This window comes from Lactuca virosa, chromosome 8, assembly GCF_052849685.1.
Source record: "Lactuca virosa cultivar CGN04683 chromosome 8, Lactuca_virosa_CGN04683_v6, whole genome shotgun sequence".
NCBI lineage: Eukaryota > Viridiplantae > Streptophyta > Magnoliopsida > Asterales > Asteraceae > Lactuca > Lactuca virosa.
Window position 1 is genome coordinate 373,817,222 of NC_136433.1, and position 65,969 is coordinate 373,883,190.

The 65,969-nt window shown below is 38.0% G+C and overlaps 1 protein-coding gene and 1 pseudogene across 1 annotated transcript; both read left to right on the top strand.

The window, feature by feature from the left end:
• Window positions 1-51,644: 51,644 nt before the first annotated feature.
• Window positions 51,645-53,173, top strand: LOC145134305 (coniferyl alcohol acyltransferase-like). Its single transcript, XM_079069169.1, has 2 exons — window positions 51,645-52,052; window positions 52,235-53,173. The coding sequence occupies exons 1-2, from the start codon at window positions 51,645-51,647 to the stop codon at window positions 53,171-53,173; spliced, it is 1,347 nt and encodes a 448-aa protein (XP_078925295.1).
• An 11,139-nt stretch (window positions 53,174-64,312) lies between these two features.
• Window positions 64,313-65,969, top strand: part of LOC145131937 (coniferyl alcohol acyltransferase pseudogene) — a 2,684-nt pseudogene continuing 1,027 nt past the window's right edge.

Sequence of the window (65,969 nt, forward strand, 5' to 3'; positions counted from 1 at the left end):
AATACCGGAGTAGGATTCTGGACAATCGTTCCGGAATAATCAATTTTTTTTGTTTTGTTTTTGTTTTTGTATAATATGTGTTTGGTGTTATTTTTTTGTGTTTTTTTATAATAAATTTTTTTACAAAATCTATATTGCAAAAGTAACATTGCATGAAATTTTAAAATCTACAAAATAGTAATAAATACATAAACTTAAATTTATTTTAAATAATAGTACAATGTTCAAATGGACTTTATCCTCGTACCCCCAAAAAATTCGTCAATCGTTTACGATATGATATGAACCATATATCTCTTTCACCCTCTATTAAATACGATTTCCCCGCGATCAACATCTCTAGGAACAAACACAAAAACACCCCACAATCCCCTCTACTATCAACTGTTGGGGTACGTCTGAGACCTTTCAAGGGTCAGTTTCAAAACTCGCAAAGGGGATTGCATCAGTTGGTTTGGTACCCCAGGAATTAATACCCACTAACAGTTTGGAATTAATTAATCATCCAATAACATTATATTATAAATTACTATTACTTAGGTAGTGTAATCGAAACATACCTATACCGTATCACACTCATACCAAGCTGGGTAAATAGACCCGTCAGCCATGTCACTCCAGTCAAATGCATCAGTGTTTAAAGTTGACGGCCCAACCATCCACCGAGCATCATCCCGTCTACACTCTATCAATAATGACATCTACATCATGATGTGCTGCCAACAAAAAATTTAACAGTAAAGTAAGTACTGTTATTAGAAGCATAGTATGTAATGATCACATAATTATATAACTTACATCACATTCCATCCAGCCCACGTAAGTAGCGGCATATAAGTGAATCCAAAACTCAATCGTTAGTATACTATTGATAAAAAGGTGAGCAAACAACAGTACAACATCCCATTCTAACCAGCCCGTATATGTTCTGAAATATTTTCCAACGTTGCTAGACATTGGCATGCTACACCTTTTCTCTTCACCTGTATCCATGGGGACTTATCCCATATAAACAAAACTTTTTGACGAAGAGAACTCCTAAGAGGTGTTGCAGGCATTTTGTATAGTTCCCGGGGAATCTCTTTAAAATCTGACGATTGAATATATGGAGACGGCTGCTCAAGGGAGTCATTCGGCGGCTATCCCGGTGTATGTAACCCATAATCATGGTCTGATAAGTCATCGTAGTCTGTGGTGCCAACATCAAATGTGACATCCCCAATTTCACGTCCAGAAAAGACCGATCTGTTTATGCTTATTTAAAAATCAGACTATCCTTTTTGAAGAATAATATTGCGCAATTTGTTCCCAAAAAACATGATAATGATATTATCAAAGCATTTCCGAAGAAATGTATTTCATTTATATTAGAACATTGGGATGTCATCTTCAATATATAAACATAAGCATAACGAAATATTACAAGTCTTACAGTAATTAAACTAATGGCTTTATACTACTTGGATCTCTCGGCATGATGAATCTTTAATATCGCAACCTGTGATACAATAAACTGAGTGGGTTAAGTTGGGAAAATTGGTGAGTACATAGGGTTTTCAACCCACAATAATATATTTATTATGTTTAATTTTCAAACAATTAACCCAATTTCTCATCCCCATTATCTTCTTTATTCTTAAGGATCTACCCTAAGAATCATCTATTCCTCAATATTTATTCTTAAGAATTACCCTAAGGAATAGGCATGAAGTCCATCGCTGCCAGGGTTTATCTAACAGGTACTAAGTCCATAGCTGCCAATGTTCATCTATAAGGCACTAAGTCTATAGCTTCCAGGGTTTTTAGAGTACATCTGGTGAGCACGTCGTTCACAACACCTGCAGGTTGCGAGCCTGCTAGCGTTCCACTTGACTGTCTAGAATAGTGTGTGGTCGTCATCTATATTGTGCTAGATGATTGGATCAGCTTTAAAGTCAAGGCTTTTCATCATCTTTCACCTCTTGTCATCTATATCATCTTTCATCTCTCATATTTCATCTACCCATCTTTATCTAATATATTTATAGGTATAAAAATACATATACAGTTTAAATCACGTAAAACATGTATAAATGGTTCATCTAGCATAGATATCAAGAACACAGATAATAAGCACATATAGCATGTATTAATATTAAATACTTCATATCTATGTGTAATATAAAGTAACTATGCACTCACTTGTCAAAGTGTGTTGGATTAGGTGTCTAAGCCCATAATTATAATTGGTATGTACTTGACCCGCGAGTAGCATGGTCCATTTTGGGTTGCCTTCACCGAAGCAATTTGATAGGATGGATATTTGAGAAAGAGGTTATTTGTGATTTATTAATATATTATGAGTATAATATATTAATTGAGAAATCATATTATTTAATTAGTATTGATCAAGAATTAATTTGGAATTAATTTTGTGATCAAAAGATATTGATTAAATTAACGGGGACTGATTATGTAAATCAGTGATACATATGATTTGGGTTAATGATCCATGATTGATTTGTGATGGACTAAGCTTATGAGATAGTCCATGAAGTGTTAGTCCAAATAAATTGTTCGATCATAAGCCTAAGTGTAAGAATTAGGGTTTACAAGTGACTCTTGGAATTCTACACTATATATGTAACCCCTTCAACCCTAAAATCGGCACTTGTTGTTCCATAAGGAAACCCTAGCCGATTTTGGTGGTTCCTAGCCTCTCTCTCATTATCCTCCATTTGATTATGGTGTTTGTGAACCATTTGAGGCATCACACTTGACGTTCTATGCTCTTGAAACGCCAAGTTCTATAAGCTACAACAAAGAGGTAATCATCTAACTAGGTTTTATGTTTCAAATATCAATGTTGTATGCTAGTTAGGCTTGATGCTTTGGAAATTGAATATTGCATGTATAACTAGAGAAAACTTAGATCCAAATCATTAGGGTTGTATGTGCACCATAGGGATGTTATAGTACATAAAACCAATCAGTGGTATCAAAGTCAAGGGTGTTTTCTGTTATATTGATGCATTGGTTAATTGTTCAAAGCAAAAAAAAATCGTTTTTTTTTTTTGGAATCTGCCTGGTGACCACGACGTGGTCATAGTTACCACGACGTGGTGACTGTTCAGTGGGCAGATTTTCAGTTTTTTGGCCAAGTTTTGGATTAGGATTATTACTACAAACTGTTTTTGACTGATAAAAATCGTTTTTTATGATAAGGTAATGATTATCTTCATCCAAATTGAAGAATAATTGTCAAATTTTATGATAATTTTATTATATGATAAGTTGATTATTTGTATTATTTGATTTGAATTGTCTTGCTATATGAATTAAAATAGGTAAAATTAGTAAGAGATAAAATTATATGATTATTTGATTAGTTTAATAATTTGATCTAAAAGAACTTGAAAAGTCTCATTTATGAAGAGTTACAAAACTTGTCATCAAGTTTTGGAATTCAAAAGGTCTTGAAGAGTTACAAAACTTGCCATCAAGTTTTGGAATCCAAAAGGTTTTGAAGAGTTTCAAAATTTGCCCTCAAGTTTTGGAATTTAAAATTTAATTAGAAGCTTTAATTTTGAAATATTAAATTCTGAAACTCTAGTAATTTGAAAAGGTTCAAAAAGAATGCACCTCTTGGTTTTGTAACTTAAAATTTAGTCAAGTGGCCCTAATTGTAAAATTTTATATTTAGAACCTTGATGTTTTGAATAGTTCAAATTACACCTTTTCGGATTTTATTAAATCAATAATCATATAGTTTAAATTTAATTAAATTAAAAGTCTAATTTATTAATAGATTAAACCACTAAGTATTTTAAATGTGTAAAATACACCCTAATACTATATAAAATTAAAAGTATAATATATTATATATGTATAAGTTAAAATTCAGTCTTACCGTTAGTAGTCCTCATTCACGAAGCTGGTCTATAAGGGGTCTTTAAGGAAACGGCCTGTAAAATGACCGCCATTGGGTATCCACTCTTACCCACCGCACCCTTGACTAGTGAAGGGTCGTTAGCCGAACGGGTAGGATAGGACACTAAGCTCTCATTAAAAGTATAATGAAAATACACAGTAACTAAACCTTTTATAAATTCCCAATCTTAGTTACTATAGGAAAATGTGAATTTGATGCTAACCCATGAAATTGCACATTGCACCTTATTAGTCAGTTACTGGAGCGTGTGTGGTTAACTGTGACATCCCCATTTTCACGGCCAGAAAAGACCGATTTTGTTTATGCTTGTTTGAAAATCAGAGTAACATTTTAAATAAAAGTGTTGCGGAATTTGTCCCAAAACAAAATACGATAAAGATTTATCAAAAGCATTTCCAAAGAAATGTATTTCATTAAAAGACTCGGGATGTCATGTTCGATACAGATCAAAAGCATAAACAGTACAACATAAGCCTTACTACATTATTTCGTATTTACAGGCCTATAATCCCTTATCTCTCATCCAAACATCTATGCTCATGCGCCACTACCTGTAATACAAGAAACTGAGTGGGTCAGGCTTGCGAGCCTGGTGAGCACATAGGGTTTTCAACCCACAATAAATAAGTTTATTAACTTTATCAAACCAAACAAACCCGATTACCCGTTCCCGTTATCCTCACTTTATGTCTCTAAAACATCTAACTCAAGGGACCTAGTGTAAGGACTTTCATCGGGGTGACAACACATGCTTCAGGGATTCCTCAGCAACTCATGTCAAATAAGGCAACCATGTGAGGGATAGAGTACTGCTGGTAAACACACAGTTCAAATAAACACCTGCAGGTTGCGAGCCTGCTAGCGTTCCACTGGACTGTCTAGAATAGTCCGTGGTCGTCATCTATACTCCGCTAGATGACTGGATCATCAATAACATCTATAATGAGGCCTCTCATTATTTTATTTGTCACACAGCAACTATTACATCTACCCATGTTTTACCCAACACATTTTGTAGATATAAAATACATATACATTTTAAATCATTTAAAACATGTGTAAAATCGTTCATCCAGCATAGATAGCAAGTATACAGATAATATGCACACGTAGCACGTAATTTATATAAAATACTTCATATCTATGTGTAAGATGAAAGTAACTATGCACTCACTTGATTAGGTGGTGACTCGGTACTCGAACAAAACTTCGTTATATCAAAACAATTTTTCCTTGACCAAAACCTAGTATTAATACCACTAGAGTTTAGTTTTAACGTTAACCGCGACTAATTAATAGTCTAGCTATTATTACTATTATATAAGCGTTAAATAACACTCAATATAACTCATAATAATAGCCCAAATAATTATTTTAAGGACCTAATAACATTACTATAATTATTTAAAAGCTTTACTAAAAATTGCGTAGGCGTAGCTCACTTACAGCGGATTTTAAAGAAAATCGGGCTTCGCTTGGAGCAGCATTTCCGAACCGAAAGACCCTTTTTCTCGGGACTCCAGGAGCCTCGGGGTTTCCTTTGGGTGCTAGGGGTTTTTCCTAGGGTTTAGGGGTGGTTTGGGATCTTAGAGAGAGAAAGAAATTAGAGAGAGAATGAGAATTGGTGTAATTTCCTCGACAGCCCTCGCAGGGTATTTATAGCCGTTAGCCTCGGACATATGCTGGGCGTAGTCCTTGGCTACGCGGGGCGCAGTCTTCGGATAAGGCCCCCAGCTTGGATCCAGCTGTCTCGCACGTGGCTCGGAAGGGATAAGGACCGAAGGTACGCTCGGCGTACCAACCTTAGACGCGGGGCGTAGGGTGAAGCGAGGCGACGTGGCGTTCATCGGATGCGAGACCGTGGGGAGCAAGGGAAGGCTGGGATTGTGCCACGTCATCGCGTCTTGAATCAGATTTCGCAAATTGCACTCTCGACTTTAAAAATTCGTAACTTTCACATACGAGCTCTGTTTTCGACGTTCTTTATATCCACGCGTAGGCGGGAACATACTCTACAAGTTTCGTTTAGATTCCGTCGGCTAATTTTGAGTTTATTTTAAATTTATATTTTTAACAGGCCGAGACAGGATTGGTCCGTTAAAAATTCATAACTTCTTCATCCGACTTCCGTTTTCGTCTGTCTTTTTATCGTTACGCTACTATTAACGAGATATTCGATTCTCGTTTAGGTTGTGTCGGCTAAAAACCGCTCGATCTACTATTCGAACTTCGGGCTGTACACTGCTAAGCCAAAACTTCGAAAAATCATAACTTCCTCATACGAAGTCAGATTTGGGCATTCTTTTAATGGACGCTCTCGGTTTAACATATTCTATGACTTTCGTTTAGATCGCTAAGGCTAAAACTTGATCTATCGTAAATTCACTATTTACGCTTCCCGGTATCGTGCCGGTTCCGTCGCGAAACTTCGATGGGTCAGAACTTCTTCGTTATAACTCGGATTTCGGCGTTCTTTATATCCCCGGAATCCTTGTTTCGACCACTACAACTTTATGTAAAGATATCGGGCTTATCTCATACTTTAATTTTGACGCTTATTTTTATTCTTTATTAATTATTCATTTTATAAATAAGTAATAAGCACACAAATACATATAATTCACATAATACTCAAATATTTCATCTTTATTACTTCAAAAAGAGTTACAATGGTTGACCTAGACTATAACATTGTCTAAAAATGCTTAGCCCCGAAACCCGGGCGTTACAATTCTCTCCCCCTTAGGATGATTCCGTCCCGGAATCATGCGTCAGCAAAAAGATTCGGATAGCGACTCATCATGTCATCCTCTGTTTCCCAAGTGAGATTCGGCCCATTCGAATGTTTCCATTGGACTAGCACTAAGTCGACCATCTTGCGTCGTAACTTCTTAGTCTTACGGTCAACAATTGCCTCGGGCTCTTCAATCAGCCTCTTGTTCTCATCCATTCTTAATTTTGAGATTGGAATTATGTCGGGAACTTCTCCCGTGAATTTCCTCAGATAACACACATGGAAGGTGTTATGAATAACATCGAGTTCTTCGGTCAATTCCAGCTTGTAAGCTTGGTTCCCAATCTTCTGAAGAACTTTGAACGGTCCAATAAACCTTGGACTCAACTTTCCTCGTTTCCCAAATCTTATAAGTCCCTTCCACGGTGAGACTTTAAGCAAAACCGAATCCCCAACTTCGAAGGTCATCGGTCGTCTTTTCTTGTCAGCATAGCTCTTCTGACGATCCTGAGCTGCTAACATCCTTTCCCTGATCACCTTCAGCTTCTGAGCAGTCTCATGGACTATCTCGGGGCCCATATACTGCTTTTCTCCGGCCTCAAGCCAACAAGATGGCGTACGACACTTCTGTCCGTACAAAGCTTGATAAGGTGCAATCTTGATGCTCGAGTGGAAACTGTTGTTGTAGGAAAATTCTACTAGAGGTAAGTGCTCGTCCCAGTTCCCTTGGAACTCGAGGGTACATGCCCTCAGCATATCTTCCAGTGTCTGAATTGTTCTTTCGCTCTGACCATCAGTCTGCAGATGGTAAGATGTACTCAGACACAACTTCGTACCCAGTTCCTCTTGTAGACTCCTCCAAAACCTCGACGTGAAACGACTATCACGATCGGATACAATCGTTAGAGGAACACCGTGAAGTCTTACTATCTCCTTCACGTAAGCATTTGCGAGCTTATCGACAGACCACCTCTCATTAGCTGCTATGAAGTGTGCACTCTTAGTGAAACGATCCACGACCACCCAAATCATGTCGTGATCGTTCTTCGTCCTGGGCAGTTTAGTCACAAAATCCATGGTGATGTCTTCCCATTTACCCATGGGTACAGGTAAAGGTTATAAACTCCCGTATGGTTTCTGATGTTGTGCCTTAACTCTCGCACATGTTACACACTCGGCCACATACTTTGCAACATCGAGCTTCATCGTCGGCCACCAGTAGTAGGGTTTTAGGTCCCTATACATTTTAGTGCTACCGGGATGAATCGATTACATGGTCTTGTGAGCTTCTTCCATCAGAAGATCTCTTATTCCTCCCGTCTTAGGTACCCAAATCCGATCTTGGAATACCTTCAGTCCTTCACGGTTTGTACCTTTTACCAATGTCTTTCCCAAACGTTCTTCCTTTCGGTCATTCTTTTCTGAAGCTTCTTCTTGAGCTTTCTTGATACTTTCCACAATTATCGAGACAACTTCAATTCTCAATGCTCTTGGCTTTTTCCTTTCAAGATTGACTTTCCGACTGAGGGCATCAGCAACAACATTTGCTTTACCGGGGTGGTAAAATATCTCACAGTCGTAGTCCTTGAGTAATTCTAGCCAGCATCGTTGTCTCTTGTTCAATTCTTTCTGATTAAAGAGATACTGGAGACTCTTATGATCAGTGAAAAGTTTGCACTTCGTGCCATAGAGGTAATGCCTCCATATCTTCAAGGCAAATACTACCGCTGCCAACTCCAAATCATGAGTGGGGTAGTTCTTTTCGTGCTCTTTCAATTTTCGAGAGGCATATGCTATCACTTTTTCTCTTTGGGTTAGAACACAACCCATCCCGACCCCCGACGCATCGCTATACACTGCGAAATCTTCAGCTCCATCGGGTAGAGAAAGAATCGGTGCTTCACATAACTTCTTCTTTAGCTTCTCGAATGCCTCTTCGTGTTTCTCATTCCACGTATATGTAGCTCCTTTGTGGGTCAACGTTGTCAATGGAGCAGCTATCGAAGAAAAGCCTTGGATAAATCGTCGGTAATATCCGGCTAATCCTAGAAAGTTTCGAATCTCTGTAGGACTCTTTGGACGTTCCCACTTCATTACAGCTTCGATTTTTGCTGGGTCAACCATTATTCCCTCCTGGTTAACCACATGACCCAAGAATTGGACTTCTGGGATCCAAAATCACATTTGGAGAACTTTGCATACAACTTCTCCTTCTTCAATACCTCCAACACCTCTCGTAGATGCTTTCCATGCTCCTCCTGAATTTTCGAGTAGATCAGAATGTCGTCGATCAACACTATCACGGATTCATCGAGGAATGGTTTACAAACCCTGTTCATCAAATCCATGAATGCAGCTGGAGCATTGGTTAGTCCAAATAACATAACCAAGAACTCATAGTGTCCATATCTCGTTCTGAATGCAGTCTTCTTAATATCTTGATCTCTCACTTTCAGCTAATGATACCCTGACCTAAGAACGATCTTTGAGAAGTAGCTCGAACCTTGTAGATGATCGAATAGGTCATCAATCCTTGGCAAAGGTGTTGGATTAATGTCTAAGTCCATAACTATATTTGGTATGTACTTGACCCGACCCGGCATGGTCCATTTGGGTTGCACTTCACCGGCACAATTTATATGGATAGTCTTTTGAGAATAGTATATTTATGATTTATATTAATATATTATAAATTCTAATATATTAATATGGAATCATATTATTTAATTAGTATTGATCAAGAATTAATTTAGAATTAATTAAGTGATCAAAAAGAACTAATTAAATATGGACTCTTATATATATGGAATGGGCCAAGTTCATTTAGGTTGGGCTAAGCTTTCATGGATGGTCCATCGAGCTTTTAACCCATGGATCCTATGTAAATGAAAGGTCATGGGTATTAGGGTTTACATGGATGTAACCCTAATCCTCCATAATATATATAAAGGGGTCCTTGGCTCACAAAATTGGCACAAGTGTGTGAAAATAAGAGTGGGCCGATTTTAGTGTGCATACATATTCTCTCAAGTTCTTCCAAGGTGTTTTGGTGATTTGTGATTCCATTTGAGGCTTCCACACTATTGGGGCTAAGCTCTTAAAGCTTGAAGACATCAAGCTACATCAAAGGTATGTCATCTAACTAGAACTTTGTAGTATAGGTGCTTCATAATATGCTAGTTAGGATGAAACCTTGGAATAGTTAATATTTGCATGTATAATAGAGAAAACATAGATCCAAGGTTTATAGGGTTGCATGTACACCATAGGAGTGTTAGAATGCTCAAAACCCAACAGTGGTATCAGAGCCATGGGTTGTTTTCTGTTATATTGATGCAAATGTTTTATTTTTGAAAGTTGGAAAAAAAAGAAAAAAAGACATGACGTTTGTCAAATTTTAAGATAATTACTTGTTTTTGTGAAAAACTAATTATTTGTAAAATTTGAATCATTTGCTGTATGAATTGAATTAGGTCAAATTTAGTAAAAGATAAAATGATATGATTATTTTATTAGTTTTAAAAGTTTGATCTAAAGAGTTTTTTGAAACCTCCATAAGTTATGGATATGAAAAGGTTTTTAAAAAAAATTGATTCAAAGTTTTTTATGGAGTTACAAAACTTGGTCTTAATGTTTTAAAGAATTCCATAACTTGTTCTTAAGTTATGGAACATGAAAAGTTTCATCATAAAACAAGTATTTAACTCCATAAGTTATGGAATCCAAAAGTTTTCAAGAGTTACAAAACTTGCCCTCAAGTTTTAGAATTTGGAAAAAGTTTTTTTATGATAAAAAAAAGAATTGAATTCTAAAACTCTTGGGTTCATAACTTAAACAATTAATTAAATGGTTTTAATTTTGAATTTAATAATTGGAATTATGATGTTTTATTGAATAATTCAATTAACTCTTATGAACTTTATTAATAGATAATTAAAGTGTTTAATTAAAAGAGAATTAATAATTCCATAATGACATGGTTTAAATTTAATTAAATTAAGAGTATAGTTTAATTAATAGATTAAACCACCAAGTATTTTAAATGTCTAAAATACACCCTTATACTATTATAATATTAAAAATTTAATATATTATATGTATAAGAGCAAGTCGTCTTACCATTAGTAGGCCTCATTCACGAAGCCGGTCTATAAGGGGGGGTATAAGGTTACTGCCTATAAAATGGCAGTTTAATGGGTGTCCACTCTCACCCATCGCTTCCTTGACTGGTGGAGGGTCGTTAGCCGAACAGGTAGAACAAGGACTATAATTCTCCCTTCATTAAAAGTATTAATGATAAATACTAAGTAACTAAACTTTTTATAAATTCCCAATCTTAGTTACTTAGGAAAATGTGAATAAGGTGCTAATCCATGAAATTACACTTTGCACTTTGTTTAAGCTGTTAGTGGAGCGTGTGTGGTTAACCGGCACACTAACCTGGACTTAACAAGGTAGGCAAAGGGTAACTTAATGTTTATCATAGTATCGTTGGAGCGTGTGTGGTTAACCGGCACATCGATTGAGGGGTAAATATTAAGGGTACCAAGTATATTTGCATGGTTACTTCACACCTTGTTTTGTGATCCTCGGCATCCCAGTCACAAAACCTGAAGGGCACACTCGAGATTGAAACATGTCATTAAAAAGTTCAATGAATCTCAAAAGAATCTAGGAGTTTCAAAACCAATTAAAACCTAATAATACATTTCGTTTATCTTTGTGGAAATTGGTGAATCGTCATTCACCTACCTTCAAATATTTTATAGCTTGGATTACGGCATCCCTCTTCCAAGTTATAAAACAGTTTGTTGGGTCCTAGCCTTAATATATCATATTGGGTGTTATATTAAGGACTTAAATCAACTTTACGTGAATTTCTCCCATTGTTGATGTCTGGTTTAGACAACAATGATCTTCCCAAACCAAGCTTTCCTAATGAATATGACTTCCCGAGTTTGGCTCATGGAAGTCATACTTCTCTTCCTCCACCTCCTCCAATTATTCTCCCTAACCCACAAGTTCAAGGTCACTCAAGCCCTAATGGCAAGCAAGGTCTATGTGTGATCACATCTCAGAGATGAAGTCACATATTGACAAGTCGGGAGAGTTGGGTGTCAAAGTCTTAAGAAAGTTGGATGTTCAATCACTTTCTAAGTCACATAGTGAGTTCCTTTGGGACTACTATGAAACAGACTATGACATGAACCTTAATGATCATATCTATTTGCTTGGTGCTGCTGAATCAGCAATGATTTGGAACGATAGTAAAGCAAATTTGATTAAAAGATCAACTTCCCAAAAACTTTATGGACAGTGACAATGGTGACACTGGAAATCCAGAAAAAGCATTCTCTTCCCAAGGGAAAGGGATTGGCCATAGTCAACCCGGTTGACCAAATGGTAAAGAGAAAGTCTAAGTCTGAGATAGTCCCATTACCAAAGGGTCCATATGTTTATTTTGCCAAAGGAAGGGACGTTGATTGCAAAGCTGCCAAATTTACCTAAGGATGTTAAAGTCAATAAGTTTGACTCTACATCAGGTAGAGCTCATTATCTAACTCTGTTAAGTTCTATTCTGAGATCCTCATTACATGATGTGACTGGGTCACATGTTGATGTTTTAAGAATCAAAGAATAGAGAGAAATCTTAAAGGAAGTATATGCTGATTCTGATCGCGAAGGTGGATTTCGATCGCATCAGAATTTTGAGCAGTTGCTTAAGAAGTTATGATATATTGCTAAGGAATAAATAACAACAATTTTCCATGTGGATTGTAAGGATAAGTTTTTCCGCAAAGTTTTAAAATAAAAGAAAATTGTTTAATTTTATTTATTTGAAGTATCCTTACAATGGCATTTGTGGAAAATTGTTGCTTATATGATTCCACTAACAGCAATATTGGAAAATGGATTTGATTCTTTCATTTGTGGTAGTGTCTAAATTTACCAAATCAGGAAAGTTCTTCATCGCCCAAGTTTCAATTGGACCGAAACTTGGAATCATGCAATTTGAATAGTATGATGAATGAGAACTTTCAAGCATTGGAAAATCAAGACTAATTAATTGTTCACATGGATGTGTGAGTCAAGTGAAGGACTAAAGGGATCGAGTACACATTCTTGTGCACTGGTCATGTCCACCACAAAGCTCGTTAAGACTGTTTGATTTACTAAAGTTTAGTAAATATGGTTATACTTACAAGTTTAAGTATAATTCTGAAACATTGGAAAAGTCTGAATGTATGGCAGAACGAATGGGAAGAATCAAATTAGGCAGAAAGATAAAAGTTTCTCAAATCTGAAAAGATGGGAGAGTACTTTAGTATCATGTTTGTGATCATCTTAATGATTTAGAAATCATATCACAATTAGTCCTCTAAAGGTCATCTTAGTGCATTCTTATGACTAAGAAGAGGAGTCATGAATTGTTGAAATGGTTAGATCAGGAAGATGAGTCATACTTCGTTCCAAAACAATTCTTAGAGTCATACTCCAAGATTGTAACTTGAGTGACATATCTTAAAGAAAGGTTTAAAACACTTGTCAAATGTAAGAGTAAAAGTGTCCTACTCTTGTACATTTGAAATTGGTAAGTTGTGATGTTTTGGATAAAACAAAGACCAACTAAGGCCAATTGTGTGAAGTGTTTGTCTTGATAAAGAATCCGCACTATCTCTTGAATATTTGGCAAGATAGTCTTATATGTCAAGAGGATAGTGGGAGTCTTAAAGATCCTAAAAAGAATTTCAAGAACTAATCAAGAATAAAACATGAGGTTCTTCACTAGCACACGACTTGAGGTTTATAATCTATCGTGTTGACATATTATGTGCCCATTCCAGTTAAAGTTGGCTTTGCATAGGAGTTCTGAAAGTTCTCAATTGGTTGCATAACAACTTGGAAGCAATGGCAGGCCTTGTACTGCCAGGTGGCAAGAAGTTAAGATTGCATAAGTTCAGTCCATATGAGTTTGGATTTGTCATTATCCTTGTCTTGTGACTATGGTTTTGACGATTCACATGGATAAGAACACATACACCATAAAATCTAAGGGTCATAAGGTTTCTCTTCGATTCATGAAAATGATGGTGAGGAAACACTTCCACCAAGTAGATTTGAAGCAGATGGCAAAAGGTCTAAACAATTGAGACTATGATTACGACATCCCTTTTCATGGTTCTGAAATTGTTTAGACACACATGCATGCGAAGGTGTATGATTTTGATAAAGTTTTATCAAAGCATCTCGTATCAGAAATCTGAACTTTGGTAAGAAAGTCAATAAAGTATTGATTTGTAGAAGTCCAGCTGATTTCTGAGTACATGTCAAAGCTAGTGGGAGCATAAGTGTTATACTAATAATCATCATGTTAGTGGGAGCATGATAATTATTGTTAGTGTTGAAAGTTAGCAATGTTAATTATAGAAAACAAAAGTCTCAATTCGTGAGGCTGCAGGGATTGAAAAAGTTGTTTTGCTATAATTAAGGGAGAGGATATACTTCATTTCAGTTCTAAAGGCTTAGATTGAGACCTTAATCATCTTTAGTCAAGAATATATATATATATATATATATATATATATATATATATATATATATATATATATATATATATATATATATATATATATATATGAATTTCATGTTCGATTGGTTCAACTTAAGGAAATTCTATATATTGCGTTCTCAAAATTCGATTATGATTACGGCATCCCTCTTCATAGTCAAATTTTGAAAACATGGCAAATAAAAATATTGTAGCAAAAGACTGGTCTAGAATCATGTCTTTATGTGAGACATCATGAATCGTGTACCATTTGCTTTGGGTACAGGATCGATTGCATGTGCTATAATATTAGTCATTTCTAAATTTTTCCAAATGCCCAGAGGCATTAAGAAGGGAAAAGGTCTAGAATTGGATATGACTAAAATGATTAAGCAATTGTTGAGGACAATCTGAGGTTTACCAAAGATTGGTTGCTCAGGGACAGTTGGAAGTATAGTGCTAATTTTGGAAGGACCATATTGACATATTCTGAAAGGAGGCATCTCTTATTCAGAAATGATATTCAAAATGAGAATATGCAGTTGTCTCCATAGGTGGAAGTTATCTCTGTAAGATTAGAAAACTTAATGCAAGAAGCATGTCCAAAGCAATGTACTTTGAATATGAGACTTAGTTTCCATGGAGTTGATCTCCATTGGAATACCTTATAATGACTGTTGACAAGTCTTTGTGACTTTGTACATATTCATTACAGGAGGGTCAGTGCATATAAGTTTAAAATCTAAACAGATTTCGATAAATGATAGGAATTTGAAATTCTCACATTTTTCGATAAGGATTTGGGAGTGTGAAATTAGAATCATTGAAAATATGTTCAATTGGTTTATTTAACAAAGTAAGGATCATAGACAAACATAGAATGCATACTTGGTGTATGGCAAAGCTATTGTTTAAGAAAAACATAGTGTACATGCTTGGAGCATTGGACAACTAGTGTTTTTAATTCAAGTATAAAGTTGATAAAACCGAAACAATGAATAATGAGTAATCAGTATGGTGATAAATAAAAGTGTTTATTTATATTCATAGGGTTTGATACCATATTTGATTCATTTATTCTTGTGTTTCACTTTGCATGTTTTGACTTCCAGAATAACTAAGTCGCTCTTCCTGAATGATTAAGTTATTCAAACCATCCACAGTCGGTCATATGTTGGAAGTAGATATGAATCAAGACTTTCATGGGTTGGTTTGTAGAGGTCCAAGTTGGTGGACAAAGTGGTGCTACAACACTCATGAGTGCTCATAAGTTCTGAGTATTGGATTCAACCCGCGCTCATTTGAATCACTTCATGGATTTTATCACGAGTGATCATGAGACGATAATATCTTATATTCTTAAAACCTAGAGATATGAGTTGTTACTATGAGTTGGTTATACATTGATTGCACGAAAACGCATTGGTAACTCGATGTTATAAAACGTGACTTTGTGTATGATTCAACAAGTAGTAGAACAAGCCATATGAGTCGAAGTTTATCCATTCCTTTTACCTTCGGGATAAAAGCGATATCTGTGGGCCCCTCGATGATTTAGCGATGACACATGTGAGTGCTCGGCGAAGCCAGGACTGATTTAATTTGTTCAATCAGTCAGTCATCATAAATCGAAAATCGGGAAACAACAAATGGACAGAGAGAATGATTATAATCCATGTCTCAGTCCATATGATATCTAGAATGGAGGAATATATGATCCCTTATCTAATGGACAAGTCATTGACAAGGTCAGAGTTCGACAGCGGCTTTAAGAGCTACGATTGCCAGTTAGGTTTTGAAGTCATACTCAATAATAGTTTTAGACTTATCCAAGTGGGAGACTGTTGGATTAATGTCTAATTCCATAACTATATTTGGTATGTACTTGACCCGACCCGGCATGGTCCATTTGGGTTGCACTTCACCGGCACAATTTATATGGATAGTCTTTTGAGAATAGTATATTTATGATTTATATTAATATATTATAAGTTCTAATAATATTAATATGGAATCATATTATTTAATTAGTATTGATCAAGAATTAATTTAGAATTAATTAAGTGATCAAAAAGAACTAATTAAATATGGACTCTTATATATATGGAATGGGCCAAGTTCATTTAGGTTGGGCTAAGCTTTCATGGATTGTCCATGGAGCTTTTAACCGATGGATCCTATGTAAATGAAAGGTCATGGGTATTAGGGTTTACATGGATGTAACCCTAATCCTCCATAATATATAAAGGGGTCCTTGGCTCACAAAATTGGCACAAGTGTGTGAAAATAAGAGTGGGCCGATTTTAGTGTGCATACATATTCTCTCAAGTTCTTCCAAGGTGTTTTGGTGATTTGTGATTCCATTTGAGGCTTCCACACTATTGGGGCCAAGTTCTTAAAGCTTGAAGACATCAAGCTACATCAAAAGGTATGTCATCTAACTAGAACTTTGTAGTATAGGTGCTTCATAATATGCTAGTTAGGATGAAACCTTGGAATAGTTAATATTTGCATGTATAATAGAGAAAACATAGATCCAAGGTTTATAGGGTTGCATGTACACCATAGGAGTGTTAGAATGCTCAAAACCCAACAAAAGGGTACTTATTCTTTACCGTTGCCTTGTTCAGCTCTCTGTAGTCTATGCATATTCTCATGATCCCGTCTTTCTTCTTCACGAATAGCACCGGAGCTCCCCAGGGTGATGAACTAGGTTGAATGAAACCGTTGTCCAACAACTCCTGAAGTTGTGTCATGAGCTCCTTCATCTCCGTCGGTGCCAATCAGTAAGGTGCCTTTGCTATCGGTGTTGTACCTGGTAACAAGTCTATCCGAAGCTCCACTTGTCTATCAGGTGGTAATCCGGGAAGATCTTCGGGAAAGACTTTCGGATAATTACACACGACCGGTATATTCTGCACCTCTTTCTTTTCCTTCTTAGCATCGATTACGAATGCCAAGTATGATGCACATCCATTGGACAAACATTTTCTGGCTTTCATCAAGGAGATGATTCCAGAATTTACTCGGCGTTTGTCCCCGTACACCATAAATGACTCTTTTCCGGGTGGGTTTACCCTTACTATCTTCTTTCGGCATTGAATCTCAGCTTCGTTGGAGCTAAGCCAATCCATACCCAAAACAATATCGAAATCGTTCAACTCTATGGGTAATAGCTCTTCGTGGAATTCGTTTCCGTGTAGGTCTATGACGATGTTCCTAATACGGTTACTAACAGGTACGAACTTGCCACTGGCAACTTCCACAATTAGGGTATTATCAAGTTTTTCTACAGGCAATGCTAATTTCCCACCAAATTTATGCGACACAAAGGAGTAGTTGGCTCCGGAATCAAATAGTATATTGGCAGGCAATCCATTTACAAGAAAGGTACCTGAAGCGATGTCTGCTGCCTCCTTTGCAGCCTCGAGCGTCATTTGGAAGGCTCTCGCCTTCGGCTTTGGTGGAATGTTGGGCCTTGCCGCGTCTTTCTTCTTCGGGCAATCCTTAGCAATATGCCCTTCTTCACGGCACTCGTAGCACACCCTCTTGTTGATGGTGCACTCATTGGCATAGTGCCCCGTTTTCCCACACTTGTAGCAGGTCACTTCCTCGCTGCATTTTCCCAAGTGCTTCTTCTTGCACTTCTCACACCATTTTGATTCATTTCCTCCCCCGAACTTCTTTGAACCGAACTTGCTCTTCTTATTGTTGGGTTTAGAAGACCCCTCGAACTTCCTTTTCTCGCCAACCTCAACCTTGTTGACAGTTCTTCCCGTAATCATATCCTCCACAGACTTGGCAGCCCAGATAGCTGCCTCCAGAGTATGTGCCTGATGCACTGGCACCGCATACTCCCATGGGAGTCCCTTAGCGTACTTGTCGATCTTTGTCAGCTCATCCGGAACAAGACGCAAGGCAAACTCCATTTTCTCCGTGAAGTTGTTAGTGTACTCATCAATGGACATGCTTCCTTTCTTCAGGGTTAGGAACTGGTTCTCTAGCTCGAGAAGGTTTTGGGCTGAGCAGTACTTACGTTTGAACTGCACCAAAAACTCGGCCCATGTCAGTTGCAGGGGCTCATTGGGGCTCAGAGTCTTTCCCAGGGTATTCCACCAACGCACAGCGCCTCCTCGGAACTGACGCACTGAAAACGTGATCTGTAGTTTGCCTCTGCAACCACACGTCATAAAAGCTAACTCCATTTCTGAGATCCAATCCATGACTTCGATCGGATCTTCCTTTCCAGTGAAAGTCGATGGCTTGCAAGTCAGAAAATCTTTGTACTTGCATCCGTTTCTCTCGACTCCATCGTCTTGGCCGTTTTGTCGAACTATCGGTGGGTTGGCTTGACCAACGGTCCCAATGTAGTTCCCCTCCTCAGTCTGCCCTTCGTTCAACTCGGGTTGTTCGATCTGTATGGTAGCTTCCTCTCAATTCTGTTGGAGCAAACGTCTGGTTTCCTCCATTTGACGATCTAACATCGCCTGGATCATTGCTTGCACTCCGGCTATCGTTATCGGCTCAGCAGCGGCTACCACAACCGGTATTTGCTCAATCACTGGGGGTTGGTTTCTGTTCCCATTTGCATTCCCGGCTCCACTGCCGGTTCTCGCGATTTTTATCTATACACCGAATAAGGTGAATTTAGATCTTTATTTAGGATAGTCGTTTAAACCGTCCTTATCACTCCGAAACGTTTACATGCTAGTTCTAATATCGTAGTCGTACGTTTAGAATCCTAAACACATAAGGTTTCCAGATCCGGTCGGCAACAGACCATAGATCCGAACAATTAACAGCATATCAGGCACAAAGCATTTAGCACATAAAAGCATTTTAGGCATAATTCCTAAAATAAACTAGTGCTCACACCTCACAATCATCGCTTAGCATTCTAAGTTTAAGTCTAGAAATCCTACAAATTCCTAGTTCGCATAAACTAATGCTCTGATACCAACTGTGACATCCCCATTTTCACGGCTAGAAAAGACCGATTTTGTTTATGCTTGTTTGAAAATCAGAGTAACAGTTTAAATAAAAGTGTTGCGGAATTAGTCCCAAAACAAAATACGATAAAGATTTATCAAAAGCATTTCCAAAGAAATGTATTTCATTAAAAGACTCGGGATGTCATGTTCGATACAGATCAAAAGCATAAACAGTACAACATAAGCCGTACTACATTATTTCGTATTTACAGGCCTATAATCCCTTATCTCTCATCCAAACATCTATGCTCATGCGCCACTACCTGTAATACAAGAAACTGAGTGGGTCAACTGGATCGCCCCGGCGGGGTTGCTCTGACTCAGACGGCCCTGAGAAGCGCAGCACTCCGGTAACGCATGGGAATCTGCCGAACAGTTCGGGCCAAATACAGGCTTGGGAGCCTGGTGAGCACATAGGGTTTTCAACCCACAATAAATAAGTTTATTAACTTTATCAACCCAAACAAACCCGATTACCCGTTCCCGTTATCCTTACTTTACGTCCCTAAAACATCTAACTCAAGGGACCTAGTCTAAGGACTTTCATCGGGGTGACAACAGATGCTTCAGCGATTCCTCAGCAATTCATGTCAAATAAGGCAACCATGTGGGGGATGGAGTACTGCTGGTAAACACACAGTTCAAATAAACACCTACAGGTTGCGAGCCTGCTAGCGTTCCACTGGACTGTCTAGAATACTCCGTGGTCGTCATCTATACTCCGCTAGATGACTGGATCATCAATAACATCTATAACGAGGCCTCTCATTATTTTATTTGTCACACAACAACTATTACATCTAACCATGTTTTACCCAACACATTTTGTAGATATAAAATACATATACAGTTTAAATCATTTAAAACATGTATAAAATCGTTCATCCAGCATAGATAGCAAGTATACAGATAATATGCACACGTAGCACATAATTTATATAAAATACTTCATATCTATGTGTAAGATGAAAGTAACTATGCACTCACTTGATTAGGTGGTGAATCGGTACTCGAACAAAACTTCGTTATATCAAAACAATTTTTCCTTGACCAAAACCTAGTATCAATACCACTAGAGTTTAGTTTTAACGTTAACCGCGACTAATTAATAGTCTACCTATTATTACTATTATATAAGCGTTAAATAACACTCAATATAACTCATAATACTAGCCCAAATAATTATTTTAAGGACCTAATAACATTACTATAATTATTTAAAAGCTATATTAAAAATTGCGTAGGCGTAGCTCACTTACAGCGGATTTTAAAGAAAACTACGCTTCGCTTGGAGCAGCGTTTCCGAACCGAAAGACCCTTTTTCTCGGGACTCCGGGAGCCTCGGGGCTTCCTTTGGGTGCTAGGGGTTTTTCCAAGGGTTTAGGGGTGGTTTGGGATCTTAGAGAGAGAAACAAATTAGAGAGAGAATGAGAATTGGTGTGATTTCCTCAACAGCCCTCGCAGGGTATTTATAGCCGCGAGCCTCGGACGTACGCTGGGCGTAGTCCTTGGCTACGCGTGGCGTAGTCTTCGGATAAGGCCCCCAGCTCGGATCCAGCTGTCTCGTACGTGGCTCGGAAGGGATAAGGACCGAAGGTACGCTGGGCGTACCAACCTTAGACGCAGGGCGTAGGGTGAAGCGAGGCGACGTGGCGTTCATCGGATGTGAGACCGTGGGGAGCAAGGGAAGGCTGAGATTGTGCCACGTCATCGCGTCTTGAATCAGATTTCGCAAATTGCACTCTCGACTTTAAAAATTCGTAACCTTCACATACGAGCTCTGTTTTCGACGTTCTTTATATCCACGGGTAGGCGGGAAGATACTCTACAACTTTCGTTTAGACTCCGTCGGCTAATTTTGAGTTTATTTTAAATTTATATTTTTAACAGGCCGGGACAGGATTGGTTCGTTAAAAATTCATAACTTCTTCATCCGACGTCCGTTTTCGTCTGTCTTTTTATCGTTACACTACTATTAACGAGATCTTCGATTCTCGTTTAGGTTGTGTCGGCTAAAAACCGCTCGATCTACTATTCAAACTTCGGGCTGTACACTACTAAGCCGAAACTTCGAAAAATCATAACTTCCTCATACGAAGTCAGATTTGGGCATTCTTTTTATGGACGCTCTCGGTTTAACATATTCTAAGGCTTTCGTTTAGATCGCTAAGGCTAAATCTCGCTCTATCCTAAATTCGCTATTTACGCTTCCCGGTATCGTGTCGGTTGCGTCGCGAAACTTCGACGGGTCATAACTTCTTCGTTATAACTCGGATTTCGGCGTTCTTTATATCCCCGTAATCCTTCTTTCGACCACTAAAGCTTTATGTAAAGATATCTGGCTTATCTCATACTTTAATTTTGACGCTTATTTTTATTCTTTATTAATTATTCATTTTATAAATAAGTAATAAGCACACAAATACACATAATTCACATAATACTCAAATATTTCATCTTTATTACTTCAAAAAGAGTTACAATGGTTGACCTAGACTATTACATATTCTAAAAATGCTTAGCCCCGAAACCCGGGCGTTACATTAACCGACACACTAATGTGGACTAATGAAGGATGGCAAAGGGTTTCTCGTAAATTATCGTTGATCAATGGAGCGTGTGTGGTTAACCGGCATATTGATTAGATGATTAATGACATCGAGAGTACCAAGCTAATTTGCATGGTTATTCACACCTTGTTTGTGATCCTCGGTATCCCAGTCACAAACTTGAAGGGCATAATCGAGATTAAACATGCCATTGAAAGGTTTAATGAATCTGAAAATATGTAGGAGTTTCATTTAAAACCTAATTCGTTTAACAAATTTCGTTTTCGTGGTGGAATTGGTAAATCGTCATTTACCTACCGAAAATTAGTTTGCAATTGGATTACGGCATCCCTCTTCCAAATTGTAAATTATTGTGTCGGGTCCTACCCTTGATATTTAATATGGGTGTTATATTACGGACTGAATCAACTAACTTGAATTTCTCCCTTTGTATATGTCTAGTTCTGACAACTATGGTCTACTTTATCCTTTTGGATAAAGCTTTACTCATAAAGATGATGTTCCACGTTTCGATTGAGGAACTAGAAATCATTCTTCACTTCCTCCACCTCCTCAAATAATTCTCCCTGACCCACATGTTCGTCGACTTGACAAGTTCAATGTCACTCAAGCCCTATTGGCCAGTAAACATGAAGATGGAAAGTTTGTATGTGCTCACGTCTTGGAGATGAAGTTGCATATTGACAGGCTAGGAATGTTGGGTGTTGCTTTCCCGAGGAAGTTGGCTGTTGACTTGGTTCTTCAATCACTTCCCGATTCGTATGGTCAGTTTGTTAAAGACTGTTATATGACAGATCACGACGTGACCCTTATTGATCTTACATATTTGCTAATTGCTACTGAATCAACAATGATTTGCCGCACTGGTCAAGCGAATTTGATTGGAAGATCTACATCCCAAATTGCCATGGACATAGGCAATGACATAGACATCACATAAATGATTCTTCTCCTAAAGGAAAGGAATTGGCCATGGTCAAAAGATTTGACAATAAGAGAAAAGACAGTTCTGAGATAGTTTCATGTGTGAATGCCAAAGAGTCCACTTGTTTTTACTATCATTTAAAGGGACATTGGAAGCGAAGCTGCCCTGACTACCTGAGAGATCTAAGAGAGGGTAAAATCAAATTGTATGGTTCTACTTCAGGTAAGTCCACTATCTAACTCTATTAAGTTCCTATTTACAGATTCTTCATGCATGATGTGATAAGATTGCATTTTGATGTTTTGTAGGATCGAAGAAAAGAAAGGAAGCTTAAAAGGAAGAGTGAGCTGAGTCTGGTCGCGAAGAGATGGATTTCGGCCACATGGTTCGATGATCAGATTTTTGAGCTGCTGTTTAGGAGTTATGATAGATTGCTTAAGAATATTTAGAAACATAGTTTTCATTTGTATTTGCATTGTAAGGACAAGTTTTCCGCATTTTATAAATAAATAAAAATTCTGATTTTATATTATTTATGTTTCCTTGCAATGACGTTTGTGAAAATTGTTGTTTGTATGTTTCTATTAATAGCAATGATGAAAATGGTTTGATTCTTAGTCATATCGATTGTGGTAGTCTCATAATTTTCTAAGTAAGGAATGATTCTCATCGCCCAAGTTTCAATTGGACAGAAACTTGGAATCATGTTATTTAAATTATATGATGTATGAAAATCTTGGTACTTGAGAAAATTGGGACTAATTCCTTATTCACATATATATGTGAGTCGAGTGAAGGAATAAAGGATCTAGTACACATTGATATGCACTAGTCAGATCCACCAAAAATGACGATAAAGTCTATTCGTCATGATTTACTGAAATTTCAGTAAATATGGTTATGCTTACAAGGTTAAGTATGATTCTCATACCTTGAAAAGTTTCAAAGTATAGCAGAACGAACAAAAAGAATCAATTAGGCAGAAAGATAAAAGTTTCTCCAATCTGAAAGGAAAGGAGAGTACTTGAATATCGTGTTTTATGATCATCCTTATGATTAGAGGAATTGAGTAAGGAAATATGAAGAATTCATCCTCTATTTATAGGGGTTTGATCATAGAGTATGCCCTAAGTTTCATCTGTAACTTCCACGTAGGAGCTCTATTTTCTATGTTCTTTATATCCACGCGTAGGTAGTTACGAGTACTACAACTTTCATTTAGACCCCGTCGGCCAATTCTCATTCTATCTCAGATTTACATATATGTATCGAATTCATCGCGCACGAAGTGTTAGGACTAAGTTTTGTCCATATCTTTAACATATGAGCTCTATTCTCGACGTTATTTATTTCCATGTGTTGGTATTTACGAGTGCTACAAATTTCATTTAGACTCCATCGGCTAATTCTCATTCTATCTCAGGTTTACAAATATGTATCGAATTTGTCGCGCTCGAAGGGTAGGGACCAAGTTTCGTCCATATCTTTAACAAACGAGCTCTATTCTCGACGTTCTTTATATCTATGTCTTGGTATTTACGAGTGCTATAAATTTCATTTAGACTCCATCGACTAATTCTCATTATATGTCGGATTTACAAATCTATATCGAATTCGCCGCGCTCGAAGGGTAGGGACCAAGTTTCATCCATATCTTTCGCATATATGCACGCTCTCTGTTTAACGACTACTACGACTTTTGTTTAGATTACTAAGGCCGAAAATAAATTTATCAAAAATTTACCTTTTACGATACGTAGAGCTGTGCCGATTTATTCGAGAAACTTCAACAGGTCATAACTTCTTCGTTACAATTCGGATTTCAGTGTTCTTTATATGTATGAAATCCTTTGACATATACTATAACCTTTGTTATGATTATTTATCCTAAATAATCTTCTATCAAAAGGTCATTTTTTACGCTTAATTACTCTGAATTGACTAGCCCGAATATGCGGGTGTTACATCATCCAATGTATGTGCATGTACGGTTCAATAGTATTTAATTATAAGCAATGAATAAACAGGTATACCATAAAGTTAAACAGTATACGGGAGTGAAATATTGAACCAGAGTACATCAACTCCCTTTACGGTACCAACATCATCCTCAACAACATTATTATTAAGCTTTAGAAGCATGGCTACTGTAGCTTCACGTTCTACAAAATGCATCTCATGTTCCCCTAACTTCTCGTGAAATTCAAGGACCTCGTTTTTCAACTCAACAATAATTTTGTCCTTATTAGTTGATGGTACACTGGGTGGCGATGGTGGTGGTGGTGGGTCAGATGTATTTGAGTCTATTGCAACATCTATTCGTGCCTTTTTTTCGTCGAGGCTCATGGGTAAGCGAGTGTTGGGGTGATGGTGTTACGAAGGTGCCCTGTGAACATCTTTAGTAGGTAAATTCAGGGCCATCAATCTAGTCGAGTTAACTGTCCCCAAAATACCATATACCATACATACATTTTCCATGGGCTACTGTCACACCCCAAAACCGGAACGGCGGAAACGTTCTGGGGCGGAGGACGTCATGTATAGTATCATAACAATGCATAATAGTAAACAAGCAACAACATCCATTGCATTAATAGAATAATTTTAATACAAGCGTGTTCTGTAATTTATAAGACACCAAAAATGAATAATCAAAATAAAAGATGAGTCTTGTATGTGCTCCATCTTCTCAAAAGCTTCATCGGTACCTGTCTACTGATGACCTGAGAATACAAGTTATTTTGAAAGAGTTTATCAGCATTAACGCTGGTGAGTTCATAAGTATTTAGTGTCATTGCTTGTATGAAAATGTTTGTAACAACGTAGTGTAAATGTTCGTAGTTGTTTGTAACTGTTTGTAAATATTTGCAAATGGTTGAGCACCCTAGAAAATCCTATATTTTCTACTGAAATGTAGTCTTCTACCAAGACCCGACTATTTGTATGTTTATTCTTTTGTAATGTAAGAGTTTTCTCCAGTGAAACTATCATTATAAGAATATAGTTTATGTCATCGTTTATGTGAGATGATTACAAAATAATGTAATAGGGGAAAATAATGTTTTACCTCAGCAGTGACACTGCTGGCTATAAAGTGATAAAATACAGAGTCCAGGTAGTATTAAATGCACAATACACCTCGGGGAGTCTTTTTGCCTTTAACCCTTAGTCGATTAATTAAAGGTTTAAATGTGAACTCGTATGTAACCATGCTGATCGACGAATGAATAAACGATGACCCTCCGGTGTCATATGTAGTGAGGTAACATTCTGTCACCCCTTGGCCTTATCGGCTGGGACTGTAGCTAGCATTCGGGGTGTGGGAGTGTCTGTCCCGTATAGATCTATACACACAATGCCCGCTCTCCTTCCAGGAGACTCTGGTTACAAAGTGATACAACAACGTAGTGTTGTATCGAGAAGTAGTATGTCACATTCTAGTTATCGTATCCAAATGTTTGTATAGTAAGTCATAGTGTAGTAATGTTTTCTCTGTACTAGTGTATAGTATATCCTCTTGCCTAGTGTATAGTATGTTCTCTTGTATAGTGTATAGTAGGTATTGTTTCTCATTATAGTATGCTTGAAATGACTCATAAATGTACTGACTCTTGTATGTATCGTTGTAATAGTAATAGTGAGTAGTAATCTCTTAACTATACCTATTATAGTTAATTAGTAATGTTGTTTGCATGCCTTTGCCACTCGAAGGTACTGAAGTGAAGTGAAAGCTTTTATATCCAAACACATATATACGATATATAACTAAGGTTTCAACGACATTCGGACAAATAATAGGATACCCTAAGTCCACAACCAAACAAGGAACAGGAAGTAAGGTGAGCTATCAGTCCTAAGTCCTTCAAACCTTACTTATATAAATATATATGTATAGATATGAGTTTGACAATAATGTAAGTTTAAAAGAGTTTAATTAAATGTTCTGATGCATTTGAAATCCATAAGTTTGATAACAATTTGAAAGTAATAGAAAATCTTTCTGTTTGTTCTAGTTATTAATCACATGTGATTAATATAATAACTAGAAAGTTTCAACTTGTATTCCCCCCATAAAAGCATTTAAAATCATTTCAAAGGTTGATTAAGGGGTATGAACTCACCTGTAGTGAGTAGTTTGGATGGAAGTGCCGGATAGGATGCTAAGTGTCAAGTGAGGACTTGAGCACACACGGATCCTATTTAACATATAATGTCACACATATGTATCTAATGAGTGTTTAAACAACTAATTAAGCAAGTAAGGACACCTTAGGACATGGAAAATACTTTGATTCAAGTGCTAGAAGTACAAAGGGTTGCACCTAAGGGTTGTAGGGCCTCACATTGGAGTTTACGGCCCAAGAGTAAACCCCCCATGAGTTTACGGCCCATGGGTTTACGGCCCAATGGGTTTACTGCCCATGGGTTTACGGCCCAATGGGTTTACGGCCGTAAACTCATGGTATCATGTTCCATTTTGTGTGTTTTAAGGTCCTATACTCATCTTGGAGGTGTTCTAGACTTAGTTTCAAGGCTTAGGAAGGTGTTGTGGCAACTTTGCACCACCTAAATAGAGTTTACGGCCAAGGGAGATTGCCTTGGCCGTAAACACCCTTCTGGTCACGATTTCTTGATGTTTAACAAGTGTTTCAAGTATACAACATGTTAGGGATAGTGTACTTACGTAGTAGAAGCTTGAAAGGGAGGTTAGAGTCCAAAAACACTAGTGTGTGTTCTTGGTGTTCTTGGTGAAATGAAGAACACTTAAAGATCTACCCAAAAGAAGAGATTTCATGGATGAAATCAAGAGTGAATCAAGGAGAAGAGATGTATTAACTCAAATACGGAAGGATTTACTTACATTTTTGAATATTAGAAGCAAAAGTCTCAAGATCCTTGGGAGAGAATTGGAGTTCTAGGCTTGGAAAAGTGAAAAGTGGCTGAAAAATGACTAAGGGCCATATATATACCATGGAGTTTACGGCCACCATGTGTTTACGGCCGTAAACCCATGACCCTTGGCCGTAAACTCCTCTTTTGAGGGTTTATGGCATGTTTGATGGGTTACAACTTCAATTGGCACTTCCATTCACTTATTCCTTGGATATACTAGGCTCGGAATGCTCAAATAGACTCAAAATAGTGCTAGAAGTTAGTAGGAACAAGTCTAACTTTGATTGGATTGAATGGTTTGTACAAGATTGAAATTTCGGGTTGTTACTGCTACCCCCATGGTCTTTACCTGAAATACCATCGGCTACCTCCATGGTCTTACATCCAAGTGTCATGGGCTACCCCTATGGTCTTTCCTTGAAATGCTCTGGGCTACCCACATGGTCTTACATCCAAGTGTTATGGGCTACCCCCATGGTCTTTCATGCAAATATCACAAAGATAACTAGCATCCTACATATTATAGGGAGAAGACTCACCTCACACTTGCAGTCAAATAACCACAGATCGAAAGTCTAGAAATCGGTGCTACAACCCACCTATTGAAAAACCCAAGGGTAAACCTCAGCCCACACTCTAAGACTAGTAATCTGACCAAAAGTCAACCATGAAAGTAGTCAGCAGAAATTGATCTCTATGTCGTGGCCAACCCATGGTCATGTCGTGGCAACGTCCTGCTAAACCAGTCACGATTTCTTCTTTCCTCAGGTCGTGACAGCCAACCTGTCACATCATGAGTTCTATGCGTGGACAAGTTAATGGGTTTAGTCCTTAATCTATTATGCCCTTAACTCATATTCTCCAGAAGGCTTCTAGGTGCACTAATGGTCCATAAAAATCCAATCTTTATAGACATGCATGTCTCATACATGTCCTCCCTCCCCTTTTCTAGGTCAAAAGGCAAGAATATGACCAAGAAATCATGAAGGGCTCTTAATTTGCATACAACTTTCTAGATCAAGAAGATATATGGCTCAAAGGACATTCATAAGCCATAAACTTGCAAACTTTTGCTCATTCCACCAAACCAAACTTGAGAAAGGGACCAAAACATACACTAAACCTAGATCTATAGCTAAAGAACCAAAAAGATCAAGTCTTGATGACTTACAAAAGTCTAGGAGGAGATCAAATGAAATCTCTAAGCCTGCCAAGATGTTCTCTACACCACAAGAACCTTCTTCTTCCTTCTAGAATAACCAAGAACACCAGAACGAGCTCAAAAATGGAGGAAATGGGATTAGGGTTTATTTCCAAGTGTTAGGAGGTGATGGAGGCTGAGGATTTGGGAAAAGCCTATCCATCACTACCTTTAAATGGGACGAAGCCCGAAAATTTAGTGTTTGACCATGCCCAGATCCCACGTCATGACCAATATATTGTCATGTCGTGAAATCTAAATGAGATATGCGTCTCATGCGGTTCAGGCCACATCGTGGTGATACCTCCACCATGTTGTGGCTATCCAAAAATTCATAAATTACTTTAAAGTACATGCATCAAAGATCTGGATGTTATAATACATATAGAAGAAAATTATAAAATATATTAGTAATCATATGTCGTTGATGATTATAAACTAGTTGCACGCAACCGCATGTAAAGGCCTCAGTTTCAACAATGCTACATCCCGATGGATCACATTCGGTTGTCGGGTGCCTAAGAAACTGCTCACAGAAAAACTCTTAAGAATCCATATCTGAAAGAACCGTGTATTAGAATACTATCAAGCAAAAAAAATGTTAAATTGTTAATCATGTATTTTACCTTAAAAGCGTATACAAATCCGTTTAGTGTCTATGTCATTTTTTGAGGTTGTTTATCTTTTTGTTCGACTGGATGTATAAGGTTATCAACATTATTGAATACAAAAAAATATTTGTGAGTGCAATTGTGATGGGTGTTAGGCATAACAAAACAAACTTAAAACTCTTAAGTGTGCAAGCAACCTAAAACAAGATCTATGTTTTCACTATTGAACTTATAACTATGAACATCAAAATAAGAACCCTAGAAACCCTAGGTAATTTTGAAAATAACAAGAAAGGGTTTGGTATTACATACGTTATTGTTATTATAGAAAATAACAATTCTCCTTTAGTTGTAGAAGCTTTGGAAGCAAGCACCATAAATGTCGTGCCTCTAATGGTTCACACCCAAGCTACAAGAAGGAGATTATGGAGAGAGGAGATGGGAGATGGGAGAGGAAAATTTCGGCCAACCCTTTAGAAAGAATTGATGGCTGCAAATCAAATGCCTAGGGGCCTTTATATAGTGCAGCAAGGAAGTCCTCGATAACCTTAATATGAGTATAATAATAATATTTCAAATTGGTAATTATCCAACTCCATATTTCTCCACATGAGATATTCTAGAAAACCTAGAATATCCCCTAGAAACCGTCCACCCTCTTGGTGGAAGGTTCTGGAGCGTTTTGTTTAACTATTGAACAATTGCCCTTTAGACCCTGCACTGTTAATTAATTCCAATTAATTTTTAATTAATTATTAGTTAAATATTACTATTTCTAATTAATATATTATTCTCATAATACATTAATAAATTATTTATTTCAATCTATTAATCAAATAATAAATCAACCTCTCTCTCCAAAAATGATCTTGTCCAATTGCTAGGTTTAAGGGCAATCCAAAAGGATTGTGCTACTATCAATTCAAGTTTATAATAATTATAGTATGGGCTTAGACACTTAATTCAACAGTCTCCCACTTGGATAAATTTTTAACTATAACTGCCAATAGTACTTCCGAACCGATCAACAAATTGTAGCTTCCAAAAGTCGTTGTCGAACTCTGACCCAGTCAGTTACTTGTCCTAAGATAAGTGATCATATAATTCTCCGTTCTGCAAGATATCATTCGGACATTAGACATGGAACATAATCAATCTCATTGTCCACTACTTTGTTTCCAGATTTATGATTTGTAATGACATAGAACTTCTAATCGAACACATCAATTTAGTCATGGCTGGGCCGGACACTATAAGTCAACACCAAATCACTGAGGGGCCCAAAGATATCGCTTTTCTTGTTAAGGAAAAAGGAACGAATAAACATTGACTTATATGCTTGCACCATTTACTCATCAAATCATGCACAACAATACATTTTATAACATCAAGTTACTGATGCGTTTTCGCATTATCAATGCACAACTGACTTGTAAACCACAACTCATATATATCCGTTTCAAGACTATAAGATATTATCGTCTCATAATTACTCGTGATAAATTCCATGAAGTAATTCTCTGAGCGTGGGTTAATCCAATACTTAAATCTCCATTTCAAAGTACTCATGAACATTGTAGCAATATTATTGCTATGTCTAATACTCTTTAGACAATCTACAATTCAACTCATGACAGTCTTAATTCACTACTTACTTCCAAAAGTATGAACAACAGTGGAGTTTGAATAATCGAATTATTCAGGAAGTAAAACATGCAAAATGAAACACAAGAATAAACAATTGACAAAAGGTACTAAGCAAACTAATAAATAATTCTCTATTATTTAATCACCAAAAGTCAATTACATTTACTTTGTTACAAGTTTCAAAATAACTATCTAACTACGAAAACTAATATCATCTCTCAGACCAATGCTCCTGGCATGTTGAATGTGTTTAGCCCTACTCAAACCCTTTGTGAATGGATCTGCATGATTCTCTTCAGATGATACCCTCTTCACTACGAGATGACCTTCTTCTACTCTATGTCTGATGAAATGGTATTTTTGGTCGATATGTCTTGATCTGCCATGATCTCTTGGTTCCTTTGTCAAGGTAACCGCTCCTTCATTATCACAGAAAATTTACATTGGCTTCTTAATGGTTGGCACAACTCCAAGATCTGCGATGAATTTCTTCAACCAAATTGCCTCCTTTGATGCTTCGCTTGCCGCTATGTACTCTGATTCACAGGTAGAATCAACCACTGTCTCTTTCTTGGAACTTTTCCATGTAACTTCTCCTCCATTTAAGGTAAACACCCAGCCAGATTGAGAACGAAAGTTGTATCTGTCTGTTTGAAAAATGGCATCACTATACCCAGTTACTCTCAATGTGTCACTGCCACCAAGTACTAGGACACCCAAAAGCACAACTTCCCCATCGATTAGATACTGCCAATATTACTGGTATTACTGATGTATAATGAGTTCGGGAAAGAAAATGACCTAGCAGGAGGTCTTACATCAAACCATCAAGGAAAAAAAAATGTTGGCAGTTTAGTAGTCTGGCTAGAGTACTTCCAAAGTTAGGAATGTTTATAGGCATGTACTCTGTCGATTATAGAAAAGAAGGCTATTCCTTAATCAAAAGGGAAGGATGAGTTGGCATCTTTTACTGGCGACGGGGATCCTTTGGGGCAAACCCTAAGATCAGCCAGTTGGCGCACAACTCCCTGAAGTTGTCGCTCGTGCGTCCTCTGACGTGCTCGGAGTTCCACGGCTTCCGCTCGGGATGCGGTGATGCCATTTACGCGAGAATGGGGAAAGAAATTGATAGGCGCGCTAATCTAGATTACTTATAAGATGATCGTTATTAGTCGACCCAATACTTGCATAGTTCATACCAATTACATGTAATCGAAGCAGAATAGACCTTCGAATAAGTGACCCTAACTCCAAGCCCACAATCAAACAAGAACAGGAAATGAAGCAAAGGTCACAGATTCTAAGTCTATAACGCCTTAGTCACATGTAACCGTGGTGTATCCACTTAGCAACTATTGCCCTACTAGTAACGACCCTTTTAGTTCTCACATATGTTGTAACTAGAATGTAGAATACTCCTATAGTATTCTTGTTCTGATGTTCTTGTAGCAGTATTGGTAAGTTTTAGACTTGTTGCAACACCACAACCATTCTTAGGCACATGCTAGCCACTCCTAGGAAAATGTAGTTGATCAGGCTACATCCGCCTAGTTTTGGCCATATGTCTCTAAGCCTAACTATGATGTTAACCAATCTTAATACTTTTGTTCTGTTCTAGTATGATACTGACCCTTTGTATGAATGAATTTATATATATACTTAGTTAAATATTTTATTATTTAAAAGTATATATTCTTGTTCAGAGTGTTTTAGTCCCGATGTGTTTATAGTTTGTATATCTTTTATGGGTTGATATACTTGATTCACTATAAACAGTGCTCTGATACCAATCTGTCACACCCTAAAACCGAGAACGGCGGAATACGTTCTGGGGTGGAGGACGTCATGTACAGTATCATAACAAAGCATAATAGTAAAGACAAGCAACAACATCCATTGCATTAAGATAATAATTGTAATACAAACGTGTTCAGTACAAATGTTAGACACCAAAAATACAATCAAAATAAAGTGGAGTCTTATGTGTGCTCCGTCTTCTCAAAAGCTGCATCCGTACCTGTCTACTGATGACCTGAGAATACAAGTTATTTTGAAAACGTTTATCAGCATAAAGCTGGTGAGTTCATAAGTATTTAGTGTCATTTCATGTATAAAATATTCACAATTATACATTGTAAAAGAAAGTTTCGGTGTTCGAAAATAGTATGAGCCCTAGAAAACCCTATGTTTTCCAGAAAAAGTAGTCTTCACCAAGACCCGATGGTTTGTCTGTTCCTTTGATAATGTACAAGTTTTCTCAGTAGTTATTAGTTTGAAAATATAGTTTTAGACTTTATTCATGTATAGTAATGAGAAAAATGTTTTACCCCAACAGTATCACTGTCGGCCATATGAAATGAAATGCAGGCTCCAGGTAGTATCAAATGTACAATACTCCTCAGGGAGTCTGTTGCCTTTAATTCTTAAAGTATTAATTAAAGGTTTGAATGTGAACTCGTACGTAACCATGCTGATTGACGATCGAATCCCTTTGACCCTCCGAGTCATATGTAGTGATGTGACATTTTGTCACCCCTGGGCCTAGACGGCTCGGACTGTAGCTAGCAGTCGGGATGTGGGAGTGTCTGTCCCGTATAGATCTATACACATAATGCCCGCTCTCCCTCCAGGAGACTCTGGTTACGCGGTGATAGCACAAAGATGTGTCGTATCGAGAAATAGTATGTCACATTCTATTTTAGTAAGTTCTCTTGTATAGTATGTAGTGTTCTCTTTGTATAGTACATAATGTTCTCCTCGTATAGTATATAGTGTTCTCTTGTATAGTATATAGTGTTCTCTTGTATAGTACATAGCATATATTGACTCACAACTGAACTGACTCTAGTAGTTGTCATGGCTATAGTAGTAGTGAGTAGTATCCCTTAACTATACCTATTATAGTTAAATAGTATTGTTGGTTGCATGTCTTTGATATCCAAATGCATTGAACTGATATGAAAACTTTTATATCTGACACAAATATATGAGATATATAACTAAGAATTCAACGAGAGTCGGACTAATAACAAAATACCCTAAGCCCACAATCAAACAAGAACAGGAAATAAGGTGAGTTATTAGTCCTAAGTCCTTCAAGTCTTACTTATATAAATATATTGGTGTAGATATGGTTTGGGAATAAAAATAGTTTAAACGAATTTTGGAAAATAGTTTTATAGTGATTTACACGAAAATGAATTTGGTAAGCATTTGAAAACAGTTTAATTGGCAATATAGTTGAAAGTATAGAAAATCCCTTTTTGGTGGTAAAAACAGTTAATAGTGTAGAAAATCCTTTTGGTTGCAAGTTATAATTCACATGCGATTGTTACTATAACTTCTTTGGTTCAACTTGTATTCCCCCCCCATAAAACAGTTAAAAACATTTAAAAAGGTTCATTTAGGGGTATGAACTCACCTGTAGTGAGTGAAGTGGATGGAAACGCCGGGTAGGATGCTAGGTGTCAAGTGAGGACTTGAACACACACACGGATCCTATGTAACATGTAGTGATGTATAAAGTATCTAATTAGTTGTGTAATCATTAGTTAAGTGAGTAAAGGCACTTTAATGTATGAAAACACTTTGTTTCAAGTGTTAGGAGTGCTAAAGGTTGCGTCTAAGGAGTGTATGGCCTCACTATGCAGTTTACACTTCACTTTGCCACACTTAAGTGTGTTTACGGTTGGGAGACCATTTTCCCCCATGAGTTTACGGCCGTAAACTCATGGAAATGGTGATTTTGTGTGTCTAAAGGTCTCATGCATCACAAGGAAGGCTCCTAGGATCAATTCGAGGGCTTGGGAAGTGATTAGGGTTCAATTGGGTACTCCCTTGGAGTTTACGGTCCTTGGACCACTCCTTGGGAGTTTACGGTCGTAAACTCTAGGGTTTACGGTTGTAAACCCTTGACCACTTCAACCATTTCATGTTTTGGGGTCCTAAGCTCATCTACACTAGCTTCATGTTCATCAAACAAGCTAAGGAAGGGTTTAGGGGCATCAAAACACCATTTGAGGTGTTTATGGTTTTGGGTTTACGGTTCTTGAATGTTCAAGAACCGTAAACTCAAGTTAATGGCCAAAAGTCACGATTTTGGGTTCCTTAGTTCATGCATGCAAGTATCTAAGCTATATCTAAGCATTAGAGAAGGTTTGGAAGTGTTTTGGGGCTTCAAAACCCGCATATAGGAGTTCACGGTTTTGGGAGGCTCCCCAAACCGTAAACACATGCATGTTGAGGCATTTGGATGATCCAACTCGAAATAGCATGAATACTAAGCTAGAAAATTCAGTTAGGAAGATTACCTTTGATTTTTGAGGCTTGAAAGTGGTGTTCTTGAGCCAAACCCGATTTTAGAGAGAGAAAGTAGAGAGAGAAAGCTCCAAGGTGGGAAAAGGCTCTAAAGGTGGACACTCTTCCTTTATATATGGCTGCCTAGTGGGGACCCACCATACACTGTCGTTTAAACGGAGCTAAATGTTTTTACCCGGTAAACTAACCGTAACCCGACTTAGTTGTTTTTATTCCGTCATTAAATATATATTATTTTAATAACTCACAATGAATTATTTTAATAAATAAAAGTTAACGGAAAATTTTAATAGGACTAACTTTTATTAACGGAAATGGGTTACAGTGACGGAGTAAATTTCGGGTTGTCACATCATCCCCCCGTTAGAGGGAATTTCGTCCCGAAATTCAGAATTCAAGTAGTTACGTTATTACAACACAACTAAGCAAAGAGATGAGGATAGTTAAGTTTCATTTGATCCTCGCGCTCCCAAGTGAACTCTGGTCCTCGTTTGGCGTTCCAACGAACCTTCACAATCGGGATGCGGCTTTGCTTTGTTTGTTTGACCTCTCGGTCCATCATCTCCACAGGTTCTTCCACGAAGTTGAGGCTCTCATTGATCTCGATTTCATCGAGTGGAATTATGAGAGTCTCTTCAGGTAGGCACTTTTTCAAGTTCGAGACGTGGAAGGTAGGATGCACATTACTAAGTTCGCGGGGTAGATTGAGTTTGTAAGCTACGGGGCCGATTCTAGCGAGAATCTCAAAAGGACCTATGTATCTTGGATTCAGCTTTCCGCGCTTTCCGAAGCGTATCAAGCCTTTCCAGGGTGAGACTTTCAAAAGGACTCGGTCTCCCACCTGGAATTCCAAGGGTTTCCTCCGTTTGTCTGCGTAGCTTTTCTGTCGGTCTCTTGAGGCTTTAAGTCGTGCTCGGATTTGTACGATCTTTTCGGTGGTTTCGCGGATGATTTCTGGACCGGTGAGAGAGCTATCAGGAACTCGTCCCTTAGCTAATTGAGTGTCGCCTACCTCGGCCTAGCACAGAGGGGATCTGCACTTCCGGCCGTATAGGGCTTCGAATGGGGCAGCTTTGATGCTTGTGTGATAATTGTTGTTGTAGGAAAACTCGACTAGGGGTAAGTGGGTATCCCACGCCTTACCAAAGTCGATTACACAGGCTCGCAGCATATCCTCCAAGGTTTGAATAGTTCTCTCACTTTGTCCATCGGTTTGAGGATGGTATGCTGTGCTCATATCCAGCTTAGTTCCAAGAGCCTTATGTAGTGACTGCCAGAACCTCGAGGTGAACCTGCTATCCCGATCGGAAATAATGGACACAGGTACACCGTGCAGTCGGACTACCTCTTGGATGTAAATTCGCGTAAGTCTCTCCATTTTGAAATTTTCCTTGATAGGAAGGAAGTGGGCGGATTTGGTTAGCCGGTCGACAATTACCCAAATGGTGTCGTACCCACTCGGAGATTTGGGCAATTTGGTAATGAAATCCATAGTAATTCTCTCCCACTTCCATTCAGGTATCTCTGGCTGTTGGAGAAGACCTGAGGGTTTCTGGTATTCGACCTTGACCTTAGCGCAAGTAAGGCACTTATTCACGAAGGTAGCGATTTCTGCTTTCATGTTAGGCCACCAGTACGATTTCTTGAGATCCAGGTACATCTTATCTAATCCTGGGTGAATGGAATATCGAGTGTTGTGCGCTTCTTTCATGACCAAGTCTCTGAAGCCACCGTGTCGCGGTATCCAGATCCGGTCCATGAGGTAGTAAACTCCGTCATCCTTGACTACCAGATTCTTATCCATTCCTCGCAGGGACTCTCCCGCCACATTTTCCGGTTTCAAAGCTTCAAGCTGTGCTCCCTTAATTTGTGCGGGTAGATGCGAATGGATAGTCATGGTTAGGGACTTGACTCTTCGCCCAGAATAATCCTTCCGACTTAGGGCGTCTGCTACTACATTGGCTCTACCCGGGTGGTAACGAATTTCACATTCGTAGTCATTGAGTAGCTCGACCCACCGTCGTTGTCTCATGTTGAGCTCCTTCTGGTTGAAGATGTGTTGGAGGCTTTTGTGGTCGGTATAGATGGTGCTCTTTGTACCATACAGATAATGTCTCCATATCTTTAGGGCGAACACGACCGCTCCTAGCTCGAGGTCGTGCGTGGTGTAGTTGACTTCGTGTGTCTTCAGCTGTCTTGAGGCGTAGGCGATGACCTTACCTCGTTGCATCAGAACACAGCCGAGCTCCTGATTGGATGCATCACAATATACTACGAAGTCTTCTGTCCCTTCGGGGAGGGACAGTATCGGTGCGGTGCACAAGGCTCACTTTAGGGTTCGGAATGCCTTCTCTTGTTTTTCTTCCCAGTCAAAGGCCACACCTTTCTAGGTCAATGCCGTAAGAGGCTTCGCAATCCGAGAGAAATTCTGAATGAATCTTCGGTAGTAGCCAGCGAGGCCTAGAAATTGGCGAATTTCTGTAGGCGTCTTCGGTGCTGACCAGTTCTCAATAGCTTTAATCTTGGATGGGTCCATGTGGATTCCTTCTTTGCTAACCACGTGTCCTAAGAATTCGACTCTTCGGATCCAAAATTCGCACTTTGAGAACTTTGCGTAAAGCTTCTCCGATCGTAGAGTTTCCAGGACCTGTCGCAGATGATCGCTATGCTCTTCCTCACTTCTAGAGTAGATAAGTATATCATCAATGAAGACGATGACGAACTGATCCAAGTAAGGACGGCATACTCTATTCATCAAGTCCATGAAGACTGCGGGCGCATTGGTCAGTCCGAACGGCATCACTACAAACTCGTAGTGCCCGTAACGAGTCCGGAAGGCTGTCTTCGGAACATCCTCCTCGAGCACTCGCAACTGGTGATACCCGGACCTCAGATCAATTTTGGAAAAGTAACTCGCCCCTTGCAGTTGATCAAATAAATCGTCTATACGAGGAAGGGGATAACGGTTCTTGATTGTCAGCTTGTTGAGTTCTCTGTAGTCGATGCACATGCGGAACGATCCGTCTTTCTTCTTTACGAACAAGACTGGTGCTCCCCAGGGTGAGAAGCTTGGTCTTATAAAGCCCTTGTTGAGTAGTTCGTTAAGTTGACCGGATAGTTCTTGCATCTCAGCAGGCGCTAGACGATAGGGCGATTTAGCTACGAGGGTAGCTCCTGGAATTAAATCGATTCGGAACTCGACTTGTCGTTTAGGAGGTAAACCTGGGAGTTCCTCTGGAAAGATGTCAGGGAAGTTGCACACGACGGGGAAATCTTTGATTTCTTTCGTTTTCCGGCTCGTGTCGACAACGTGTGCAAGGAATGCGCGATATTCCTTGCGCAAGTATTTCTGAGCTTGAATGCTCGAGATGATGCGAAGGCTCGTACTGGGTTTGTCTCCGTAGATCATCATTGTTTCATTGTTGGGCAAGTTCAGACGGATGGCTTTGTCGAAACACAGGATGTCGGTATGATGGAGACTCAACCAGTCCATGCCTATGATGACATCAAAGCTCTTGATCGCTACTGGTATGAGATCGATAGGAAACGAATGATTATCTAGCGTGAGGGTACAACCTATGTAGATTTCGTTAGAACTTTCCGTCTTGCCGTTAGCCATTTCTACGACGAAGGTTTCTTTCAGTGATTGCGGTGATTGTTTGAGTAAGTGTTTAAAGTTTTGATTTACGAAACTTCTTTCTGCCCCACTATCGAATAGAATACAAGCATAATAGTTATCGAGAAGGAACGTACCCGTGACTACGGTGGGGTCTGCTACAGCCTCATTATGGCCAATAGCAAGTAGTCTACCTGCTCCTCCCGCGTTGCCAGCCTTTGGATAATTTCTTTTGAAATGTCCGACTTCGCCACAGCCATAGCAGGCATGGCTCGCTCCCGAACTGGGAATTTGGGAAATAGGTTTGGGAGGTGCTCTGCAGAACCGGATGGTGTGGCCCTTCCGGTCGCAATTGGTGCAGTGCATTTCACGGCATGGGCCGTTATGATGGAAGGCGCACTTATCGCACTTGGGTAGATTCCCCGCATATGTTTTGGCGGGCACAGGGGCAGTAGGAGTAGTGGCAACATGGACAGCCACCATTTGCTGGATACTGGAAGAGGATTTGACTGATTTACCCTTCTTTCGATCTCCCCGTTTTCTCTTGTTGTCGGAGGCGTGGGTTGGAGCAGTAGTGATGGTTGTAGTTATTGATGGAGCACGGGGAACTTCATGATCGATAAGCATTTGGGCCAACTCCTTGGCACTTTCAAATGTCGTTGGTCTTGATGATAGAACGTTCCCACGATACGGAGGCACTAGGCCCCCGACGTATCGCTCAATCTTCTTAGCTTCCGAGGGAATCATGTTAGGGCATAGGGCTACCAGCTCGCAGTACCGGGTGGTGTAAGCTACTATATCGGAACCCTGCATTTTGAGATTCCAGAGTTCCTCCTCCAATTTCTGAATTTCTCCCTTTGGGCAGTACTCTGTCATCATTAGGTCTTTCAGTGTATCCCAACCCGTGGCGTTAGCTGCTACCAGGGAGAGTGCTTTGACATGGCCATTCCACCATGTTAGGGCCCTTTGGGTAAGGGTACAAGTAGCAAACTTTATCTTGCTCCCTTCGGGGCAGGAGCACATTTCGAATACTGCTTCGGTTCTTTCGAACCATTGGGTTAGGGCGAGGATTCCCCCGGTCCCGTTGAAGTAGGTAGGCTTGCAACTGATGAAATCTTTGTAGGTGTATTCCCAAGCACGGGGGTGGGTTTCACCCTGGCTAGAGTTAGTTCCCAGTCCATCTCCACTGGCACCACCAGAATTGACTTGCGCCAGAGCGGCGGTCACAGCTGCAGTCACGGCTGTTTGGAACAACACCGGGTCGAACTGCGGAGGAACCGGCGGTGTAGGTGGTGGGGGTGGAGCTCGAGTTGCGGGAGTTCTCCTGGTTGGACGCTTGCGAGGCGGCATCCTGTACTGAAAGATTACGAAAATGATGACAATAGTAAGAATTGGTTTGTAAACAGGATAAGAGTGTTTCTTGGACTAAATCTCTATAGTCCGAAAAACAAAAGGGGAATGTACTACTAGGTTAGGGACACCCAAAAGCACAACTTCCCCATCGATTAGATACTGCCAATATTACTGGTATTACTGATGTATAATGAGTTCGGGAAAGAAAATGACCTAGTAGGAGGTCTTACATCAAACCATCAAGGAAAAAAAATGTTGGCAGTTTAGTAGTCTGGCTAGAGTACTTCCAAAGTTAGGAATGTTTACAGGCATGTACTCTGTCGATTATAGAAAAGAAGGCTATTCCTTAATCAAAAGGGAAGGATGAGTTGGCATCTTTTACTGGCGACGGGGATCCTTTGGGGCAAACCCTAAGATCAGCCAGTTGGCGCACAACTCCCTGAAGTTGTCGCTCGTGCGTCCTCTGACGTGCTCGGAGTTCCACGGCTTCCGCTCGGGATGCGGTGATGCCATTTACGCGAGAATGGGGAAAGAAATTGATAGGCGCGCTAATCTAGATTACTTATAAGATGATCGTTATTAGTCGACCCAATACTTGCATAGTTCATACCAATTACATGTAATCGAAGCAGAATAGACCTTCGAATAAGTGACCCTAACTCCAAGCCCACAATCAAACAAGAACAGGAAATGAAGCAAAGGTCACAGATTCTAAGTCTATAACGCCTTAGTCACATGTAACCGTGGTGTATCCACTTAGCAACTATTGCCCTACTAGTAACGACCCTTTTAGTTCTCACATATGTTGTAACTAGAATGTAGAATACTCCTATAGTATTCTTGTTCTGATGTTCTTGTAGCAGTATTGGTAAGTTTTAGACTTGTTGCAACACCACAACCATTCTTAGGCACATGCTAGCCACTCCTAGGAAAATGTAGTTGATCAGGCTACATCCGCCTAGTTTTGGCCATATGTCTTTAAGCCTAACTGTGATGTTCAACAATCTTAATACTTTTGTTCTGTTCTAGTATGATACTGACCCTTTGTATGAATGAATGTATATATATACTTAGTTAAATATTTTATTATTTAAAAGTATATATTCTTGTTCAGAGTGTTTTAGTCCCGATGTGTTTATAGTTTGTATATCTTTTATGGGTTGATATACTTGATTCACTATAAACAGTGCTCTGATACCAATCTGTCACACCCCAAAACCGAGAACGGCGGAATACGTTCTGGGGTGGAGGACGTCATGTACAGTATCATAACAAAGCATAATAGTAAAGACAAGCAACAACATCCATTGCATTAAGATAATAATTGTAATACAAACGTGTTCAGTACAAATGTTAGACACCAAAAATACAATCAAAATAAAGTGGAGTCTTATGTGTGCTCCGTCTTCTCAAAAGCTGCATCCGTACCTGTCTACTGATGACCTGAGAATACAAGTTATTTTGAAAACGTTTATCAGCATAAAGCTGGTGAGTTCATAAGTATTTAGTGTCATTTCATGTATAAAATATTCACAATTATACATTGTAAAAGAAAGTTTCGGTGTTCGAAAATAGTATGAGCCCTAGAAAACCCTATGTTTTCCAGAAAAAGTAGTCTTCACCAAGACCCGATGGTTTGTCTGTTCCTTTGATAATGTACAAGTTTTCTCAGTAGTTATTAGTTTGAAAATATAGTTTTAGACTTTATTCATGTATAGTAATGAGAAAAATGTTTTACCCCAACAGTATCACTGTCGGCCATATGAAATGAAATGCAGGCTCCAGGTAGTATCAAATGTACAATACTCCTCAGGGAGTCTGTTGCCTTTAATTCTTAAAGTATTAATTAAAGGTTTGAATGTGAACTCGTACGTAACCATGCTGATTGACGATCGAATCCCTTTGACCCTCCGAGTCATATGTAGTGATGTGACATTTTGTCACCCCTGGGCCTAGACGGCTCGGACTGTAGCTAGCAGTCGGGATGTGGGAGTGTCTGTCCCGTATAGATCTATACACATAATGCCCGCTCTCCCTCCAGGAGACTCTGGTTACGCGGTGATAGCACAAAGATGTGTCGTATCGAGAAATAGTATGTCACATTCTATTTTAGTAAGTTCTCTTGTATAGTATGTAGTGTTCTCTTTGTATAGTACATAATGTTCTCCTCGTATAGTATATAGTGTTCTCTTGTATAGTATATAGTGTTCTCTTGTATAGTACATAGCATATATTGACTCACAACTGAACTGACTCTAGTAGTTGTCATGGCTATAGTAGTAGTGAGTAGTATCCCTTAACTATACCTATTATAGTTAAATAGTATTGTTGGTTGCATGTCTTTGATATCCAAATGCATTGAACTGATATGAAAACTTTTATATCTGACACAAATATATGAGATATATAACTAAGAATTCAACGAGAGTCGGACTAATAACAAAATACCCTAAGCCCACAATCAAACAAGAACAGGAAATAAGGTGAGTTATTAGTCCTAAGTCCTTCAAGTCTTACTTATATAAATATATTGGTGTAGATATGGTTTGGGAATAAAAATAGTTTAAACGAATTTTGGAAAATAGTTTTATAGTGATTTACACGAAAATGAATTTGGTAAGCATTTGAAAACAGTTTAATTGGCAATATAGTTGAAAGTATAGAAAATCCCTTTTTGGTGGTAAAAACAGTTAATAGTGTAGAAAATCCTTTTGGTTGCAAGTTATAATTCACATGCGATTGTTACTATAACTTGTTTGGTTCAACTTGTATTCCCCCCCCCCCATAAAACAGTTAAAAACATTTAAAAAGGTTCATTTAGGGGTATGAACTCACCTGTAGTGAGTGAAGTGGATGGAAACGCCGGGTAGGATGCTAGGTGTCAAGTGAGGACTTGAACACACACACGGATCCTATGTAACATGTAGTGATGTATAAAGTATCTAATTAGTTGTGTAATCATTAGTTAAGTGAGTAAAGGCACTTTAATGTATGAAAACACTTTGTTTCAAGTGTTAGGAGTGCTAAAGGTTGCGTCTAAGGAGTGTATCGCCTCACTATGGAGTTTACACTTCACTTTGCCACACTTAAGTGTGTTTACGGTTGGGAGACCATTTTCCCCCATGAGTTTACGGCCGTAAACTCATGGAAATGGTGAGTTTGTGTGTCTAAAGGTCTCATGCATCACAAGGAAGGCTCCTAGGATCAATTCGAGGGCTTGGGAAGTGATTAGGGTTCAATTGGGTACTCCCTTGGAGTTTACGGTCCTTGGACCACTCCTTGGGAGTTTACGGTCGTAAACTCTAGGGTTTACGGTCGTAAACCCTTGACCACTTCAACCATTTCATGTTTTGGGGTCCTAAGCTCATCTACACTAGCTTCATGTTCATCAAACAAGCTAAGGAAGGGTTTAGGGGCATCAAAACACCATTTGAGGTGTTTACGGTTTTGGGTTTACGGTTCTTGAATGTTCAAGAACCGTAAACTCAAGTTAATGGCCAAAAGTCATGATTTTGGGTTCCTTAGTTCATGCATGCAAGTATCTAAGCTATATCTAAGCATTAGAGAAGGTTTGGAAGTGTTTTGGGGCTTCAAAACCCGCATATAGGAGTTCACGGTTTTGGGAGGCTCCCCAAACCGTAAACACATGCATGTTGAGGCATTTGGATGATCCAACTCGAAATAGCATGAATACTAAGCTAGAAAATTCAGTTAGGAAGATTACCTTTGATTTTTGAGGCTTGAAAGTGGTGTTCTTGAGCCAAACCCGATTTTAGAGAGAGAAAGTAGAGAGAGAAAGCTCCAAGGTGGGAAAAGGCTCTAAAGGTGGACACTCCTCCTTTATATATGGCTGCCTAGTGGGGACCCACCATACACTGTCGTTTAAACGGAGCTAAATGTTTTTACCCGGTAAACTAACCGTAACCCGACTTAGTTGTTTTTATTTCGTCATTAAATATATATTATTTTAATAACTCACAATGAATTATTTTAATAAATAAAAGTTAACGGAAAATTTTAATAGGACTAACTTTTATTAACGGAAACGGGTTACAGTGACGGAGTAAATTTCGGGTTGTCACATGCATGATTATGTAGATGTAACCATATCTGTTATAATCATCAGTGAAAGTCACATAGAATCGATTAGCATCCCTTGTGGATGATCTGAAGGGCCCACATACATTTTTATGTATGAGATCCAATACACCTTCACCTCTTTCATAAGATCCAGTGAAAGGTGATTTTGTCATCTTACCCAAAATACAAGATTCGCATGCATCATCCGACCTTAGGTCAAATGATTCCAACACTCCAACCTTTTGGAGTTGGGCGATGCACTTCTTGTTAATGTGTCCAAGACGACAATGCCACAAGCATGCTTTGTCTATATCATTAGACGAATCAATTTGAAATACACTATTTCCTAAATTGTCTACACACGTCACAGTTTCATACAGACCATCACCAGGTAAAGCTTCAAAATAAAAAAACACCATTCTTATAAGCAGAAACTGAACCATTCAAATCAAAAAAAGAGTATTTGAAACATTTTTCTGAACAATGCATGAAAAGAAATAATGTTTCATGTGATTTCTGACGAGTAGCAACAATTTACAAATCTAAACTAACACCATCACTAAGCACTAGACTATAAACTCCAATCTTGGTAACAAGTGAAGATCGCCTATTCCCTAGATCGACTTCATTCTATCGTGCTCCACCTGTTCACTTCTTTTTAGCCCTAGCAAATCAGAAAAAATGTGAAATCCACGTCCTGTATCAAGGACCCAAGAACGAGAAGATGATGAGTTATTAGATAAAATAGTGTATATACCTGTAGAAGTTGGCTTCACCTTTCCATCTTTGATATCTTGCAGATATTTCGGTCAACTTCCTTTCCAATGTGTAACGCCTGTTTCGAGTATTGGTTGGAAATTTGCCAATTGGGGAGGTTATATGCAAGGACTCGGCGAGTTGGGAGTCCAACTCGTCGAGTAGGGTCGTGTATCAAGGACGAGGGTCGGAAGAGACTCGGCGAGTCGGAAGGCCGACTTGGCGAGTCAAGGATATTTAAGGAAAACCCCAAGTTTAGGGTTTGCCCCCCTATATAAATATCATTAACAGCCTCCATAGCCTCCCATTTGCACCCTAGAAGTTGTTCACGGCCGCAAACCCTCTTGTGAGAAAAGTGAGAGCTTTAGTGAGATAAATTGGTGAATCTCTGGAAGGATTTCAAGTTGAAGGAAGAAGGAGCAAGGGAGAAACATCAGATCCAGCATCTACCTCGTTTTGGGAACTTTGTTGAGGTATTAATTCGTCATCTTAAGCCTTGAAGTCTTAGATATCCATTTGGATGATTATGGTCACTATTGGGGGGAAATAGAACCAAGTTTGGATCTGGACCTATCACAAGGATATGGTTATAGATCTGGACCTTCTTAGGTCCCAAATATCATAAAGTTGCACCTTTTATTAAGCTCATTCCCTCTCCATGCATGAAAACCTTGTTGAGGGTTAGTTTTGGTGTTATGGCCATGTGAGGCCTTGCATGCACGTAAAGTTTGCAACTTTACGTGTTATCCAAACTAGTAGAGTATAGATCTGAAGTTTTGGACCTTGAGTCCCACTGGAAGAGGTCGTAAACATAATGTACTAATAGGGACTCGGCGAGTCGTGCAAGAGACTCGGCGAGTCGAGAAGGTTTCCTCGTTCACGGCCAAGGGTTCATGGTCAAGAGTGTACGGTTAGGAGTTTATGGCCATAAACATCAAGGAACTCGACGAGTCTCTCGGGTGACTCGGCGATTTGATGAGTTAAGCAAGGAACCTGACGAGTGGCTAATTGTACTCGACGATTCAAGGTCAATATGGATTGTTGACCTTGACTACAGACATAGACTTTGACCAGGGTTAACGTGAGGGTAATTGTGGGATTGTGTTAAGCTAATCACCTGATGATTATGGGCAGCTGAGAAGGAGTAGCGTGTGGGATATGTCTGATTTCAGCTTATCAGTTCAGCAGTCGAGAGGTGAGTTTTCTCACTATACCAATGGGTCTAAGGCACCAAGGCCGGCCCATTTTATGATAGTTGGTATATTTGCTATGTAAATGTGTGTGCTATGTATGTATGCGTGATATGCGGTAGAGATAGCCTTTGTGGCTAATGGTAGAGACAGCCTTTATGGTTGATGGTAGAGATAGCCTTGTGGCTAATGGTAGAGACGTCCTTTGTGGCTGATGGTAGAGATAGCCTTTTGGCTAATGGTAGAGATAGTCTTTATGGCTAACGGTAGAGATAGCTTGTATAGCTAGTCGATATGTGATAACGGTACAGATAGATTTTACAGCTAATACGATATGTGTTATGTGGACTGTGTGTGGGGTATGCTCTGGGGGACTCATTAAGCTTTGTGCTTACGGTTTACAGTTTTGGTTTCAGGTATCAACGTTATGAAAAAAGAAGAGCTCGGATTGATCGCAATGCACACTACTATGATTTCCGCAATGATTGATTTTGGGATAAACTTTGATAAATGATTTACTTAACGATGATTTGGAATGTTTGAAATAAATGGTATCAATGTTTTAGATATATTAAAAACGAAATTTTTACCCTTGATTTTTGGGTCGTTACACAATGCCCCCTTGTCGTTGCAGTAAAAGCAAGTGGCCTCTTTGGGATCAGAGACAGGAGGAGCATCAAAACTTGATTTACCTTTGGGTCCACTGCTTGAAGACCCAACATGAGACTTTCCCTTCTAGTTTTGATTTGGAGGACCTTTCATCTTCTTCTCCTTCCCTTGACCAATGGCCAGAACAGGAGCACTAGCAGGAGTGGAGGCAATACTTTTTCCCTTCATACCTGCTACAACTGTCTGCAGGAGGTTGTGCAATTGAGCCAAGGTGGCCTCACTATTGTTAAAATGATGAACTCATCATAACAACTTGGTAAGGAGTTCAAGACTATGTCAATAGCCATATCCTCATCAAAATGCACATTAAACCTAACAAGGCGCTCCATGTAACGTTACATTCTCTGTACGTGGCCACAGACAAATTCTCCCTCTTTCATTTTGCACGCCATGAGGGACTTTACCACCTCGTATTTTTCTTGATGGGCTCGCTTGTGGTATTTCTCCACAAGATCCTTGTTCATCTCATACGGCCAGTAAACCTCATAGAATCTATGCAACTCAGGGGTCATCGTGGCGACCATGATGCAAGCAAATTTTGTTGCATCATTGTAGTGCCTCTTGTAGGCGGCTAGTCCTTCAGGAGTGGCCTTATCTTCGTCAATCTCAGTTAGTTCTTTCTCAAGGACATACTCCTTGTCCTCGAAACGAAGGATCATTTTGATGTTGCGCATCTGGTTGTTGTAATTGGTGCCATCCAATGTCACCTTTAAGTAGATGTTCAACAACAATAAGTTTTGATTGGAGGAGGAGGAACCAGAAGCATCATTTAGAGTAGACATCTGTAAAAGGAAGGTAGTTTAGTTAGATAAGAATAATCCTTAATATAGCAACCCAAAAATGAAATATTAAGTCCAGGATCCAACTATAAAATTCATAACTTAGAAAAGGGAAGCCATAATCTTATTGTAAATTTTATAAAGGTAGGTAAATGACGATTTACCAATTCCACCAACAGAAAACGAAATTTTAAAATGAAATTATGTTTTAATGAAATTCCTAGATCTTTTGAGATTCATTGAAACTATTTAATGGCATATTTAATCTCAGATTATGCTCTTCTATTTGTGTTTGGGATATCGAGGATCACAAACAAGATCTGAATAACCATGCAAATGTTCTTGGTAACCTCAATGCCGTTTATTATCTCAATTGATGTGCTGGTAAACCACACACGCTCCATCAACAATGATAATTTATGAGATACCCATTACAACTCTTTATTTGTCTCTATTAGTGTGTCGGTTAACCACACACGCTTCACTAACGACTTATAAAGTATAATGTGCAATTTAATGGGTTAGAATACAAATTCATATTTTCCTAAAGTAACTAAGATTGGGATTCTTATAAAAGGGATTAGTTACTTTTTAATATCATTATACTTTTAATGAGAATTGATTGTCCTATCAAACCCGTTCGACTAACGATCCTCCAGTAATCAAGGAAATGGTGGGTGAGAGTGGACACTCATTCAAATACCATTTTATAGGAAGTTTCCTTATACCCCCTTATAGACTAGCTTTGTGAATGAGTCGTATTAACGGTTCGACTGACTTATTCTTATACGTATAGTAATTATTAAACTTCTAATTTTACATATAGTATAAGGTGTATTTTAAAACTTTTTAAAATACTAGGTTTATAATTAAATTTCAAAAATTAATAAATAACATAAATTAAAGAAAACAAAATGATTTAATATTTATCTATTAATTAACATTTAAATTAATCAAATAATTTAATCCTAATCCTTACCCTTTAAATTTTCGAAAATATAAGGTATAGGATTTATCCAATTTTAATTAGCTATTTTTAGGCAAGTAAAATGATAATTACCAAAATTTGAAAAACCCTAATACCTATTAATTTTTGAAATTTGCTTGGGGAGGAACGTTAGGGTTTCAAAAACCCTAACCCTAATTTCAAAACTTAGGACGCAAGGTTAGGGTTTCAAAAACGCTAACCCTAATTTCGAAATTTAAGCCTTTTAGGGTTTACTTTCCATAAACCCTAATTTCATCAAATTGAACAATTATAGCTAATTCAATTGAAAAACAAATCAAATGCTCTGATACCACATATGGGTTTTAGGCATACCAAAACAAACTTGCAACTCTTAAGTGTGCATGCAACCTAAAACAATATCTACGTTTTCATTATTGAACCTACATGAACATCAAAATAAGAACCCTAGAAACCCTAGGTAATTTCGAAAATAACAAGAAATGGTTTAGGATTACATACCTTATTATTATTATAGAAAATAACAATTATCCTTTAGTTGTAGAAGCTTTGGAAGCAAGCACCACAAATGTCGTGCCTCTAGTGGTTCACACCCAAGCTAGCAATAAGGAGATTATGGAGAGATGAGAGGGGAGAGAAAAATTTCAGCCAAACCTTTAGAAAGAAGTGATGGCCGGAAATCAAAGGCCTAGTGACATTTATATAGTGCAGCAAGGAAGCCCTCGATAACCCTAATTTGAATATAATAATAATATTTCAAATTGGTAATTATCCAGCTCCATATTTATCCACATGGGATATTCTAGAAACCCTAGAATATCATTAGAAACCGTCCACCCTCTTGGTGGAAGGTCCTGGAGCCTTTTGTTCAACTATTGAACAATTGCACTTTAGACACTTCACTTTTAATTAATTCCATGAATCCCGAAATTAATTCTAATTAACTTCTGATTAATTATTAATTAAATATTACTATTTGTAATTAATATATTATTCTCATAATACATTAATAAATTATTTATTTCAATTTATTAATCAAATAATAAATCACCTCTCTCTCCAAAAATCATCATGTCTAACTGCTAAGTTTGAGGGCAACCCAAAAGGACCGTGCTACTATCAATTCAAGTTTATATCAATTATAGTTATGAGATTAGACACCCAATCCAACAAATTGATCCCAAATTATCATCCCCCATGGATATATGCGACATAAAAATTTCACCACTAAATTTTTTAAAAATATTAGTAATGATAATTATAAATTAACGACATGATACATGTTGAATTGATCAAGGTTTGATAGCAAAGCAAAATACTCATCTGTCACAGGCTGTTTAGCCTACCCCCCCCCCCCCCAATTGAAACTCTTCTATAACAGATAGATAAGATATACACAGACCGCATCCTCGCCCGATAAGTCATTAAGCGAATGTTTAAACACATTAACGACATCGTCTAATTTCACAGATACATCCTCACAACCATAGGAAATACATGCGAATGGAAGGCAGCGCTAGAAACGGAGGCTGGAACATAGTCACCAAACTGGAAGCCGGTGAGAAGACAAAATTCTTTCCTCCCTAAAGACAACTCGTAACCCCCAATCTCATAAACCATTTCCTCTACTTTGCTTTGAGGTATGTGATGACTTCGTGGAAAAACACGTAATGTAAAATTAAAGGATCCCCATCTACCCTTGGAATATCTAACCACCTCCCAAAACATGAATTCACGAACATTGTCTTGCATGCGGCCTGTCTTTGAGTGCCGCAAAAATATCTGCACCGACTTTGGGTTTACAAGTCAATTGATGCATCAAAAATCTTATCGTTCTGAAAATAGAAAACTCGATATAAGTTATAATCCTACTCTAAAACAAAAATGATGAACATTCCGGACATGTGTTCGTGTTCCCGACAAGTTTTCCGTATTTCAGATCAATTTCTCGCATTCCGGAATGCTATTTTTTGTTCCGGAATACTAAAATTCGATATATAATACCCTAATAAAAAATAATTAAACTACTACTGGGATGGTCCTAATGCATTGTTAACAATTATTGCTACTTCGGAACGTGTTCAATCCATTTGTGCAGATGTTTACTCGTATTCCGGACCAATTCCTCGCATTTTAGAATGCTATTTTTTGTTCCATAATTCTTAATTTCGATGTATAATACCCTAATATAAATAATTAAACTAGTGTTCGGTTGATCCTAATGCATTGTCAAACAATTATTGCTAATCTGGATAGTTCATTCTGGAGATGTTTTTAAAAATAAACTACTAAGAGTATAAGGGTAAAAGACTTACCCGTAAAACAATCAGAACATCGTTATCGTGTTCCATATCTTAAATCGGATATCGGAATGTGTGTCGGAATATGTTGATATGCCAGAAAGCATGCCCGGAACGTGTCAGAATATGTTTATAATTCGAAATCCGGAAAAAAGGCGAGATCTAAATGTAATCCAAAAAGTGAATTTAAAAATCGAAATCCGTAAAAAGTATTGTTGCTTCGGAATGGGCATTTCGGAGGATCTTTGATGGGCCGGCCCAGTCCGAAATGCATTCTTGAATGCCCATTCCGGATATAATTGTTATTTTGCAAAAATTAATTTAAAAATATTATTTAAAAATAAAACACAAAAAGTGGTTAGGTTTTTTTTTTTTTTGCCATGGCCCCTATATTTGGACCAGCTCTCCACTTTCTTATACATAATCATCCTTTTTCTGTCATGTTTCTAGCCAAATTTTCGAATCTTCTCTCCCTTAAATACCGAAGCACCTCTACTTCTGAGATATCCATCTAAAAATATATAGCGTCTCTTTCACTGTTAGGGTACACTAACAGAAGTATCCTATGGATTCTTGTGGAATTTTGTCAATGAATGTAATGCAAAGAGACATAATTGTGGTTGAATTGCCAGTGCAAGACCACAGGCTACCCATGTCAAACTTTGACTTTCTTCTTCCGCCATTAGATGTTGGAGTTTTTTTCTGCTACAAGGAATCTCTTCCCCACGAAGAGAGCGTGAAAATAATAAAAAAATCATTGGCTCTAGTACTAGTTCCGTTTTACCCGTTTGTTGGGGAAGTTGTCCAAAACAACAATGGTGAGCCTGAGCTCCTCTGTAATAACCGTGGTGTGGATTTCATTCATGCCTATGTTGATATGGAGCTTAAGAACATCGATTTCTATCACCCAGACGAATCTGTAGGGGGGAAACTTGTTCCACTTAAAAAACAAGGGGTTCTTTCTGTTCAGGAAGTAATCTATTTTTTTATTCTTTTTATGATCAGAATTTTCAAACATGAGACTTAAACATATTGTTTTTAGTTTATCATGATCACTAGCAACTTTGTGGACAAATCTAACTTACTATATAGTAAATTTTTTCGTAAAGATTAGATATACATATCGTCTAATTATATATATTATGCCTGAAATAGGTCACAGAGCTTAACTGTGGAGGTTTGGTAATTGGATGCACATTTGATCATCGAATAGCTGATGCGTACTCGATAAACATGTTCTTTATTGCATGGGTTGAAATTCCTCACTCGAAAAAAAATTCTTGTGTTCCATCTTTTAGACGTTCAGTTTTTAACCCGAGACGCCCACCAGTCATGAACACCTTCGACAACACCCTATTTGTTCCTTTATCATCCATCCCCCCACCAAGGTCTTACTTTCCAGCTGATCCTCTCATAAGTCGCATATACTACATCCATAAAAAAGATATAAATCACCTTCAATCGATTTCAAGTTTCAATGGAAACCCTAAAAGAACCAAGCTTGTATCGTTTATTGCCTTTCTATGGAAGATAATAGCAGAGTCTGATGATGACTTTACCACATGTAAGATGGGCGTTGTAGTTGATGGGAGAGAAAGGCTAAATACCAACTCTTTTTCAATGCAAAACTACTTTGGAAATGTTCTCTCTGTTCCTTATGGTGAGGCGAAGTCTGGGGAGCTTAAGGAAATGCCACTCAGTCGAGTCGCTGACATGGTCCATGAGTTTATGAGTCCGGCAATGACTGAGGAACACTTTAGGGGACTAATTGATATGGTTGAGTTGCATCGACCTAAGCCACTAGTTGCAAGGATATACACTAAAATGGAAGAGAATGATGGTGAAGGCTTAGTCGTGTCATCTGGTCAACGGTTTCCTGTGGAAAACATTGATTTTGGATGGGGTAAGCCAAATTTTGGGTCGTATTATTTTCCATGGGATGGGCAAACTGGATATGTAATGCCGATGCCAAGTGCAAGGAAGAATGGAGATTGGATAGTTTATATGCATTTACCCCAAAAGCATTTAGACTTGGTGGAAACCAATGGAAGAAAGGTTTTCAAACCGTTAACTCCATTATACCTCGATTTGTGATGATCATCCAGTAGAATTGTCATAAGCTCATAAGCCATAGTAAAATGTATTTTCCGAATAAAATGTATGTAATCGCAATTATCTTTCCATAGAAAAAGAAGGAAAATTATTTAAACTTATTACCATAATTTATGTGAATTTGAAAAAAAATAACCAAAAACAATTGTTTTTAGCAAAAATAACCACTCAGTCCGGAACAAACATTCCGCAAGAAAAAGCATTTTTTTTTCTGAGAAAAAAGTATACTTCGGATTGATATTCCGTATTTCGGACTTATATTTTAGACTTCGAAATAAAAAACTCTTGAATTTCAAGAACAAGTTTAAAATCCGATAAACAACTTCAGAGTTTCGATAAAAACAATGTTGTTTTTTTATTGTAAATCTAACAAAAAAAATAAACAGACATAGTAAATATATATAATACATACAATATTAGTTAATAATAGTATCAAACATTTTATTTAATAACGGTGACATTAAACATAAATTGACATTTTAGACATAATTGAGATATTTCTTTTAAAAAAACAAAAAACAAAAAATAACTCTCGAATTTGAAGATCAAACTCAGGATTGAGCATTCTTTGAAAAAAAAAGATTATGGAGTTTTAACAATAATCTGGAATGAAACATTTGGGAGAAAATGATTATTTTTCAAAAACTGAAAAAAATGGTTTTTTTTCTTCCAAAAACTCATTTATATATGTTAGATTACTTAATATTCCGAAAAGGAAACACACACACACACACACATATATATATATATATATATATATATATATATATATATAGGGAATGGTTATTTGGAAAACAAAAAAAACCTAAAAAACCCTAAAAATGCATAAAAATGCATAAAAAAAATACTTAGAGATTACAAAACGTTTTTTTTTAATTTTTTTATAGAAAAATTGCAGCTTTTAGTAAAAAATCGCTGAAAAAAAATAAAAAATCAATTTTTTTATAAATAAAATTGGTTTTTTTTTAAAAAAAATTTCAACGATTTTATACTAAAAGTTGCGATTTTTTCATAAAAAAATTCAAAAAAAAGTTTTGTGATCTCTAAATATTTTTTTAGGCTTTTTTTATTTTTAGGGTTTTTTTAGGGTTTTTGTGTAACGCCCGTGTTTCTAAGCTAGGCATTAATATTGACATAATGGTCTAGGTTAACCTTTGTAACTCATTTAGAAGAAATGAAAAGGAATTATATAAATTATGTGTTTTATGCTTAATTATTAGGGTTTAATTAATTAAGAATAAAAATAAGCGTCAAAAATTAAAATTTAGATAAAGCCGATATCTATTAAGAAACTTGTAGTGGGCGTGACAAGGATTACGGATATATAAAGAATGCCGAAATCTGAGTTATAACGAAGAAGTTATGACCTGTCGAAGTTTCACGATAAACCGGCACGGTGCCGAATGTCGTAAAAAGTGAGTTTTTGATAAACTACTTTTTAGCCTTAGTGATCTAAACGAAACTCGTAGTGTTCGTTAAACCGAGAGTAGGTATAAAAAGAACGCCCAAATCTGACTTCGTATGAGGAAGTTATGATTTTTCGAAGTTTCAGCTTAGAAGTAGACAGCTAAAAACTCGAATTTTAGATCGAGCGATTTTTAGCCAACACGACCTAAACGAGAATCGAAGGTCTCGTCATTAGTAGCACAACGGTAAAAAGTCTGACGAAAACGGACGTCGGATGAAGAAGTTATGAATTTTTAACGGATTTCCTGTCCCGGTCTATGAAAAATAATAATATAAAAATTAAAATCAAAATTAGCCGACGAAGTCTAAACGAAAGTTGTAGAGCGTAATTTTACCTACGCGTGCATATAAAGAACGTCAAAAACGGAGCTCGTATGCGAACGTTATGGATTTTAGAAGTTTTGGCGCGAAAATCGAGGAATAATGCCAAAACCGGGAATTTTCACACACGTGGACTTCGGCCACATGTCCTCGCTTCGCAATCCGACGCGTGTCCGGAACCTGCTGAGTCACCGAAGCCACCTGGCGAGGCGTGTCATGATCTTCTCGAGTCTGAGGTTCGGTCCAGTAGAAGTGCGACGCGTGCCTCTTCCCTCGTGCGTCCGAACCCTCGCAGGTGCCACGAACCATCCCTACTTTGGACTAGACCGCGGTCCACTAAGGAGCTGCCAGCAGCCACTTCGCACGCGCAGCCCATGTGCGAGCCCTCCCTGCGAGCCCTCGGATCTGCGACGCGTGGCTTCTTCTCAACCGTTGGATCAGGAGGCTCGGCCCTATAAATAGGAGGGTGTGAGACCTCCCGGGTATACTTTGAAAATTTGTCATTTTTAGCCCTTTTTCAATATTTCTTTCATTTCAACTTCCCTCGAAGCCCCGGTATCAATTATAACCCCCGGAATACGCCACGAAGTGCCCGAGAAGCCCGAAAAATTTATCTTTTCGGTTTTGAAGCCCGACCCTTCGCAGAGCCCGGTTTCTCAATAAAACTACCGGTTTTATTAGAAACGATCGTTTTAGGAAACGAATTGCTGCCCGATTTTCATTAAATCAGGTGAATGTGTAGTTACTTTCACCTTACACATAGATATGAAGTATTTTATATAAAATACGTGCTGTGTGAATATTTATTGTTTGTTTATTTGAGTTGGATGTTGAAGGAGTGATTTATACATGTTTTTAAATAATTTAAACTGTATATGTATTTTTATCTACAAAAAATGTTGGGTAAAACATGGGTAGATGAAATAATGGGTGTGTGATGAAAGGTGAGTTGGATAAATGAGATGATCAGTGATATAGATCATAAGTTGAGGGTGAGTGGTGAAATATGAGATAAGCCCTTACCCAAACGGTGACCCCCATCATTCAGCAGAGTAGGGATGACAACCATGGACTGTTCTAGACGGTCTGTGGAATACTAGCAGGCTTGCAACCTGTAGGTGTGTGAACTATACGTTCATCAGGAGTACTCTAAAAACCCATTGACATGTATGTCAGGGGTGAATACTGTCAATAAATAAGAGCTATGAATTTAGCCCCTGTTGTATAAACCCTGGTGATGGTGTGACCTTGTGTCTATTCCTTAGGATGAATCCTTAGGAAGGAGTGATAGTTGAATCTTAGGGTAAATCCTTAAGAAATAAATAAGATAATGTGGTTGGGGTAATTTGGTTGATTGATTGATGTTTAAGTATAATAAATTTATTTATTGTGGGTTGAAAACCCTATATGCTCACCAGGCTTCCAAGCCTGACCCACTCAGCTTTTTATGATTACAGGTAGTGGACCCCGAGCATAGTCGGATGATGATGATGAGTGATTTTGGATTATAGGCCAGTAGTTATAAATAACTGTTGTAAGGCTTATAATGTCTTGTTTATGCTTTTGATCTGTATCGGAACATGACATCCCGAGGTTTTGATATAAAAGGAAATTATATATTTCTTAAAGAAAGGTTTTCACAAACTTTTATCATGTTTTGTTTTGGGGACCAATTCCGCAACATCTTTTAAAAAGATTTCTCTGATTTTTATTTTAAAAAGCATAAATTAAATCGGTCTTTTCTGGCCGAGAAATTAGGGGATGTCACAGTTGGTATCAGAGCATTAGTTCAAGCGAACTAGGAAATTTGTAGGATTTCTAGACTTAAACTTAGAATGCTAAGCGATGATTGTGAGTTGAGTGTGTTTATTATATTTTAGGTAGTACACCTAAATTGACACGAGCACTAGTTTATTTTAGTAAGGATGCCTAAAATGCTTTTATGTGCTAAATGTTTTGTGTTATAGCTATAATGATGCTATTATTTGTTCGGATCTATGGTCTGTTGCCGACCAGATCTGGAAACCTTATGTGTGTAGGATTCTAAACGTATGACTACGATATTAGAACTAACATATAAACGTTTCGGAGTAATAACGAAGATTTAACGTCTATCGAAATTAAAGATCTAAATTCACCTACGATTGGGGTATAGATCGAAATGGCGAGTACACAAAGTGAATTCGGAAACGATAATCCGCAGTCTGAGCCAATCACGATGATTGGGGTGCAGGCAATGGTGCGTACGCTGTTGGATCAACAGATGGAAGAAACAAAACGTTTACTTCAACAAAGTAAGGATGAACTTACTGTGCCAGTACGTCAGGCATCTGTTCTTGAGGCAACTATCTGGGTTGCTAAGTCTATTGAAGAAATGATCAATGACAGGACCGCCAACAAGATTGAAGTTGGCAAGAAGAGGAAATTTGAGGGGTCTTCAAGGCCCAACAAGAGCAACATATCCTCAAAGTCTCGCAAAAGAAGAGGTAGAGGAAAATGGTGCGGAAAGTGCAAAAATAAACACTCTGGGAATTGTGACGGGAATGTGAGGTGCTTTAGGTGTGGAGAAATAGGGCATTACGCCAATCACTTCCCAAGAGGGTGTGTTATGTATGTAAGGAAGAAGGCCATATTTCTAAGGACTGTCCGAAGAAAAATGAAGGAACAAGGCCAAGTGCACCGCCAACGCCAAGGGAATTTCAGAATATCCTTAACGAAGCAATTAATAATGCTAGGAAGTAGAAGTAAAGACTTGATACCCGAAGATCAAGTTACGAAGTAATAATGTGAATAGTAACAAGTGGTTTAGCCTATTAGAGGCATAGTATAGGGTAAACTTGAACCTTTGTGTAATCGTTTCAAGGAAATAATATAAACCCTGGTTTTGTTATCTGATGAATGGAATGGTTGGTGTAATTCTTGAAGTTGTCCCAATCGTCTGGAATTTCCATCACCAACCAAGTTGAAGCAGAATTGATGATTGAAGATACGCATGGAAGAAGCCCTAGTAGAGTCTAGGAAAATTTTATGATTAATTGGACACATTCGTATGTGTTAAATTGTTTTGTGATTTTAGGACTTGGGGACTGCGAGACCGTACTTGGGACGAGTATGAGTAGGTGTGAATAGTAGTAGAGATCTATACTACTGGAAGCACAGGACTCACGCTTGGATCAGGGAAAGTCACAAGGTTACCAAGAAACTCATAATTGATTCCGTCTTATTCTAGTCTGTCGTTACCATCATTTCGGTAATGACTAAGAAGATGATTTTTATTCCGACCCTAGTGGTCATATCAAATTGAGTCCGACTACGATGAGTTTATTATGTGGTTCAGAGAACCAAGTTCGATGTAGCATTTGACTTAAGCCAGAAGATTGAAGTGAAAGATGATCAAAGCGATCAATAGAAGTATCGCACTCATTGTTAAAGAAGTTGGTAGTTAGAAATGATACATGTTGAACTGTGATTGTATCACATTAGAACATGAAGGAAGGTATAGTTTGCTCCGAAATTTGTCCCTAGGAGATCTGAGTCTAAGTAGTGCAATATACAATGAGAGATCATTAGAACATGACCCATCGGTCTGTTACAATAAATGAAGGAAAGTACTTATTCCAAGAAGAAGGAGTCTTCAATAAGGATTTATTTTGTAACTCGAAGGTTACGATTGAAAGTCCTACGGAAATCTGAAGCTTTTTAGGATTCGTCGGATATTACCGAAGGTTTATCCAAGGCTTTTCTTCGATCGCGACTCCATTGACAGCTTTGACCCACAAAGGAGTTGTTTATACTTGGAATGAGAAGCATAGGAAGCTTTGAGAAGTTTAAGAAGAAGTTGTGTGAAGCACCGATTCTTTCGTTACCTGAAGGAGTTGATGACTTCACATTTTATAGTAATGCCTCTGGAGTTGGGTTAGGTTGTGTTCTGACCCAAAGGGATAAAGTGATAGCGTATGCGTCGAGGCAATTGAAAGAGCATAAAAAGAACTACCCCACTCATGGTCTGGAGTTGGCAGCGGTAGTATTCGCCTTAAAGATATGGAGAAGGAATTGAACATGAGGCAACGGCGCTGGCTAGAGTTACTCAAGGACTACGACTGTGAGATACTTTACTACCCTGGTAAAGCAAATGTTGTTGCTAATGCTCTCAGTCGGAAGGTAAATCTTGAAAAGAAAAGGCCAAGAGCGTTGAGAATTGAAGTTGTCTCGACAGTTGTGGAAAGTATAAAGAAAGCTCAAGAGGAAGCTTTAGAGAAAAAATGACCGAAAGGAGGAACGTTTGGGGAAAACGTTGATGTTTGATACAAACGGTCAAAGACTGAAGGTATTCAAAGGTAGGATTTGGGTACCTAGGATGGGAGGAGGAAGAGGTCTTCTGATGGAAGACGCTCACAAAACCATGTACTCGATTCATCCCAACAATGTGAAAATGTATAGGGATCTAAAACCCTATTACTGGTGGCCGATGGTGAAGCTCGATGTTGCTAAGTATGTGGCTGAGTGTGTAACTTGTGCTAGGGTGAAGGGACAACACCAGAAACCGTATGGGAGTTTAGATCCTTTACCTGTACCCATGGGTAAATGGGACGGTATCACTATGGATTTTGTGACTAAACTGCCCAGAACAAGGAACGGTCACGACGTGATTTGGGTGGTCGTTGATCGCTTCACTAAGAGTGCGCATTTCATAGCAGGCAACGAGAAATGGTCTATGGATAAACTTGCGAATTCTTATGTGAAGGAAAGTGTGAGGCATCACGGTGTTTTGTTAACGATTGTATCCGATCGTGACAGCCGTTTTACCTCAAGATTTTGGAGGAGTCTATAAGAGGAATTGGGTACCAAGTTGTGTTTGAATACAACTTACCATCCATAAACCGATGATAAGAGCGAACGAACAATTCAAACATTGGAGGATATGCTGAGAGCATGTACCCTAGAATTTCCAAGGTAACTGGGGTAAACACTTACCTCTAGTAGAATTTTCCTATAGTAATAGTTTCCACTCAAGCATCAAGATGGCACCTTATCACGCTTTGTATGGGGAAAAGTGTCGAATGCTGTCATGTTGACTGGAAGCTGGGAAAAGCAGTTTATGGGACTTGAAATAGTCCATCAGACTGCTGAAAAGTTGAAAGTGATTAGGGAAAGGATGTTAGCTGCTCAAGAGAGCTATGCTGACAAGAAAAGATAACTGATATCATTCGAAGTTGGAGATTCGGTTTTACTTAAAGTCTCGCCGTGGAAGGGACTTATAAGGTTTGGTAGAAGGGGAAAATTGAGTCCAAGGTTTATTGGACCATTTAAAGTTCTTCTGAGAATCGGGAATCAAGCTTACAAGCTAGAATTACCGTAACAACTAGAGGGTATTCATAACACCTTTCGTGTGTGTTATTTAAGAAAATTTACGGGAGATGTGCCTGACATAATTCCCATTTCTAAATTAAGGTTTGATGCAAACAAGAGGTTGATTAAAGAACCTGAGGCAATCGTTGACCGTAAGACTAGGAAGTTGTGACGTAAAATGGTCGAATTAGTGCTTATGTGTTAGAAACATACGAATGGGCCAAATCTCACCTGGGAAACGGAGAGTGACATGATGAGTCGCTTCCCGTATTTGTTTACTGATGTGTGATTCCGGGGACGGAATCATTTTAAGGGGGAGAGAGTTGTAACGCCCGTGTTTCTAGGCTAGGCATTAATATTGACATAATGGTCTAGGTTAACCTTTGTAACTCATTTAGAAGAAATGAAAAGGAATTATGTGTTTTATGCTTAATTATTAGGGTTTAATTAATTAAGAATAAAAATGAGCATCAAAAATTAAAATTTAGATAAAGCCGATATCTATTAAGAAACTTGTAGTGGGCGTGACAAGGATTACGGATATATAAAGAATGCCGAAATCCGAGTTATCACGAAGAAGTTATGACCTGTCGAAGTTTCACGATAAACTGGCACGGTGCCGAATGTCGTAAAAAGTGAGTTTTTGATAAACTACTTTTTAGCCTTAATGATCTAAACAAAACTCGTAGTGTTCGTTAAACCGAGAGTAGGTATAAAAAGAACGCCCAAATCTGACTTCGTATGAGGAAGTTATGATTTTTCGAAGTTTCAGCTTAGAAGTAGACAGCTAAAAACTCGAATTTTAGATCGAGCAATTTTTAGCCAACACGACCTAAACGAGAATCGAAGGTCTCGTCATTAGTAGCACAACGGTAAAAAGTCTGACGAAAACGGACGTCGGATGAAGAAGTTATGAATTTTTAACGGATTTCCTGTCCCGGTCTATGAAAAATAATAATATAAAAATTAAAGTCAAAATTAGCCGACGAAGTCTAAACGAAAGTTGTAGAGCATAATTTTACCTACGCGTGCATATAAAGAACGTCAAAAACGGAGCTCGTATGCGAAAGTTATGGATTTTAGAAGTTTTGGCGCGAAAATCGAGGAATAATGTCAAAACCGGGAATTTTCGCACACGTGGATTTCGGCCACGTGTCCTCGCTTCGCAATCTGACGCGTGTCCGGAACCTGCTGAGTCACCGAAGCCACCTGGCGAGGCGTGTCATGATCTTCTCGAGTCCGAGGTTCGGTCCAGTAGAAGTGCGACGCGTGCCTCTTCCCTTGTGCGTCCGAACCCTCGCAGGTGCCACGAACCATCCCTACTTCGGACTAGACCGCGGTCCACTAAGGAGCTGCCAGCAGCCACTTCGCACGCGCAGCCCATGTGCGAGCCCTCCCTGCGAGCCCTCGGATCTGTGACGCGTGGCTTCTTCTCAACCGTTGGATCAGGAGGCTCGGCCCTATAAATAGGAGGGTGCGAGACCTCCCGGGTATACTTTGAAAATTTGTCATTTTTAGCCCTTTTTTCAATATTTCTTTCATTTCAACTTCCCTCGAAGCCCCGGTATCAATTATAACCCCCGGAATACGCCACGAAGTGCCCGAGAAGCCCGGAAAATTTATCTTTTCGGTTTTGAAGTCCGACCCTTCGCAGAGCCCGGTTTCTCAATAAAACTCCCGGTTTTATTAGAAACGATCGTTTTAGGAAACGAATTGCTGCCCGATTTTCATTAAATCAGGTGAATGTGTAGTTACTTTCACCTTACACATAGATATGAAGTATTTTATATAAAATACGTGCTGTGTGAATATTTATTGTTTGTTTATTTGAGTTGGATGTTGAAGGAGTGATTTATACATGTTTTTAAATAATTTAAACTGTATATGTATTTTTTTCTACAAAAATGTTGGGTAAAACATGGGTAGATGAAATAATGGGTGTGTGATGAAAGGTGAGTTGGATAAATGAGATGATCAGTGATATAGATCATAAGTTGAGGGTGAGTGGTGAAAGGAGATCATAAGTTGAGGGTGAGTGGTGAAATATGAGATAAGCCCTTACCCAAACGGTGACCCCCGTCATTCAGCAGAGTAGGGATAACAACCATGGACTATTCTAGACGGTCGGTGGAACACTAGCAGGCTTGCAACCTGTAGGTGTGTGAACTATACGTTCATCGGGAGTACTCTAAAACCCCATTGACATGTATGACAGGGGTGAATACTGTCAATAAATAAGAGCTATGAATTTAGCCCCTGTTGTATAAACCCTGGTGATGGTGTGACCTTGTGTCTATTCCTTAGGATGAATCCTTAGGAAGGAGTGATAGTTGAATCTTAGGGTAAATCCTTAAGAAATAAATAAGATAATGTGGTTGGGGTAATTTGGTTGATTGATTGATGTTTAAGTATAATAAATTTATTTATTGTGGGTTGAAAACCTTATATGCTCACCAGGCTTCCAAGCCTGACCCACTCAGCTTTTTATGATTACAGGTAGTGGACCCCGAGCATAGTCGGATGATGATGATGAGTGATTTTGGATTATAGGTCAGTAGTTATAAATAACTGTTGTAAGGCTTATAATGTCTTGTTTATGCTTTTGATCTGTATCGGAACATGACATCCCGAGGTTTTGATATAAAAGGAAATTATATATTTCTTAAAGAAAGGTTTTCACAAACTTTTATCATGTTTTGTTTTGGGGACCAATTCCGCAACATCTTTTAAAAAGATTTCTCTGATTTTATTTTAAAAAGCATAAATTAAATCGGTCTTTTCTGGCCGAGAAATTAGGGGATGTCACATTTTGTTTTCCATAGAACGTAAACCTATATATATATATATATATATATATATATATATATATATATATATATATATATATATATATATATATATATATATATATATATATATATATACTAGTAGCGTACCCGCGTAATGCGACGACGACAATTAGTTTCATTGCGGTTAATGGTTTCCTTTTTTCCTACAACAGATAGTTACGTTTATTGAGTGGTCTCTTTCCGATGGAAAGCTAAGTATTATTTATCTTGTAAATTGTCATATTCAAATTAACATGTTAAAAACATTAAATATAATTATTTTCTTTTAGGATGATTAGTTATTACCTAAAACGTTTAGTTTGCATTTGATTTTGTTTATATATTTTATATTGGTAAACAATGTTATCGATTTAATACCACATAAAAAATCATAAATAAATGCACTAAGTATTAAGAGCGTCAATGAATGATCCAACAAAATTAACCACTTAAGACATCAAAATGAATGGCACAATTTTTTAATATTGAAGAAAAGATCAAGGATATTTTTGGTTCACAGGCCCCATAGGAATATAAGGGAATTAGAATGGATATTTCGTTATTTTATGTTTTTGGCTATCAAATAAGTTCACTTGGATTCTATCAAGTCTTTATGTGGTAATTTTTGGGGTAGGGGTGGTAAATAATTAAAATTTCATTATTCTTTTTTACTAAAAATACAAAATTATTTTTGAAACCTCACTTTATTAAAACTACGAAAGACCATAGACATCCATTTCACCTACAATTGATATTGATGAAGATAGCCAAGATTTATTGCCCGATTTGATTTTCTTCTAATGGCATCACAATTATATATATATATATATATATATATATATATATATATATATATATATATATATATATATATATATATATATATATATATATATATATATATTTTAAAGTTTGCAATTATTTAAGTTTTGGATGTTATTCCTTAAATATTTTGTGATATACAAAATCATCTGATTTTTCATGGGCAAAAGAAAACTTTTTTAAATATAAACCGTTTGAAAAAAAAAATAATAAATAAAAATCCATTACATATAAAACCCCCGCAGTTTTATTATAACCAAATCTAAATCTACTAAAGCCATCGATGCAGTTTAAGCATTTAGTGACATTTACATTTACAATTTCATCCTAATCAATGCATACACCAAGTTTTTTCATCTTAATTGTCGTTCAATCCACATGTAGTTCCAATAAGTCAAAAGAGAATGAAGGTACCAACAATTAAACACCGAACCTGAAAAAAACATCAAAAATAAATTTTTAGTATATAGCTTGCAAGTAGGGTGATCTAATAAACAAGTCAATGAAACTATATTGTTATTTTTTTCTTTTTCTTTTGACAGGAAAAATGTATAAATGAATAAATAGAAAAGAAATTTTATTTATCTATTTTATTGTACATTTGAACTATAATGCATTAATTAAAAAAAATGTATAAATAGAAAATAAAAAAAGTTTTTTAAGCAGTCAAAAAAGAACACTCGAGTTTCTTTAAAAAAATTTAAAAATGATATAGATGAAGGGGTTATGGACCAAACAACACATGTTCAAAAGGATCTCATGAAGTAATATAGCACTTTAATAAGATTGGAAGGGTCATAAGAATAAAAATTCATTTGAATCTTGTTGGTGATTTTAGTGTCACCATGTCATTTTAAGTAACCGGAACTAACATGTGAGCTAATGGGCTTCATAATTTGTACTCTACTATATGTACGGGATTTGTGCGGAGTGCACCCATGTATAAGATCGAATTAGAAGCCGGTTCGACGACTAATCGGGGGTCCGGGGTTTCCAAAGGGGCAGCGCCCCTTTGGCGGGGTCTAGGGGCAGCGCCCCTAGCGAGGTCTAAGGGGCAGAGCCCCTAGCTGGGGTCCCGCTGACCTGGTAAAACTAACGAAATTCAATTTCTTGAGGGTGTTTATGGTAAAACTAACGAAACTCGTTAGTTTTGGTAACCCTAAATCCTCATTAAATCTGGATTAACATTACTTGCTTCCAAAGCAACTAATGACAGCCCAACCTAAAAAGACTGTAATATCGTTTATTATATAAACAGCTCTTCTTTTCAGAAGAGGGGGACGATCTTAAGCTCTCGTTTTTCATCATACTTTCACAGAATCCTCTAGCATTTTGGCTTACGATTTCTGTGCCTAGAATCGTAAGTGTCCACTTGGATTATCCTAGGCTGAATTTCTTGTAACCCAGGCATAGGGTAGAAATATCAGTTCGGAAAGTGACATCACTATCCAAGTCGGTATCCAGATCTCCACCACAAACCCTAAATTCCCAATAATCGAACTCATATTTTCTGTTCCTGGAGATGGGTGACTCAATCCGCGAGATGACTACCAAGTTTGCCAAACTGGAGAAGTTCAAAGGTGTCGACTTCAAGCGTTGGAAGAAGAAGATGCACTTCATGCTGACTACTCTAAAAGCAGCATACGTGCTGACTACTCCAAGACCAGCAGAGCCTGCAGAAGGTGTTGTTGAGACGGATGAAGAGACAAGAAAGAGACAGAAGTGGGACAATGATGACTACATCTGCAAAGGTCACATTATGAACGGTATGTCTGATGCATTATTTGATATCCATAGTGAAGCCTTGTGTGCCAAGGAGTTGTGGGACACCCTTGAACTGAAATACATTACTGAGGATGCTTCTAGCAAGAAGTTTTTTGGTCAGTGACTTTAATAATTATAAGATGGAAGATTCAAGGTCTGTCACTGAACAGTACAATGAACTCCTTGGCATATACGGTCAGTTTAAACTGCACCGTATGAATATGGAT

Bases quoted from the DNA above. Each gene is read 5' to 3' on its own strand.
- LOC145134305 (XM_079069169.1), top strand. From the start codon at position 51,645: ATGGATTCTTGTGGAATTTTGTCAATGAATGTAATGCAAAGAGACATA. The intron at 52,053-52,234 runs GTAATCTATTTT...TGCCTGAAATAG, and splicing joins GGGTTCTTTCTGTTCAGGAA to GTCACAGAGCTTAACTGTGG.